Raw genomic sequence first — 72,089 nt, 5'->3', positions numbered from 1 at the left:
AACTCGAAAGGATCATATGTTGATGCGAAATCATCATAGATAGGAGGGCTTCTTGCTTGGAACACTTCTTCCGGTTCTTCACTTACAATAGGTATTGGGGGTTGTACATTCTCTTCAACCTTGCTTTCTAGTCCACTAGGAGAAGGCTCAATAAGATTGTCAAGGGATTGATCAACGTGGGCAAAAAATCACTAGTGATGGAATCCACTTCTTGATCAATTTCCTTCAACTCTTCGTTTACTTCCGCAACTTTACTCTCCTCTTTAACATCTCTTCCAAACTCCTTGAAAGAGGACTCTTCAACTCGAGATTCCTTAATGTGCTCAACATATCCCAAACATCCACCCACTACTTCCTTGTGTTTGCTAATCTCTATCTTCTCCTCTTGTCGCGCTTCTTGCTTCAACTCTTCTTCCTCACTATGGAGCTTCAAGTTCACTCCCTCACTAGGCTCCTTGATTGTTTCTCCACATTCATCAATGGAAGTATTTAAGGTACATGAGCTTAGATGGGATGTTAGGTGACTCACGGCTTTTACTATGCAAGCCATCTTTGCTCTTAGCTCCTTAAATTTAGTTTCATCCTCCTCTTGTCGCCTTAAGATACGAGATTCAAGGTCTCTCAATTCTAACATGAAGGCTTCATCGGGAGGTGGTGGTGGAAGATATGGTTCATTATTTGAGGGAAGATTGTTGATGTTGGAAGGTGGTTTATATTGGTGGAATTCTTGAGGCGGTGTGTGTGGAATTTGTGGTTCTTGGAAGTATTGGTATTGGGATGGTAGTTGTTCTAGATATGGTTCATATGATGATTGGTATGGTGTGTATGAGTTATGGTCATATGGAGTTGAATGGTGGTGTGAGGCATGTGAGTATGGTGTATGGCTATATTGAGGAATGGGATCATATGCATATGATGATTGTGGTTGACAATCACAATGAGGATCATCACACACATTGGATTGATACACATTAGGATCAGGATTATACCCATAAGAGTTCAGAGGAGGTTGTTGCCATGAAGGTTGTTCATAAGCTTGGGGTTCCTCACATTCTTGATTTCCAAATCCTTGATGTATATCCTCATTGGAGCTTCTATTTCCTACAACATAGTTTGAACTACACTCATAGCCAAAAGGATGAGAATTCATAGTGAAAGAGAAAATAAAAACAAATATTAATAAGAAACAAAGAAAATAAAATCCTAAACAAACAAAAACTAGCAAACAAACCAAAATTCAAGCTATTCACAATATATACAATAGCCAATAACATAGCACCATTGTATTCCCCGGCAACAGCGCCATTAATTTGATGCAAAGATTTACATCGATTCGGAATTAAACAAAATATTTACGTTGTTAGTATAGTCCAAACCGATAGTCAATCCTCAAATCAAATTAAATTTGGTTGTCACAAAGAACAAACTCCCAAATAAGAATTAATCGAAGTATTTAGACTCCGAGTCGTCTCCCTAGTTTGCAATGAAGTGCTCAATTATTGGCTATAAAGGGGTAAGGGGGGTTTTGGTTCATAAGAGGGCAAGAAAAGTAAATTAATTAAGCAAGTAAGTAAAGAAAGCAAGATAAAGAACTCTTGGCTAAGACTTAGTTAACTGAGATCACCATCCTTGTCAACAAACCAAATATTGATAATCATGAGAGGCCAACCTATTAAGTCTACTTCCCAAAAGCCTTAAGTACGTAATGTCTACTCCTAAGATTGAAGTACGTCAAATAGGTTTGATCACATCAACCCTTAAGTCCCAACCTACCTACTAATTAACTTAGTAGTGGGTTAGCGTCAATGGGTGTCAACTTGATCACCAAGGGTTCTCAAATCACCAAATCCATTATACCCAATAACTCAAGTTTACCCAATTCCTTTAGCTTAGACCAAGAGTCAACAAAACTACTCAAAAACTAAGGAGAATATTTCATCAAACATGTATAATGCAATAGAAATAAACATCATAAATTGCAAGAATAATAAAATCTACTAACTATCAATTGCAAGGAAAGTAAGATCACAACTCAATTCATCAATAAAAGAAACATTAACATCAAATTGCATTAAATGTAAACCAAATCCAACATGAGTTCATCATCACAAAAGAGACATAAAAGAGAAATTAACATTACAACTATGAGAATCAAGATGTAGAAATGAGAAATTATAAAAGAAACAAGATGAGATCAAGTAATTAAACATGGATCTAAGACAATATAACCTAATCCTAACCTAATTCTAGAGAGAAGAGGGAGCTTCTCTCTCTATAAAACTAACTAAAAGCTCATGTTGGCTAAACTAATTGCTCTCCCTTTGCTTAGACTTCAATTCTGCATGAAATACACTCAGAAACAAGTTGGAATTGGGCCTGGGCAGCTCAGAAATCGCCCTAGCATTTTGCCTTTAAGTGGGCCACGTGAGAGTATCGACACGTGCACGCCATGTGCGTGTGCCATCGATTGGCAAATTCTTCATCCACGCAGACGCGTCATGTACGCGTGCGCGTCTCTATGCGAAACCACTTCTGCGCATGCGCGCCTTGTACGCGTGCGTGTCCATTGATGTATTTCCAATCTTTGTCTCTTCATGCATTCTCCCTTTTGCATGCTTTTCTCCTCATTTCTTCCATCCAATACTTGCCTTATGGACCTGAAGTCACTCAACAAATACATCAAGGCATCGAATGGAATTAAAGTGAATCAAAATCACCAATTTAGGGCCTAAAAAGCATGTTTTTACACTTAAGCACAATTCAAGGGAGAATTACAAAACTATGCTATTTCATTGAATAAATGTGGGAAAAGGTGGTAAAATCCCCTAAAATAAGGACAAGATAAATCACGAAATTGGGGTTTATTACTTGCACCTCAAAAATTCCCAGTCTCTCTATTACAGAAAGTGGCATGAGATTTATGCTTGACTTTAGGTCACACAAAGCTTTCTCAAAGGTAATGGTGCCTATGGTGCAAGGAATTAGGAAGCGTCTGGGATCCGGCAGCTTCTGAGGTAGTTTCTTTTGAACCAAGGCATTGAGTTCCTTGGTGAGCACTGGAGGTTCTTCCTCCAATGTCTGTATTCCAAATAACTTGGCATTTAGCTTCATGAGGACTCCTAGGTAACGAGCAACTTGCTCTTCCCTAGTTTCCTCTTCCTCATCTGAGTGATCTTCATAATCCATAATTTGTAACAAGGCATTCAATGGAACTTCTATAGTCTGCTCATGAGCATTAGTTGTCTTCAGTTCTTCAATAGAAAAGTTTTTAGTGGGCGTTGAATGCCCAGTTGCCCCATTACTAGCGTTCAATGCCAGTTGTTGTGCCACTTTGGGCGTTGAACACCTAGTAAGGACTCCCTTACTGGCGTTGAACGCCAGGGATGGCTCTTCTTTAGGTGTTGAACGCCTAGTAAGGACTCCTTTACTGGCGTTCAATGCCAGAGCATCCCCTTAAGATTTGGCCTCAACGTCTATAGTGATGGCCTTGCACTCTTCCCTTGGGTTTACTTCAGTGTTTCTTAGGAGAGTGTTAAGAGGGGTCTCAGGGATTCTTTTACTCAGCTGACCAACTTGTATATCCAAATTTCTTATGGAGGACCTAGTTTCTGTTATGAAACTGTGAGTAGTCTTAGAGAGTTCAGAGACTATGGTTGCTAAGTCATAGAGGCTCTGCTTAGAAGTCTCCATATGTTGCTGAGAAGATGGGAATGGTTTATTACTGTTAAACCTATTCTGGTTTCTTCCACCTTGATTATTGTTAAAGCTTTATTGAGGCATTTGTTAATCCTTCCATGAGAAGTTAGGATGATTCCTCCGTGAGAAGCTTTAGGTGTTTCCATAGGGTTCTCCCATGTAATTCACCTCCTCCATCATGGGTTGATCTGGATCATAAGCATCTTCTTCATAGGAGGTGTCTTGAATGCTGCTAGCTACAGCTTGTATTCCGGAAAATGCTGAGAGATCATATTGACCTACTGGGTCAAGATCTTGTTCAGAGCCAATATGGCATTCAAAGTGTCAACCTCCAAGACTCCTTTCTTCTGAGCTACCCCATTGTTCACATGGTTTCTCTCAGAAGTGTACATGAATTGGTTGTTTGCAACCATTTCAATGAGTTCCTGTGCCTCTTCAAGCGTTTTCTTCAAGTGGAGTGATCCACCAGTAGAATGGTCCAAGGACATCTTGGACATCTCAGATAGACCATCATAGAAGATACCTAGGATAGTCCACTCTGAGAGCACATCAGGAGGACATCTCTTGATCAATCGCTTGTATCTTTCCCAAGCTTCGTAGAGGGATTCACCCTCTTTTTGTCTAAAGGTTTAAACTTCCACCCTGAGTTTGCTCATCTTCTGAAGTGGAAAAAAATTGGCCAAGAATGCATTGACCAACTTTTCCCAAGAGTCTAGGCTTTCTTTGGGTTGAGAATCCAACCATATCCTAGCTCTGTATCTAACAGCAAAAGAAAAAAGCATAAGCCTGTAGACCTCAGGATCCACTCCATTGGTCTTAACAGTATCACAAATTTGCAAGAATTCAGATAGGAATTGATGTGGATCTTCCTGTGCAAGTCCATGAAATTTGCAATTCTATTGCATTAGAGAGACTAACTAAGGCTTAAGCTCAAAGTTATTTGTTCTAATGGTAGGTATGGAGATGCTTCTTCCATAGAACTCAGAAGTGGGTGCAGTAAAGTCACTAAGAACCTTCCTTGCATCTCTTCCATCATTCGGATTGCCTGCCATGTTTGTACTTTCAGCTTCTTGTTCGAAAAGTTTTGTGAGGTTTACTCTGGAGTGTTGTGCTTTAACTTGTTGTAAATGCCTCATTAGGGTCCTCTCAGGTTTAGGGTCAGGATAAAAAGAGAGGTTCTTTATCTCTGTTCCTGATCATAAATAAGAAAAAGAAAAACAAGAAAGAAAGAGAATAGGAGTGTCTATGTCAAAGTATAGAGAACTCCCAGTGAGATGTGAAGAAGAAAGAAGAATGAGAGTAGAGGAGTGAGAAGAAGAATTCGAATAGAGGGGTAGAAGAATTCAAATTTTAAAAGATAAAAAGAGAAACTAGAATTAAAATATTTTTGTTTTTATTTTATTTGTTTATTGAATTCGAAAAACAAGATGGAAATTAAAAGCAAATTAACTAAAAGGAATTGAAAATAGAAAGGTGATTTTTGAAAAAAGAAGAAAGAAATATTTCAAATTGAAAAGATTTTGATTTTAAAAGAATGTAAGTTAGGTAAGTTTTAAAATTGAAAGAGAAAGATAAGATGAGAAATTAAAGAATGTAAGTTAGGTAAGTTTTACAAGAAAGATAAGAAAGAAAAGTAAGATATGAAAAGATTTGAAAAGATAGTAAAGATTTAAAAAGAATTGAAATTAAAATTTAAAAGAAGATAAGATAGAAAAGTTTTTAAATTAAAAAGATATGACAAGATTTAAAAAAGATAAGATTTGAAATTTAAAATTTAACTTTATTAACAAAAAAATCCAAACTTAATTTTTTTTAAATCAAGATAAGAAAAGAAATAAGATTTTTGAAAATTAAAGAAAGATAAAGAAATATTTTTTTGATTTTTTTTGAATTAATAAAGAAAGAGAAAAATAACTAAGAGACACCAAACTCAAAAATTTTTATATCAAAGACACTAGTTTTTCAAAAATTAGAAAGAAAAACACCAAAAGACACCAAACTTAAAAATTTTAAGATCAAACAAAGAAAAGAAATAAGAACAACTTGAATACCAAAAAGAACACTCAAGAACAAAATTTTCAAAAATTTTAAAGAAAAGATAAACACAGACGGGACACCAAACTTAAGAACTGACACTAGACCCAAACAAAAAACAAAGAAAAGATGGATTTTGAGAAAGTTCTTGAAAAAGAAAACAAAAGACACAATTAAAAGATAAAATTATGGTTTGATAGCTCCTTAAATCTGTAAAAAGTACCTAATCTAAGCAACAAGATAGTCTGGTAGTTTGTCAAACTCGAACAATCCCCGACAACGGCGCTAAAAACTTGGTGCACGAAATTGACTTCGTAATATTCGCACAGATAGACCGACAAATGCACCGGGTCGTCTAAGTAATACCTCAAGTGAGTTTGAACAAGCAGTGGCTATCTTGTAGATCTTAGTCAGGCAGATAGAGAATATAGTTATTGTAGAAAAATGCATAAGAACAGAATAAATAAAATATTACTGGATAGGTGTGAAATCAATGATAAAAGAACAGTTGAGGCTTCGGAGATGCTTCCTCCTTCTGGATCAACTTTTCTCACTGTCTCCTCTACTTCAGATCAAACGCTAGGTCAGTGGTCATCCAATCTGAACGGAGGTGAAGCTCCTGCAGTCCATTCCCTTGGTGATCCTACTCAAAGTGCCACAAACAAGGTCAGTTCTTCCGGATCAGAGAACGCTGCGGCCCGATTCTAGCCTATACCACAAAGGCCCTAATCGCCCTGTACCTTGGCTGAACTGATGTCTCCAAGTCCTTAACGAAGTTGTGGATTAGCCGTCTAAGAGATGTATAATCAAGCTTGTGGTTCAGTACTATCCCGTCAAGGACTCGCAAGAACCCATGTAGAATAGGGATGACGGTCAAGTTACACTCCCAATTCATTAGGATGAAGAACAAAGATATATCTTAGAATGGAATCAAGCATAGATTGAAATAGAACAATGATATTATTAATTCATAAGAATCAGCAGAGTTCCTAACCTTAACTTAGGAGGTTAGTGACTCATAGCTTACAGAAAGTAGTAATGTATTCGAAAATATGGCATAAAGTCCTGAACAAGGGTGATCCTTATTCTATATATACTAATGTAATAACTAAGAACTACAAAAATATGATAGAATAGACTAGAGGTGTGAAATCCATCTTTGGGCCCACTTTGGTTGAGTACTTGGGCTGAGCTCGGCCTCCACTTGGAGGAATGGGAGGTGAACCACGCTGCCTTGTGCTTGTGTTGGGCGTTGAACGCCCACTAGGGGGTGGTTGGCGTTCAACGCCAGCTTTGGATCTCCTTTGGGGCGTTGAACGCCAGCTAGGGGGTAGCTCCTTTGGATCCTTGCTCTTGCCTTTTGGCTTTTTCTTTTTCTCTTTTCTTTTCTTTTTTTTCGTTTTATTTTCTCTCTCTCTCTTTTTTTTCTTTCTTTTTTTTTACGGCTTTTTCTTACTTCAAGAATCAACTTTTAGATTTTTCAGATCACCAATAATACTTCTCCTTTTTCATCATTCTCTCAAGAGCCAACACATTTTACTCCAATATCAAATATGCACTGTTAATTCATGCATTCAGAAAGTAAAAGCAAGGCCACCACATCAAATAATTGGACTATTCTTATTATATAACTCGAAATTATGTATCTCACTTTTCTCTTTTTCAAATAAATTTTTCTTTTAAGCACGTGAGAGATATATGGAATATTTCATAGTTTAAGACAAAATAAAAGATGATCATGTACTAGAAACAGAAAACAGACAATGAAATTCAATGGAAAACAGAAAAATACATAACAATAACATAAGCAAGGGGGTAATGGAATGTGACCACCTTAGTGACGGCGGCTACTTCTTCCTCTAGTGGATCCAATGGAGTATTTAAGCTCCTCTATGTCTTGCCCTTGTCTTAGTTGTTCTTCCCTTAAGGCTCTTTGATCTTCTCTTATTTTATGAAGGATGGTGGATTGCTCTTGGTGTTCCAACCTCAGTTGATCCACGTTGGAGCTCAGTTCTCCCAGAGAGGTGTTCAGTTGGTCCCAATAGTTTTGGGGAGGAAAATACATCCCTTGAGGCATCTCAGGGATTTCTTGTTGAGGCGACTACACATGCTCTTGCTGTGGTGCGTGCACAGGCTCTCTAACATGCTCCATCCTTCTTTTCTTGATGGGCTTGTCCTTCTCTATGGGAGTGTCTTTTTCTATGACAATTTCAGCTGAATTGCATATGTGAGATGAGATGTGAGAATGCCAGCCTCGCTTGGGTGGAGGGCTTTTCTGCCACCTTGTACAGCTCTTGAGGTATTACCTCGTGTACCTCCACCTCATTCCCAAGCATAATGCAGTGAATCATTATTGCTCGGGCTATGATAACCTCAGAACGGTTACTTGTTGGAATGATAGATTGTTGGATAAATTCCAACCATCCTCTTGTCACGGGCTTGAGGTCAAGTCTACCTAGTTGGTATGGCCTGCCTTGCGCATCCCTCCTCTATTATGCTCCTTCCACACAAATGTCCATAAGCACTTGGTCTAGCCTTTGGTCGGTATTGACCCTTCTAGTGTAAGAGTGTGGTTCTCCCAACATTTGTGGTAATTTAAGTGCCACTCTTGCACTCTCCAGACTGAAATCCAAGAGTCTCTTAATGAGCGGATATTTTATACGCTTTTTGGCATAGTTTTCATATAGTTTTTAGTATGTTTTGTTTAGTTTTTATTAAGTTTTTTACAGGTTTTAGTGTTAAATTTGTATTTTTGGATTCTACTTTGATTTTTTGCGTTTTTGTACCATTCAGGTATTTTCTGGCTGAAATTAAGGAGCTAGAGCAGAAGTCTAATTCAGAGACAGAGAAAGCATTGCAGATGCTGTCCAAATCTGACCTCCTTGCACTCGGAAGAGATTTTCTGGAGTTACAAAAGTCTAAATAGAGAGTTCTCAATGACTATCAAAATTTGACTTCCAGAGCTTTCCAGAAATGTATAATAGTTCATACTTTATTTCGGACTAGGAGGCCCAAAACTGGCGTCAAACGCCAGCTTTCTGCCCCTTTTCTGGTGTCCAGCGCCCAAGGAGCAGAGCCCAGCGTCCAAACGCCCAGAGAAGACCCCCTAGCTGGCATTCCACACCCCAAAGATCTCATAGCACGTGAATCTCATCAAATCTTAGCCCAAACACTCACCAAGTGGGCCACAGAAGTGGATTTTAGCACCAAAAAGACTGTTTTACCCTTACTAGTCATTAGTTTAGTATTTAAGGGATTTAATTTATGTTATTCGAACACTTTTACATCACTTTTATCATCATACACATTTCGCCATTGTATTTCTCATTAGTATGAGTTTCTAAATCTCCTATGTTGAGGGGAGGAGCCCTGTTGAGTCCTATGAATTGATAAAAGTATTATTATTTCTTTTTCGATCCATGTTTGATTTATTTCTAAGATGTATACTCAATCTTTATTGTGGTGAATAGGATGATCAAACAATCAGCTCTGTTTATCACATTAAGATGAACGTGCCTGACAACCACCCACGTCTACTTGGGTTCGTTTGAATACGTGACTGGAAAGCACGAGCCAACAACTATGTTTATACATCTCTCAGACGGCTAATCCACGACTTCATTAGGGACTTCTCGAGACACCAGTTCAGCCGATTTCCGAGTTGATTAGGGTCTCTGTGGTATAGGCTAGAATTCTAAGAAGCAGCATCCTCTGCTCCGGAAGATTTGACCTTTTCTGTGGCGTTTTAAGTAGGATCGCCAAGAGAATGAGCTGCTAAGCACTTCACCCTTCGTCAGATTGGATGACCACGGCCAATGGCATTCAGTCTATAGCAGAGGAGATCAATGACCATGGCCCATGGTGTTGATCACATATAGCCTGTCATAGAAGAAGTCATTCACAAGCAGAGAAGACAGTGATACCAGAATTAATTCATAAAAGACTAAGCAACTCTAATCATTTACCTTATTCCTATCCCTCTTTTCACAGTTTACACAACTTTTGAGTTCTAATTACTTTTTTTCTCTATTCCCATTACTGACGCTATTTGATATTTGATATAAAAAGTAATTTGTACAATATTAAAACACATTAAATCCATCTGATCTGCCTGACTAAGACCTGCAGGATAACCATAGCTTGCTTAAAGCCAACAATCCTCATGGGATCGATCCTGACTCACTCAGGTATTACTTGGACGACCCAGTGCACTTGCTGGTACAACAGTATGAAGGTGTGGGAATTCGTGCTACCAAGTTTTTGGCGCCGTTGTCGGGGATTGTTCGAGTTTGAACAAACTGACGGAATTGTCTTGCTCCCTAGATCATGTAATTTTTATTTTATTTGAGTCTTTTAATTTTTATTTTCTTCTTCTCTATTTTTCAAAAATTATTAAAAACTTTTTCAAAAATATATTTCTTTCCTTTGTTTGATCTTTGATTTTGTTTGAGTCTTTTAATTTTTGTTTTCTTCTCTATTTTTCGAAAAAATTAAAAATCTTTTTCAAAAATATTTTTCTTTTCTTTGTTCAATTTTTGTTCTTGGTATTGAGTCTTGCATGTTCCTGCTTTCCAATTCCAAAAATTCTGAGATCTTCTTCTAAAATTCTATTAAAATTAGTGCCTTTTTGTTTGAATCTTTTTTCAATTTTAAATTTGGTGTTTGAGTCTTTTTATTTTGTTCTTGGTTAAATTTTCGTGTTCTTTGAGTCTTGCTTTCTAAAAATTTTTAAGAATATTTTCTTTATTTAATTCTTGTGTCAAATCTTTAAGTTTGGTATTTTCTTGTGTTTTTCTTTCAATTTTTCAAAAATTTTATGTTTGATGTTCAAAAGTTTTAAGTTTGGTGTTCTTTACATGTTCTTGTGTTCTTTGAGTTTTTGAGTATTGTTCTTGGTGTTCTTGTTAAACTTCAAGGTGTTCTTGTGTTTTCTTTTTGTTTTGATTTTAAAATTTTTAAGTTTGGTGCCCCTTTGTGTTTCCCTCCAAAATTTTTCGAAAATTAGGGGCATTAGATCTAAAAATTTTAAGTCTTGTATCTTTTACTTGTTTTTTCTTTCCTCATTAAATTCAAAAATAAAAAATATATTTTCTATTTTTATTTTATTATTAATTTTTGAAATTCTAACTAAAATTTCAGATTTTAATTTTTAAATTTTTATCCTATCTTATCTTAGTTTTTAATTTTCAAAAATCAAATCTTTTCAAAATAAAAAATTATATCTTTTTCAAAATTCTTATCTTATCTTATTTGAAATTTAAAATTTCAACTTTCAAAATTCAAAAACTAAAATTTCAAAATTTCAAAATTCAATTTTAAAAATTAAATCTTTTCAAATTTTAAATCTTTTTCAAAATTTAAAAATTCAAATTTCAAAATTTCAATTTTCAAATTTCAAAATTCAAATTTTAATTTTTCAAATTTCAAATCTTTGATTCAATTCTCTTTTTAATTAATTGTATATCTTCTCTCTCTTCTTTTTCAAAACTTCCTAACTAACTCTTCTACTATTCTCTCTTCTTTTTCGAATTAAATTCCTTTTAATTAATTGATTTTAATTTCGGTCTAAATAAATAAATAAATAAAATAAAAACAAAAAATATTTTAATTATTGTTTATCTTCTCTACTTTTATTTCTCCTTCTACCTCTTCTATCTTCATTCTTCCTTCTTCATCCTCTACCTTTCTTAATCATGAACCCAAATGGGAATGAAGAGTTCAGAAGAACTCTAAGATCTTATACGAATCCCACTGCTGACTTCTATGGAAGAAGTATTAGCATACCTCACATCAGAGCAAGTAACTTTGAAGTGAACCCTCAACTCATTACTCTAGTGCAGCAAAACTGCCAGTATTCTGGACTTTCTCAGGAAGAACCTATAGAGTTTCTAGCAGATTTCTTAAAGATTGCTGACACAATACACACTGAGGGAGTAGATCAAGATGTCTACAGATTACTGCTTTTTTTTTGCTATAAAGGACCAAACAAAAAGGTGGTTGGATAACCAGCCTAAAGCTAGTTTAAAAACTTGGAAACAGTTAGTAGACAAGTTTTTAATCAATACTTTCCCCCAAGAAAGATGACCCAGCTGAGGCTGGACATCCAAGGCTTCAGACAAAGAGATAGTGAATCTCTTTATGATGCTTGGGAAAGGTATAGAAGGATGTTAAGAAAATGTCTGATGATCGGATAATTTATACCCTTTTTGGCATTGTTTTTACATAGTTTTTAGTAAGTTTTAGTTACTTTTTATTATATTTTTATTAGTTTTTATTCAAAAATCATATTTCTAGAATTTACTACAAGTTTGTGTATTTTTTTTGTGATTTCAGGTATTTTCTGACTGAAATTGAGGGACATGAGCAAAAATCTGATTTAGAGGCTGAAAAAGGACTGAAGATGCTGTTGGATTCTGACCTCCCTATACTCGAACTAGATTTTTTGGAGCTACAGAAGCCCAATTGGCACGCTCTAAATTGCGTTGGAAAGTAGACATCATGGGCTTTTCAGCAATATATAATAGTCCATACTTTGTTCGAGATTTGACGGCCCAAACTAGCGTTTAAAGTCAGCCTAAAAATTCTGGCGTAAAACGCCCAAACTGGCACCAGAATTGGAGTTAAACGCCTAAACTGGCACCAAAGCTGGCGTTTAACTCCAAGAACAGCCTAAGCACGAAATAGCTTCAATGCTCAGCTCAAGCACACATCAAGTGGGTTCCGGAAGTGGATTTCTGCACTATCTTCACTTAGTTACTCATTTTCTGTAACCCTAGGTTACAAGTTTAATATAAAAACTACTTTTAGAGATTCATTTTAGCAACTTATGACATTTTTACATTTTATATTGTACCTTTGATGGCATGAGTCTCTAAACCCCATAGGTGGGGGTGAGGGGCTCTACTGTGTTTCAATGGATTAATGCAATTACTACTGTTTTCTATTCAATTACGCATGATTCTATTCTAAGATACTCACTCGTACTTCAATATGGAGAATATGATATTCCGTGACAGTCATCAGTATCCTCTACCCTATGAGCGCATGCCTGATAACCACTCCGTTCTATCTGAGCTCAACGTAGTCCTTGGGCGATAGCTTGAGTGCGTATCTCTTGGGTTTCTAATCCACAGATCGAGTCCGGAGGTTAGAATCTTCGTGGTATAGGCTAGAATCATTGGCAGCATTCTTGAGATCCAGAAAGTCTAAACCTTGTCTGTGGTATTCTGATGAGCGGATAATTTATACCCTTTTTGGCATTGTTTTTACATAGTTTTTAGTATGTTTTAGTTACTTTTTATTATATTTTTATTAGTTTTTATTCAAAAATCAAATTTCTAGATTTTACTATGAGTTAGTGTGTTTTTCTATGATTTCAGGTATTTTCTGACTGAAATTGAGGGACTTGAGCAAAAATCTGATTCAGAGGCTGAAAAAGGACTGCAGATGCTGTTGGATTCTGACCCTCCTGCACTCAAAGTGGATTTTCTAGAGCTACAGAAGCCCTATTGGTGCTCTCTCAATTGCGTTGGAAAGTGAATATTCTGGGCTTTCCAAAAATATATAATAGTTCATACTTTTCCTGAGATTTGATGGCCCAAACTGGCATTCAAAGTCAGTCTAAAACATCTTGGCGTAAAACGCCCAAACTGGCACCAAAGCTGGCGTTTAACTCCAGAAACAGTCTATGCACGAAAAAGCTTTAATGATCAGCCCAAGCACACACCAAGTGGGCCCCGGAAGTGGATTTCTGCACTATCTGCACTTAGTTACTCATTTTCTGTAACCCTAGGCGACTAGTCTAGTATAAAAACTACTTTTAGAGATTTATTTTATATCTTTGATCGCTTTTATCTTTTGATCACTTTGATCATAGACTATCATTTGGGAGGCTGGCCTCACGGCCATGCCTAGACCTTTCACTTATGTATTTTCTACGGTGGAGTTTCTACACCCCATAGATTAAGGTGTGGAGCTCTGCTGTTCTTCATGAATTAATGCAAGTACTATTGTTTTTCCTTTAATTCACGCCTACTTCTTCTCCAAGATATAATCTTGTTCTTAATTCAGTTAAGTCAGAATGGAGGGGTGACCCGTGACAATCACCCAATCTTCGTTACTCGCTTAGCCAAGATCGCGTGCCTGACAACCACAAAGCGATCTACATGATGTTCAACGTAGTCATTGGACGACAGCTGGAGTATACTCTCTTGGATATCTAATACACGGACCGAGTCCGTGAGATTAGTATCTTCGTGGTATAGGCTAGAACCATTAGCAGCATTCCTGAGATCCGAAAAGTCTAAACCTTGTCTGTGGTATTCCGAGTAGGATCTGGGAAGGGATGGCTGTGACGAGCTTCAAACTTGCGAATGTTGGGCGCAGTGGCAGTGTGCAAAAGGACAATGGTCCTATTTCGATGCTAGCGGGAACCGACAGATGATTAACCGTGCGGTGACAGTGCATATGGATTTGTTTTCATACGAGAGGATCATACAGCTTGCCATGGAAGGAGGTAACGCATGGTTAGAAGAAGGTAGTAGGAAAGCAGAAGTTCAGAAGCAACAAAGCATCTCTAGACGCTTATCCGAAATTTCCACCATTGAATTACATAAGTATTTCTATTTTATTTTCTGTTTTATTTACATTTTAATTATTAAAACCTTATAACCATTTGAATCCGTCTGACTGAGATTTACAAGGATGACCATAGCTTGCTTCAAGCCGACAATCTCCGTGGGATCGACCCTTACTCACGTAAGGTTTATTACTTGGATGACCCAGTGCACTTGCTGGTTAGTTACGTAGATTTGTGTAAAAGATGAGATCATGTTCTTCCACACCAAGTCTTTGGCGCTGTAGCCAGGGAATGAACAATCATGATTTTGCGTACCAAGTTTTTGGCGCCGTTGTCGGAGATTGTTCGAGTTTGGACAACTGACGATTCATCTTGTTGCTCAGATTAGGTAATTTTATTTTAATTTTAAGCTTTTTATTTTCGAAAAATTCAAAAAAAAATATATATTGTATTTTGTTCTTCAGAATTTTTAAGAATGATTTCTAGAGTTTCATCATGATCTGTTGAAGCCTGGCTGGCTGTCAAGCTATGTCTAAATTCTTTTGGACCAAGGCTTCCACTTATCATTGCAGGAGCTTTTTGATTCCCATCAATATGGCTGTTGTCTGTAATGCTCTGCTGAAGTTTGGCTGGCCATTGGCCATGTCTAATCTTTTGGACCGAAGCTTTCATATAAAGATTGACTGGCTATTAAGCCATGTCTAAATTTTTGGACCGGAGCTTTAGACTAACATTGCATGATTCCTGGAATTCTTATTAAAAAGTTTGTATCTTTTTATTTTCTTTTTCCAAATTAATTTTCGAAAACTTACAAAAAAATTAATAAAATCATAAAAACAAAAAAATTTTGTGTTTCCTGTTTGAGTCTTGTATCAAGTTTTAAGTTTGGTGTCAATTGCATCTTTTTAATTCTCTTAAAATTTTCAAAAATTCATGCATGTGTTCTTCATTGATCTTCAAGTTGTTCTTGATGATTGTCTTTGTTTGATCTTTACATTTTCTTGTTTTGTGTCTTTTCTTATTTTTCATATGCATTCTTGAATTATTAGTGTCTAAAGTTTAAAAATTTTTAAGTTTGGTGTCTTGCATGTTTTTCTTTTCTTAAAAATTTTCAAAAAACATGTTCTTGGTGTTCATCATGATCTTCAAAGTGTTCTTGGTGTTCATCTTGACATTCAAAGTGTTCTTGCATGCATTAGTTGTTTTGATTTTAATTTCTTATGTTTTGTGTCATCTTTATGTTTTTCTCTTTTCTCATTAATTTCAAAAATAAAAAAATATCTTTCCCTTTATTTTGCTCATAATTTTTGAAATTTTGAATTTATTTGGTCAAAAATTTTTTAAAATTTAGTTGTTTCTTGTTAGTCAAGTCAAAATTTCAAATTAAAAATTATATCTTTTTCAAAAATCAAATCTTTTTCAATTTTTTTATTTTCAAAAATTTTCAAAATTGATTTTTCAAAATCTTGTTCTTAGTTTTATTTCATATTTTCGAAATTAATGCTAACATTTAATGTTTAGATTCAAAAAGCTTCAAGTTATTACTTGCCTATTAAGAAAGGTTCAATCTTTAAATTCTAGAATCATATCTTTTAGTTTCTTGTTAGTCAAGTAATCAACTTTAATTTTCAAAATCAAATCTTTTTAATTTCTTTTTCAAATCTTTTTCAAAATGAATTTCAATCATATCTTTTTCAAAATTTAATTTCAAAATCCTTTTCTAACTTCTTATCTTCTCAAAATTGATTTTCAAATCTTTTTCAATTAACCACTTGATTAGTTTGTTTTAATTTTAAAAAGTTTACTATTTCAATCATATCTTTTTCAAAACCACCTAACTATTTTTCTCTCTCTAATTTTCGAAAATCACTAACCACTTTTTCAAAATTATTTTTCTAATTTTAATTTATTTTCTCTCCTAAATTTCGAATTATAACTAATAATTAAAATAAAAACAAAAATATTTTTCTTTTATTTTAATTTAAAATTCGAATTATCTCTCTCTCTCATCTCTTTCTATTTATTTATTTATTTACTAACACTTCTCTTCTTCTTATAATTCGAACCCTTTCTCCCTCTCTGTGTTTGAATTCTTCATCTTCTCTCTTCTTCATTCTACTCTTCTATTCTTCTACTCACATAAAGGAATCTCTATACTGTGACATAGAGGATTTCTATTCTTTTCTGTTCTTTTCTTTTTCATATCAGCAGGAGCAAGGATAAGAACATTCTTGTTAAAGCTGATCCGGAACCTGAAAGGACTCTAAAAAGGAAGCTAAAGCACAACACTCTAGAGAGGACCTGACAGAAATTTTCGAAAAAGAAGAAGAGATGGCGAACCCAATAACAATGGTGGAGATGCAAGGAAGATGCTTGGTGACTTTATTGCACCCTCTTCTGACTTCTGTGGAAGGAGCATCTCAATTCCTGCAATTGGAGCAAACAACTTTGAGCTTAAGCCTCAATAAGTTTCTCTGATGCAGCAGAACTACAAGTTTCATGGAGTTCCATTGGAAGATCCTCATCAGTTTTTAGCTGAATTCTTGCAAGCCTGTGATACTGTTAAGACCAATGGGGTTAATCCTGAGGTCTACAGACTTATGCTTTTCCCCTTTGCTGTAAGAGACAGAGCTAGGACATGGTTGGACTCACAACCTAAAGATAGCCTGAACTCTTAGGAAAAGTTGGTCAATGCTTTCTTGGCCAAGTTCTTTCCACCTCAAAAGTTGAGCAAGCTTAAAGTGGAAGTTCAAACCTTCAGACAGAAGGAAGGTAAATCCCTCTATGAAGCTTGGGAAAGATACAAGCAATTGATCAGAAGGTGTCCTTTTGACATGTTTTCAGAATGGAGCACCATATGTATACTCTATGATGGTCTGTCTGAATTGTCCAAGATGTCATTGGATCACTCTGCTGGTGGATCTCTTCATCTAAAGAAGACGCCTACAGAATCCCAGGAACTCATTGAAATAGTTGCAAATAACCAGTTCATGTACACTTCTAAAAGGAATCCTATAAATAATGGGATAACTCAGAAGAAAGGAGTTCTTGAGATTGATACTCGAATGCCATATTGGCTCAGAATAAAATATTGACTGAGCAAGTCAATATAATTTCTCAGAGTCTGACTGAAATGCAAGCTACATCGGCAGTACTAAAGAAGCCTCCCCTGAAGGAGAAGCTTATGATCCTGAGAATCCTGGAATGGAAGAGGTGAATTACATGGGAGAATTCTATAGAAACACCTACAATCCTTCATGGAGGAATCATCCTAATCTCTCATGGAAGGATCAACAGAAGTCTAATCAAGGCTTCAATAATAATAATGGTGGAAGAAACAGGTTTGGCAATAGCAAACCTTTTCCATCATCTTCTCAGCAACAGACAGAGAATTCTAAGTAGAGCCACTCTGACTTAGCAACTGTAGTCTCTGATCTATCTAAGACCACTCTCAGTTTTATGACTGAAGCAAGGTCCTCCATTAGAAATTTGGAGGCACAAGTGGGTCAGCTGAGTAAAAGAGTTACTGAACTCCCTCCTAGTACTCTCCCAAGCAATACAGAAGAGAATCCAAAAAGAGAGTGCAAGGCCATAAACACGTCCCACATGGCCGAACTTGGAGAGGAAGAAAAGGTAATGATTTCCAATGAGGAAGACCTCAATGGACGTCCACTGGCCTCCAAGGAGTTCCCTAATGAGGAACCAAAGGAATCTGAGGCTCATATTGAGACCATAGAGATTCTACTGAACTTACTGTTGCCATTCATGAGCTCTGATGAGTATTCTTCCTCTGAAGAGGATGAAGATATTATTGAAGAGCAAGTTGCTCAATATCTAGGAGCAATCATGAAGCTGATTGCCAAGTTATTTGGTAATGAGACTTGGGAGGATGAACCCCCATTGCTCATCAATGAACTAAATGATCTGGTTTAACTGAAATTACCTCAGAAGAAACAGGATCCTGGAAGGTTCTTAATACCTTGTACCATAGGCACCATGACCTTTGAGAAGGCTCTATGTGACCTGGGGTCAGGGATAAACCTCATGCCCCTCTCTGTAATGGAGAAACTAGGGATCTTTGAGGTGCAAGCTGCAAGAATCTCACTAGAGATGGCAGCCAATTCAAGGAAACAGGCTTATGGACTTGTAGAGGATGTCTTGGTGAAGGTTGAAGGCCTGTACATCCCTGCTGATTTTATAATCCTAGACACTGGAAAGGATGAGGATGAATCCATCATCCTCGGAAGACCCTTCCTAGCCACAGCAAGAGCTGTGATTGATGTGGACAGAAGAGAGTTAGTCCTTCAAGTAAATGAGGACTACCTTGTGTTTAAGGCTCAAGGATCTTCTTCTGTAACCATGGAGAGGAAGCATGAAAAGCTTCTCTCAATACGGAGTCAAACAGAGCCCCCACACTCAACTTCTAAGTTTGGTGTTGGGAGGCCAACATCAAGCTCTAAATCTTTGTGAAGCTCTCTAAGAGCTCACTGTCAAGCTATTGACATTAAAGAAGCGCTTGTTGGGAGGCAACCCAATGTTATTTAATTATATTTATTTATTTTTCATTGTTATTTTATGTTTTCTTTAGGTTGATGATCATGTGAAGTCATAAAAACAACTGTAAAATTAAAGCAAAATGAAAAACAGCATGAAAAATAGCACACCCTGGAGGACAGGCTTACTGGCGTTTAAACACCAGTAAGGATAGCAGAATGGGCGTTTAACGCCCAGCCTGGTAGTATTCTGGGCGTTAAACGCCAGAATGGGCAGCACTCTGGGCGTTTAACGCCAGAAAGGGCTGTCTGGCATCTGGCTGGCGTTTAATGCCAGAAATGGGCAGCAGACTGGCGTTTAACGCCAGGAAAGGTAGCAGAGCTGGCGTTAAACGCCAGATTTGGCACACAATGGGCGTTTAAACGCCAGAATGGTGCAGGGACTCGAATTCCTTGACACCTCAGGATCTGTGGACCCCACAGGATCCCCACCTACCCCACCTCTTCTTCTCTCCTCTTCACACCTTTCCATAACACTCTTCCCCAAACACCCCTCACCTATCACATCCTACCCTCTTTCCTAAACACCCCTCACCTATCAAATCCTACCCTCTTCCCCACAACCTCTTCACCACTCACATCCATCCATCATTAAACCCCACCTACCTCACCATTCAAATTCAAACCTTTTCCCTCCCAAACCCAACCCCTCATACACGGCTACCCTCTCTCCCTTACCCTATAAATACCCCTCCTTACCACTTTCATCTTCACACAACATACACACTACTACCCCCTTGGCCGAACCCAAACCATTACTCCATCTCCTCCATTTCTTCTTCTTCTACTCCTCTCTTTCTTTTTTTGCTCGAGGACGAGCAACCATTCTAAGTTTGGTGTGGGAAAAGCTAAAGCTTTTTATTTTCCATAACCACTAATAGCACCTAAGGCCGGAGAAACCTCTAGAAAGAGGAAATGAAAGACAATTGCTTCCACCTCCGAGTCATGGGAGATGGAGAGATTCATCTCAAAGATCCATCAAGACCACTTCTATGAAGTTGTGGCCAAGAAAAAGGTGATCCCCGAGGTCCCCTTCAAGCTCAAAAAGAGTGAATATCCGGAGATCCGACATGAAGTTCGAAGAAGAGGTTGGAAAATCCTCACCAACCCCATTTAACAAGTCGGGATCTTAATGGTTCAAGAGTTCTATGCCAATTCATGGATCACTAAGAACCATGACCAAAGTGTGAACCCGAACCCAAAGAATTGGCTCACAATGGTTCGGGAGAAATACTTGGATTTTAGCCCGGAAAATGTGAGGTTAGCATTCAACTTACCAATGATGCAAGGAGATCCTCACCCTTTCACTAGAAGGGTCAACTTTGATCAAAGGTTGGACCAAGTCCTTAGGGACATTTGTATGGAAGGAGCTCAATGGAAGAGAGATTCAAGAGGCAAGCCGGTTCAACTAAGGATGGAGCACCAAGAGCATTCCATCCTCCTCCATGAAATTAGAGAAGACCAAAGAGCCATGAGGGAGGAGCAACAAAGGCAAGGAAGAGACATTGAGGAGCTAGCTGTCGTCACTAAGGTGGACCCATTCTTTAATTTCTTTGCTCTTATTTTTCTATTTTTTTGAATTATATGCTTTATATTTTGTCTATGTTTGTGTCTTTATTACATGATCATTAGTGTCTAGTGTCTATGTCTTAAAAGCTATGAATGTCCTATGAATCCATCACCTTTCTTAAATGAAAAATATTTTTAATTGCAAAAGAACAAGAAGTACATGGTTTCGAATTCTATCTTGAAATTAGTTTAATTATTTTGATGTGGTGACAATACCTTTTATTTTCTGAATGAATGCTTGAACAGTGCATATTTTTTGAATTTATTGTTTATAAATGTTAAAATTGTTGGCTCTTGAAAGAATAACGAAAAAGGAAAAATGTTATTGGTAATCTGAAAAATCATAAAATTGATTCTTGAAGCAAGAAAAAGCAGTGAATAGACAAAGCTTGCGAAAAAAAAAAAAGAAAAAAAAGTGGCGAAAAAAAGAAAGAAAAAGAAAAAGCAAGCAGAAAAAGCGAATAGCCCTTTAAACCAAAAGGCAAGGGTAAAAAGGATCCAAGGCTTTGAGCATTAATGGATAGAAGGACCCAAAGGAATAAAATCCTGGCCTAAGTGGCTGAACCAAGCTGTCCCTAACCATGTGCTTGTGGCGTGAAGGTGTCAAGTGAAAAGCTTGAGATTGAGCAGTTAAAGTCGTGGTCCAAAGCAAAAAGAGTGTGCTTAAGAGCTCTGGACACCTCTAACTGGGGACTCTAGCAAAGCTGAGTCACAATCTGAAAAGGTTCACCCAGTTATATGTCTGTGGCATTTATGTATCCGGTGGTAATACTGGAAAACAAAATGCTTAGAGTCACGGCCAAGACACATAAAATAGCTGTGTTCAAGAATCAACATACTGAACTAGGAGAATCAATAACACTATCTGAATTCTGAGTTCCTATAGAAGCCAATCATTCTGAACTTCAAAGGATAAAGTGAGATGCCTCAGAAGCAAAATGGCTACAAGTCCTGCTCATCTAATTGAAGCTAATCTTCATTGATAAGTTTGGAATTCATTGTATATTCTCTTCTTTTTATCCTATTTTGTTTTTAGTTTCTTGGGCACAAGCAACAATTTAAGTTTGATGTTGTGATGAGCGGATACTTTATACCCTTTTTGGCATTGTTTTTACATAGTTTTTAGTATGTTTTAGTTACTTTTTATTATATTTTTATTAGTTTTTATTCAAAAATCACATTTCTGGACTTTACTATGAGTTTGTGTGTTTTTTTGTGATTTCAGGTATTTTCTGACTAAAATTGAGGGACTTGAGCAAAAATCTGATTCAGAAGCTGAAAAAGGACTGCAGATGCTGTTGGATTCTGACCCTCCTACACTCGAAGTGGATTTTCTGGAGCTACAAAAGCCCAATTAGCGCGCTCTTAATTTCGTTGGAAAGTAGACATCCTAGGCTTTCCAGAAATATATAATAGTCTATACTTTGCCTGAGATTTGATGGCCCAAACTGGCGTTCAAAGTCAGCCTAAAAATCCTGGCGTAAAATGCCCAAACTGGCACCAGAATTGGAGTTAAACGCCCAAACTGGCACCAAAGCTGGCGTTTAACTCCAGAAACAGCCTATGCACGAAAAATTTCAATGCTCAGCCTAAGCACACACCAAATGGGCCCCGAAAGTAGATTTCTGCACTATCTGCACTTAGTTACTCATTTTCTGTAACCCTAGGCTACTAGTCTAGTATAAAAACTACTTTTAGAGATTTATTTTATATCTTTGATCGCTTTTATCTTTTGATCACTTTGATCATAGACTATCATTTGGGAGGCTGCCTCACGGCCATGCCTAGACCTTTCACTTATGTATTTTCTACGGTGGAGTTTCTACACCACATAGATTAAGGTGTGGAGCTCTGCTGTTCTTCATGAATTAATGCAAGTACTATTGTTTTTCCTTCAATTCACGCCTACTTCTTCTCCAAGATATACTCTTGTTCTTAATTCAGTTAAGTCAGAATGGAGGGGTGACCCGTGACAATCACCCAATCTTCGTTACTCGCTTAGCCAAGATCGCGTGCCTGACAACCACAAAGCGATCTACATGATGTTCAACGTAGTCATTGGACGACAGCTGGAGTATACTCTCTTGGATATCTAATACACGGACCGAGTATATGAGATTAGTATCTTCGTGGTATAGGCTAGAACCATTAGCTGCATTCCTGAGATCCAGAAAGTCTAAACCTTGTCTGTGGTATTCCGAGTAGGATCTGGGAAGGGATGGCTGTGACGAGCTTCAAACTTGCGAATGTTAGGTGCAGTGACAGTGTGCAAAAGGACAATGGACCTATTTCGACGCTTGCGGGAACCGACAGATGATTAGCCATGCGGTTACAGCACATACGGATTTGTTTTCATCCAAGAGGATCATACAGCTTGCCATGGAAGGAGGTAACATATGGTTGGAAGAAGGCAGTAGGAAAGCAGAAGTTCAGAAGCAACAAAGCATTTCCAGACGCTTATCCAAAATTCCCACCATTGAATTACATAAGTATTTCTATTTTATTTTTTGTTTTATTTACATTTTAATTATTAAAACCTTATAACTATTTGAATCCGCCTGACTGAGATTTACAAGGATGACCATAGCTTGCTTCAAGCCGACAATCTCCGTGAGATCGACCCTTACTCACATAAGGTTTATTACTTGGATGACCCAGTGCACTTGCTGGTTAGTTACGCGGATTTGTGTAAAAGATGAGATCATGTTCTTCTACACCAAGTCTTTGGCGCTGTAGCCAGGGAATGAACAATCACGATTTTGCGTACCATATTCTGAGTAGGATCTAAAAGGGGATGACTGTGACGAGCTTCAAACTTGCGAATGTTGGGCGCAGTGATAGTGTGCAAAAGGATAACGGTCCTATTCTGACGCTAGTGAGAACCGACAGATGATTAGCCGTGCGGTGACAACGCTTGGTATTTTTCATCCGAGAGGATCATACAGCCTGCCATGGAAGGAAACCATGCGTGTTTGGAGAAGAAGACAGTAGGAAAGCAGAGATTCAGATGACAGAGTATCTCCAGAACCTCAACCTGTTTCTCAGTATTAAATCACTACAAGAAAAAGCATGTTTTTCGATGCCAAAAATCGACGGCTATTTCTGCCGTCGATAATTTTTGACGGCTATTTCTGCCGTCGATAATTTTCGACAGCTTGCTGTCGATATTACTAAAAAAAATTAAAAATAAAATGTTAAAATCGACAGCCTGGTCATCGATATTTTTATAATATTGTCGTATTATCAACGAACCAGAAGTCGAAAATAAAATCGACGAATATGGCGTCTATTTTATTATTTAAAATATCGACAACTTTACTGTCGATAAATTTGAACGGTCTAGATTACTTTCTAAAATGAAATGGATGGTATAAATTTAATCTATAAAATAGACGTTATATGTGTTGTTTTTTTTGGATTAAAATCGACGAATATGGTGTCGATTTTATTATTTAAAATATCGATAACTTTGTCGTCACTAAATTTGAACGGTCTTGATTGCTTTCTAAAATGGGATGAACGATATAAATTTAATCTATGAAATAGACGCTATATGTGTTGTTTTTTTAATTAAAATCGACAAGTATGCCGTCGATTTTTATCACTAAAATAAAAAGTAAAACTCATCTTCTCGCATCCACTCCCCCAAATTGTTTAGAAACGCAAACTCCCCCAAATTTTTCAACCCGTGCCCACCACCACCACCTCCTTCCCCCTTTGCCGAAGCTTCCACGGTAGGTTGTGCCCTCGCCGGTGCAACTGCAGGTTCTGGTCCCTCTGTAACCCTTTCTTGCATATCTCGCACACGAAACGGTTCTTCGCCATCAGCGACTTTGGAGATAGAGCTATTACTTCTGCCTCTGGATCTGCATGCTTTAATTAATCAAGCTAGGTATTCTTTAATTTCTTGCCTGGTCTTGTTGGTTGATTTCGCTTTCTCTTCACTGCTACTGGAATTGAATTAGGGTTTCGATAACTGGAAGGAGCTGCTACTAATGAAGACATCATCATGATTGATTAAATATGCTTTATTTATTGCTTGTTTTGAATAAGCTAAGCATGAGATGCATGATACTAGTTAATTATATGCATTTTTTTGTTGATTAGCCCTGTATTTTCCCCTTCATCATGAAACCGAAATTTATAAATTGTAAGATGTCATTGTGCTTGATTTACATGCCTTGAAATGATCCTAGAAAAGTTGATCAACAAAATTATGTGAAATAAGTGGCTTGTTCAAGGCTGGTTCATAAGAAATGGCTCTAACTATTAAACTCACATTGTGATTGTTAAACTGATTTTAAACTAATCTAATATATCATGGATATTTCTGAATTGAATGCACTTGAAATCAATAAGATTGGATTTCCCTGACTTTCTATGTGTGAGATTGGAGATTTTCAATGTAATCATTTCTAGACTTGATTTGCTTATTGTTAACTCTTGTGTTTTGGGTTTAACCATTCTTCCGAAGATTGCAACAAAAAGTTTTCCCTTATCTTCTTAAGCTTTAGTAGGATTCAGGTAATTTAGAATTTAGATAGCAAGCCCTTTTGAATTAATTTTTTCTTCTCACATAAGGTGGCTATAGCATACATAATAAGGATGCTTTATTTATTACAATTACAGATGTTAATATTATTTCTGATGCTCCTTTGCAGAAAGCTCTGACCCCTCCATTAGGAAGACTGCAAAAGGATGCTCATTACTTCCTCAGCTATCAGCTTCTCTGCACTCTCAGTACCTTTGTAACTATTCTACAGCTTTTTCTGAATTTTTAATAAAGTCACTCAAGGTAATTAAACTCATATATATATCAGAAGAACACTTAGCTTAATTAAAGTGTCAAGATAATTATTATTTTGACATTAACTAATATGCTACACAATCTCTTATGAAAGCTTATTTTGCCTCAAGTTTAATTATTTCTCTCCCTTTAAGTCTTCAAGTTTAATTAGATGATGGTGTCTTGCTTGAGTTGTAAGAATTAAAGTTTAATTTGCCAAAGTTTCTTTGATATGCACGTTAGCAATATTTTAATGACTTAAAGGGAATGGGAACCGACAAACAGTGCTACTGCTGCTTTGTAAAAACGAAAAGTGATACTGCTAATGCTAACTTCACAACTTTCTCGTGACTGGATCAGCATTACTCAACGTCACAGCAATAACATAATATACTTTACTATTTATTTGTTAAGTAGTAGTGAGTGTGGTAGCTAATAGGATATCTAGCAATAATGAAGTAATGCCATATATTAAAAAAAAAAGTAGTACTTGTCTCAGTCTCATGCCTTCCTTTTTGGTTTTGCTTCTATTCTTTGCACTTCATTTGCTTTACCCTTCCTTTCTTTTCCAATTGCTTCCGCTTTATTTTATTTCTGACATGCTTTCTATTGTGTGCCCATATAGCCAACACCATGCATTCACAAGGTAAGAGAGATTATTTGACAGGGGACCTTGACACAATTTCACTTATATTACCTCTTCCCACATTAGATTCACCCTATCCACCTCTTCATATCCATCTCTAGATTTAATTTTATTTGAATCAAGATAACATACTTTATGCACTTATATATAAGTTAATCTATTTACCTTGATCAATTATATAATGTGTTTCTTTAATTTATTTTTTCATTCCAAACTTGAGCTATCTGTAGTTTATAGGCCAGTTTTTGAGAGGCAAATGATCAGAACACGTAGAAGCTAGCTAATAAGCTCTAATAACAATGAAAAAAACCTTTATGAGATCTTTTTTAATTAATCATCATTTCAAACTATGTGTACCCTTTTTTCCCTTTAAATTTTATATGATTTTTCTACATTCCCCCTCCCCCCCCTCTTTTTTTTATGATTATGTATTTTGATGGAAGTGATTCAAGGCTTCCAATCAGATATCAAGCTCCTCAAGATTAAAAACCTTGTGGGGTCTGAATTTTTTGGCACTCTTGTGATTCTAAAACTTCACTGTATATAATATAAGATATTGTTAGCAAAATAGTAACAATTAATGAATGATTATAGTTTACTCATTATTCAGTGTGTATGTTCTGTTCTTATGTTATCTGTTTGTGATGATGCATCTTATTATTTCTTGAATCTTAATTTGTTTTATTTGTTCATTTGTGTCTGCAACTATAGGCCTATAGCATATCTGAATTCTGAAACATGAGAATATGTCATATTTTTCATTCAAATTAAGCACATATACATGTAAAGTGTAACATTGACTTGTGGTGAAAGTTCAATTTATTAGCAATTAAAATAAAAATGTAAGATCAGGGATATTAGTACAGAGAGTAGAAATGATTCTGGAACTGCAAGTATATTGTATCGCATAATATTATTCAGGGTATGTGTATCTTAAATAAACATCATGTGCATTTTGTTTGCATATCCATCTAGCCATTACTGACAGACTCAAGAATATTAACCTTTCTGTAGTCTCAAATATGATGATCATTTATGACTCTTATTGTTTCTTTATGCTATTTATCTAATAAACAGTTCACTGAAGCCATGAATAGAGTTTTTACAGCTGAATGCCATAAAATTAATAGCCAATCATTTTTTGAGCTTTCTGGATTATCCACACCACTTATTATATTTCTAGCTTCCGGTTACTATATTTGAATTGTTGAGTATGTAATGAAATGTATTTTCATTATCTTACTACAATAATGGTAGCTGATGTAACCATTTAGTGAACTCCCCATGTGCACAATGCTTTCAACCTCTTTTTTGGTATTGAACACACCACATTCTTAAGAATTATTTTTTAAGCATGGTCTGAGCACTGAGCTTGTTATAAGGCATTGCATCAAACATGTTCTGTTTGTATTGACTGTTAACAGATGGACATTGCTTCATGACAATAATGAATAGAACACCTCAGTTTAGTTGAAGAAGTTGTACTGCTTTCAGCAGTAGGGCTTCTATTACAATCACTGCCTACATTGTTGTATCTTGGCCACCATCTTTTATTATTCTTTGCTCATTTAATATGGTTTCCAGCTTTCCATTATTGATCTCTAATGAATTCCTTATTTTATTTTTCTTTTTTTCTTTTTTCTATTTGAGTTTCCAGACTATATTGATGCGTATCTGAGGTTAGCTGCAATCGCAAAGGCTTGAAACAACATTCTGTTAAGCATTGAGCTGGTACTAATATCCATGATCTTGCTTTTGTTGCTTCTATAATAATTGCATAGCTTCACAATTTCAGTTTTACTCTCTGTAGGTTCATGATGCGCTAAAGGTGAATGAAAAGTGTCCAAATCTTGATCCACTTGTTCAGATTTTTCCTAGTTTTATGTGTTGAATACATTAGAATGTAATTAGCTTGTACATAATGTTAGAGGGTTATTTATTATTTTGATAAGTTTGTAAACTCATTATCTAATATTTAGTATAAATTTTATTTTTATATTTAAAAGTTTATTTGTCTTATTATCTAATATTCTGTATAAATTTTATTTTTATATTTAAAAGTTTATTTGTATTAATGGTTTACTATTTTTCAAATAGAAAAAGAAAAATTAAAACATATAACTATTAAAATCGACGGCAAAGTTGTCGCTTTTAAAAGTTAAAATAGACAAATCTAAACAATTAAATCGACGGCAACTGTGTCGATTTTATTCAATCACATATCGACAGCGTTATCGTCGATTTTATTAAACATGTTATAGACAAAAGTGTTGTTGATTTTATTGAGTTAAATATCGACACAAAGGCTGTCGATTTTATTGAATCAATTATCGACAAAGAAGACGTCGATTTTAAATAATAATATCGACGGCAATGTTGTCGATTTTATTAAGAATGTAAAATTCTCACACCCATATTACAGACGGAACAAACTTCGATTTTATTAAATTATTATTGACGTCCATGAAAGCCGTCGATTTTATTAGCATTTTAAAAATCGACAAGCTTTATAGTGATCAACTGCGCCGTCTATTTTGCCGTCGAATCTCAATATTATCGACGGCTAAGCCGTCGATTTGGTCGTCGATTTTAACGACGTTTCTTGTAGTGAATCACAAGTACTATTTATTTTATGTTATTTATTTTTCATAAATACAATTATTCTTATCATTAATCTCCTGACTAAGATTTACAAAATAATCATAGATTGCTTCAAGCCAACAATCTCTGTGGGATCGACCTTTACTCACGTAAGGTATTACTTGGACGACCTAGTGCACTTGCTGGTTAGTTGTGCGGAGTTGTGAAAAGTGTAATCACAATTTTCCACACAAAGTTTTTGGTGCCGTTGCTGGAGATTGTTCGAGTTTGGACAACTGACGGTTTATTTTGTTGGTTAGATTAGAAAAATTTGTCTTTTTGGTTTAGAGTCATTAACATTGAGTCTTCTATTATTGTTTTGGGTTAAAATTTTAAAATCCTTATTTTATTTTTCTAAACTATTTTTGAAAATTTTTAAAAAAACCAATAACTTCATAATTTAGTCTTCCGTTTGAATCTAGTTTCATATTTTAAGTTTGGTGTCAATTGCATGATTTTATTTTTCTTTCAATTTTCGAATTATATGTTCTAGTTCTTTATTGATCTTCAAATTGTTCTTGATAATTTTCCTTATTTGATCTTTAAAATTTCTTGTGTGGTGATTGTTGCTGTTTATCTTATACATTTTCGAATTATTAGTGTTCAAAATATAAAAATTTTTAATTTTGGTGTCCTTTGTGTTTCTATTTTCTTAAAAATTTTTAAAAATTTATTCTTGGTCTTCATCCTGACATTCAAAGTGTTCTTGGTGTTCATCTTAACATTCAAAGTTTTCTTGTTTGTTTTCCTTGTTTTGATCTAAAAATTCTAAGTTTGGTGTCATTTTATTGTTTTTCTCTTTCCCACTAAATTCAAAAATATCTTTTCTATTTATTTAATTAAATTTTCAAAAATTTCATTTAAAAATTCAGATTTTTTATTTTAAAAATTTTTATTTTATCTTATCTTAAGCTTTAAAATTTCAAAATTCAAAATCTTTTTCAAAAATCATATCCAAAGTTTTTCAATTTTTTTTACTAATTGATTACTTTAATTTTCGAATTTCTTTTTCTTTTTCTTTTAGTTTTCGAAACTTATATTTTATTTTTCAATTATTTTATTTTACCTTACTTTTTTTATTTATTCGGCTATTTTTAATTAAATAAAATTAAAATAAAAATATATTTTATTTGTAATTCACATCAATTCCCTTTTCTCCATCATGGACCTAAGTGGAAATGAATAGTCTAGATTCTAGTCTTCCACAGGAAGAACCTGCTGAGTTTTTGGCACAGTTCTTACAAATTGCTGACACAGTACGTGATAAAGAAGTGGATCAAGATGTCTACAGATTATTATTTTTCCATTTGCTGTAAAAGATCAAGCTAAGAGGTGGTTAAATAACCAACCCACAGCAAGCATAAGAACATGGAAACAATTATCAGACAAATTCCTGAATCAATATTACCCTCCAAAAAGGATGACAGAGCTAAGGCTGGACATCCAAGGCTTTAAACAAGAGGATGATGAATCCCTTTATAATGCCTGGGAGAGGTACAGAGGGATGCTAAGGAAATGCCCCTCTGAAATATTTTCAGAGTGGGTGCAGTTAGACATCTTTTACTATGGGCTTACAGAAAAAGCTCAAATATCTCTAGATCACTCAGCTGGTGGATCTATACATATGAGAAAGACAATTGAAGAGGCTCAAGAGCTCATTGATACAGTTGCTAAAAATCAGCATCTGTACTTGAGTAGTGAGTCCTCCCTGAAAGAAGAGGCTAAAGCAGTATCCACTGAACTTAGTCCTCAAGAACAAGTTGCTGAACTCAATCAGCAATTGCTTATCATAACAAAACAATTCGCAGAATTCAAAGAGACGCTCCAAGACACTAAAAATGCTAACCAAAGTATGGAAGCACAATTGGATCAGACAAGACAGCATCTATCTAAACAGATAACAGAAGAATGCCAAGCTGTTCAATTAAGGAGTGGAAAAACACTGAATGTATCAATCCAAGGTAGCAGGAAGCCAAGAAAGGAACAACTAACAAAGGATAACCAAACCACTACCCAAAATCCCTCTGAGGACAGTAAGAGCCCAGAGAGGAATGATTCTGGCGTTCAAACGCCAGAAAAGGGTGAAAAAGTGGCGTTAAACGCCCAAGGGACAGCCAATTCTGGCGTCCAGACGCCAGAAAAGGGTGGCAATCTGGCGTTAAACGCCCATGCAGCCCCCAATTCTGGCGTTCAAACGCCACAAGGGGGTCAGACACTTGCAAGTGCTGATAACAACCCCCTTAAGCAGGCTTCTCCAACCACTTCTGTAGGAAATAAACCTGCAGCAACCAAGGTTAAAGAATATAAAGCCAAGATGCCTTATCCTCAGAAACTCTGCCAAGCAGAACAGGATAAATAATTTGCCCGCTTTGCAGACTACCTCAGGACTCTTGAAATAAAGATTCCGTTCGCAGAGGCATTTGAGCAAATACCCTCTTATGCTAAGTTCATGAAAGAGATCGTAAGCCATAAGAAGGATTGGAGAGAAACTGAAAAAGTTTTCCTCACTGAAGAATGCAGTGCAGTCATTCTGAAAAGCTTACCAGAGAAGCTTAAAGATCCCAGAAGTTTTATGATACCATGCACATTAGAGGATGCTTGTACCAAGACAGCTCTGTGTGACCTTGGGGCAAGTATCAACCTAATACCTGCATCCACTATCAAAAAGCTTGGTTTGACTGATGAAGTTAAACTAACCCGGATATGCCTCCAACTTGCTGATGGCTCCATTAAAATCCCATCAGGCATAATTGAGGACATGATTGTCAAAGTTGGGCCATTTTCCTTTCCTATTGACTTTGTGGTGCTGAAAATGGAGGAGCACAAGAGTGCAAATCTCATTCTAGGAAGACCTTTCCTAGCAACTGGACGAACCCTCATTGATGTCTAAAGAAGAGAGATAACTCTGAGAGTCAATGAGGATGAGTTTAAGTTGAATGCTGTCAAAGCTATGCAGTATCCAGACACACCAAAAGACTGCCTGAGCGCAGATGTTATTAACTCCTTGGTGGAAGAGATCAATATGACTGAGAGTCTCAAATCAGAGCTAGAGGATATTTTTAAAGATGTTCAGCCTGATCTGGAGGAACCAGAGAGAATAGAAGAACCTCTGAAAATTCCTCAAGAAGAGGATAAGCCTCCTAAACCCGAACTCAAACCACTACCACCATCCTTGAAATATGCATTTCTGGGAGAAGGTGACACTTTTTCGGTAATCATAAGCTCTGCTTTAAATCCACAGGAAGAGAAAGCACTAATTCAGGTACTAAGGACACACAAGACAGCTCTTGGGTGGTCCATAAGTGATCTTAAGGGTATTAGCCCAGCAAAATGCATGCACAAGATCCTATTGGAGGATGATGCTAAGCCAGTGGTTCAACCACAGAGGCGGTTAAATCCAGCCATGAAGGAGGTGGTGCAGAAAGAGGTCACTAAGTTACTGGAGGCTGGGATTATTTATCCTATTTCTAATAGTCCCTGGGTGAGCCCTGCCCAAGTTGTCCCCAAGAAGGGAGGCATGACAGTGGTTCATAATGAAAAAAATGAACTGGTTCCTACAAGAACAGTTACAGGGTGGCGTATGTGTATTGACTACAGAAGACTCAATACAGCCACCAGAAAGGATCATTTTCCTTTACCATTCATAGACCAGATGCTAGAGAGACTAGCAGGTCATGAATACTACTGCTTTTTGGATGGCTATTCAGGTTACAACCAAATTACAGTAGATCCTCAGGACCAAGAGAAAACAACATTCACATGTTCTTCTGGAGTATTTGCCTACAGAAGGATGCCATTTAGTCTGTGCAATGTACCTGCAACCTTTCAGAGGTGCATGCTCTCTATCTTCTCTGATATGGTAGAAAAATTTCTGGAAGTCTTCATGGATGACTTCTCAGTATTTGGAGACTTATTCAGCTCCTGTCTTGACCATCTAGCACTTGTTCTGAAAAGCTGCCAAGAGACTAACCTGGTTTTAAACTGGGAAAAATATCACTTTATGGTGACTGAAGGAATTGTCCTTGGGCACAAAATTTCAAACAAGAGGATAGAGGTGGATCAAGCTAAGGTAGAGGTAATTGAAAAATTACCACTACCTGCCAATGTTAAGGCAATCAGAAGCTTTTTGGGGCATGCAGGATTCTATAGGAGGTTTATAAAGGATTTTTTAAAAATTGCAAAACCTCTGAGCAATCTGCTAGCTGCTAACACGCCATTTGTCTTTGACATGAAGTGTCTGCAGGCGTTTGAAACTCTGAAAGCTAAGTTGGTCACAGCACCAGTTATTTCTGCACTAGACTGGACATTACCATTCGAACTAATGTATGATGCCAGTGACCATGCCATTGGTGCAGTATTGGGACAGAGGCATAATAAGCTTCTGCATGTCATTTATTATGCTAGCCGTGTTTTAAATGATGCACAGAAAAATTACACAACCACAGAAAAGGAGTCACTTGCAGTGGTCTATGCCATTGACAAGTTCATATCTTATTTAGTAGGATCAAAAGTGATTGTGTACCTGACCATGCTGCTCTAAAATATCTCCTCACAAAGCAGGATTCAAAACCCAGACTCATAAGATGGGTGTTGCTTCTGCAAGAGTTTGATATAGAGATAAGAGACAGAAAAGGGACACAGAACGACGTAGCAGATCACCTGTCCCAGATAGAACCAGTAGCAAGAGCGTCCCTCCCTCCTACTGAGATCTCTGAAACCTTTCTGGATGAGCAACTCTTTGCCATTCAGGAAGTACCATGGTTTGCAGACATTGCAAACTATAAAGCTGTGAGATTCATACCCAAAGAGTACAGCAAGGTGCAAACAAAAAAATTGATTTCTGATGCAAAATACTACTTGTGGGATGAACCATATCTCTTTAAGAGGTGTGCAGACGGAATGATCCGTAGATGTGTGCCTAGAGAAGAGGCACAGAAAATTCTATGGCATTGCCATGGATCACAATATGGAGGACATTTCGGAGGTAAGCAAACAGCCACCAAGGTTCTCCAGTGTGGCTTCTACTGGCCTACCCTCTATAGAGACTCCCGAGAGTTTGTACGTAACTATGACAGTTGCCAGAGAGCTGGTAATCTGCCTCACGGTTATGCCATGCCTCAACAAGGGATCTTAGAGATTGAGTTGTTTGATGTATGGGGTATTGATTTTATGGGCCTTTCCCACCATCATACTCAAACACCTATATTCTGGTGGCAGTAGACTATGTATCTAAATGGGTAGAGGCAATTACAACACCCACTAATGATACTAAGACAGTGATGAAGTTCCTCAAGAAGTATATCTTCAGCAGGTTCGGTGTCCCTAGGATACTGATCAGCGATGGAGGCACTCATTTCTACAATAAACAGCTTGACTCTGCTCTGGTCCGATATGGAATTAACCATAAAGTGGCAACTCCATATCATCCACAGACAAATGGGTAGGTTGAAGTCTCAAATAGAGAAATAAAGTGAATCCTGGAGCGGACTGTAAATGCCCGTAGAAAGGATTGGGCAAGAGGTCTGGATGATGCTCTGTGGGCATACAGAATAGCATTCAAGAGTCCTATAGGGACCTCTCCATACCAGCTTGTGTATGGAAAAGCCTGTCATCTACCAGTGAAACTGGAACACAAGGCCTACTGGGCAACCAGATTTCTAAACCTTGATACTAAGGTAGCTGGAGAGAGGAGACTACTCCAGTTGAATGAGCTGGAAGAATTCAGACTCAATGCTTTCAAAAATACCAAAATTTATAAGGAGAAAGCAAAAATATGGCATGACAAAAGGCTGTCATCTAGAGTCTTTGAGATAGGATAGAAGGTCTTGCTGTTTAACTCTAGGCTCAGATTGTTCCCCGGGAAATTGAAATCCCAGTGGATGGGCCCATATGTGATTACAAGTGTGTCACCGTATGGCTATGTAGAACTTCAAGATATTGATTCTGACAAAAAGTTCATTGTTAATGGACAGAGAATCAAACATTATCTTGAGGGCAATGTTGAGCAAGAATGCTCAAAGCTGAGACTAAGTTAAAAGCTCAGTAAAAGTCCAGCTAAAGACAGTAAAGAAGCGCTTACTGGGAGGCAACCCAGCCATTATCAATAATTAGATGTTTGTAACAGTTAGATAAGTCTTTTTAATTTTGTTTTCCTTGTTAATTAATATATTTTCAGTGAAAAAGTCAGGAAAATAGAGGTTCAAGACATAAAATAGAGAAATCACAGAGGAAAGGAGCTCACTGACGTCAAAACGCCAGTAAAGAGGCAATCTGGGCGTTAAACGCCATAATGGCTACCATTCTGGGCGTTCAGAAAAACGCCCAATGAAGAAGGATTTCTGGTGTTTAACGCCCAAAATGGCCACCAGATGGGCGTTAAACGCCAGAATGGATATTGTTCGGTAATATTATAAAAATAATATTTAAAATTATTTTACATAACATAATATTTATAATTATATATTTATTACATCTAAAATTATACAATTATTTTAACGAATTAATAAATATTAAATAAAATAATTTTAAATTATTTAAACTGATTTTTTATTGTTTTTCAAATATTATTGTCTTCGAATTAATTAAATATTATCCCAATCATAGATTCTAGAATCCCGCTCCATATTATTCCAAACTTAAAACTTCAGCAAGTATCATATGTTAATGTAACCAACCATATGAAAGACGTTGCAACTTCAAGTTATGAATCATGGATTATTTTGGAGAATCCTATATATATAACTGTCACGAAACCTGCATGTTGTGTTTGGAAAAGAAATTGAAGTATTTCCTGATGAGTAGTGGAGACTAATTCGAAAGCTATATACGTATCATATCGATGTATGCAACATTATATTATACTGAATCTTAGGTTAATATATAGTGAATAGTGACACTGTATATATGTTCATATAGTTAATATAAATGTTGGATGCAATATCATATGCTGTATGGCACTCATAATAATTTGGCATCTTTTTTATTTGAAAATTGGTAATGCATTTTTTCATAATTTGCTACCGGGTTTAGCGAAATACGCTTTAGACCCATTTGTTCATAGTAGCGGTTTATGTGTTTTCAGCTACTCAACGTAATCCGCGACAGGATGTAGCAGATTACGTGTATTTAGATTCCGCGCTATGGTATTGCGGATTACATATAATTGGGATTGTTGTATTTTCGTCTGCAGTTTCGCAATGTTATATTTGCATAACAGTTTCTCCAACTCATTTTATTTATGTAAATTGCCCTATTTCATAGTTAAAAGAGGAAAAAGAATTGCAAAAGCTCATTTTATTGGATCCAAGTACGAGTTGATGTCAATAGCAAATTATTTGCTTCCAAAAGTGATTTTTGTTTCATTCTCGTGTATCCTATAACGGTGGATGCCTCTCATATTACCTCGGCGTCATTATTTTTCAAAGCACAGTGACACTTTAGCTTGGTCTTAGGGTTTCATTGATAAAATTGGAAATTTTTTGTCTAGCCATAGCCATGTGTTTGGTTAATTTTGTTGTTCATCATCGTTACTTCGCCAAGGTCAATGCTTTCTTTACTAGAATTACCAATCACTTCATGAAAAATCAATCAATTAGTTACATACACTGATACACCATCATATTTACAAAATGTTAGTAAAATTCTTCTGCCAATTTCATTTTGGCTTCTAACTTGGTATTGAATTCATTTAATTTACTCATTTTCTTGTGGTCAACATCAATGAGAATTTTGATCCATTCAGAATTACTATAATACATATCCTTCAAATCAACTTGGTTGCCTCTTGAACTGTACAAATAAATTTTATGCATTACACCAAACAAGGCGTAAGGGTAAACAAAGCAAACCAATCAATTATATACAGTTAAACCTTTGTGTTCAATTTGGCTTGGGTTTTTGAACATCCAAATCAAACCTACTTCAGGATGGTGCTTCGATCAATTGCTTCCACTAAATTTCTCAGGTTGAAGAAAAGAAATCACAAGAATCTGCTGCTTCCATTCCTTAATATTTACAACTTATGATACTTCTCTGTAAGTGGGAATCATCAACTTCCGTGTTGAAAATAAAGTTGCTAAATACTGTGGTTATATCCTTAGTAGGAGTGGAAAAAGGACAGGTGACCTATCAGGGACCTACAGCCTGGCCTGGCCTGGCCTAGTATGTTATAAAATAGATACAGGCTTAGACTCTTTTAAAAGCCTTAATATGTTAATAGTAAGGTTGCGAGAACCAGACCGATTAATGAACTGGTAGAGTGACTGGTTCACTGGTTCAAAGATTTGACCGAAATTCAACCAATTTAATTAAATATTAAATAAAATTATTAACAATTAAATATACAATGAAACATGTAGCATGACTTTTTTTTTTGTTACATTAACAATATCTAATAAGTAAAATTTGATCTCTTTTTATTCTTTTCAAAATTAACATAAGGAAAATCCAAACCAACGTTTAATTTTCTAAATTTAGTGTAAAATGAGAAATTAAAAAAAGAAATCATTGTAGAATTAACAATGCTGAAATGGAAGGGAATAAAGACGAAGACAAGGGTGACAATTTTATTCTATTTCTGTGCATGTCTTTTGCAACCTTTCTGCTGGGTTTAACAAATTTGTATAAAGAAGCTGTACATATGTATGTCCTCATATGCAAATCAATGTAAAACACCGTGACAAAATTAGATTTCAGATTCAGAAGAAACAGATAGAAAAAAAATAGAAAAAAGAAAAAGAACACAACAGAAAAAATAGCAACTTACCCCAATTCTCACTCCAATTCAGATTCAAAACACAACAAAAAAAGAAACAGCAACTCCAGAATCAGATTTTAGATTTCAATAACTCAGTAAAATTAAAAAAACTACACAACCATAAATTGAAGCAAACATTGATTTGAATCATTAAAAAATAGAAAATCAAAATCCTAGAAATTAACAAAAGAAAAAAAATGAAGCAGAGCTACCAATGACAGAGGACCCAAAATGATGTCGATGGAGGAACGAAATAGGCGGCGAGGAGGTAAGGGAGGCACGGCGAGACTGAGACGAGATCGAGCAAACTGACTAGCGATGGAGGAATCCAACCACCGTGCTTCGATCTGCAAGTCCACGACGACGAAGACGAAGACGATGTAGAGAAGAAGACGGCCACGAGCTTCGATCTGCAAGACCAAATGTGATGACGTGGAGAAGAGGAGAATGGACGGCCAAGAGTTTCGAGCTAACCCTATGTATGTCACTATCGGCGGCGAGGCACCCTTTGGCTGACCAGAAGAGTTCGGCGACGGCGCAGCCGATGGCTTCTGTTGCTGCTGGCAGAGAGAGAGAGAGAGAGAGAGAGAGAGAGAGAGAGAGAGAGAGAGAGAGAGTAGTGCGCCGTAGGGGATTAGGGATTTTTGGGGGTTACAGGTTAGGGATGCTATTTATATAATCCATTTTTCTTTTTTTCTAAATTATAATATTAAAAACCGTTAAAAAACCGACCGGTTCATCGGTTTACTGTCGGTTCGACCGGGTTTTTTTGGTTTTTTGTCAGGTGGTTTTTCATGTCAACCGGACCGGCTAGAAGACCGGTTTTTGGTTAATCTGGTTGAATCGGCCGGTCTGGTTTGGTTTTTAAAACATTGGTTAATAGGTCAGGACAAGGCTTATTAATTAGCCTTATTGGCCTGTGGTGCACAAAATTGTGATTCACACTTTTCACAACTCCGTACAACTAACTAGCAAGTGCACTGGATCGTCCAAGTAATACCTTACGTGAGTAAGGGTCGATCCCACGGAGATTGTCAGCTTGAAGCAAGCTATGGTCATCCTGTAAATCTTAGTCAGGCAGATTCAAATGGTTATGAGGTTTTGATAATTAAAAGATAAATAAAACATAAAATAAAATAAAGTTACTTATGTAATTCATTGGTGGGAATTTCAAATAAGCGTTTGGAGATGCTTTGTTGCTTCTGAACCTCTGCTTTCCTACTGCCTTCTTCCAATCATGCGTGCTCCCTTCCATGGCAAGCTGTATGATCCTCTCGGATGAAAAATACCAGGTACGATCACTGTATGGCTAATCAACTGTCGAATTTCTCGTCTCGGATGAAAAATACAATGTACAGCTACTGCACGGCTAATCATCTGTCGGTTCTCGCTAGCGTCGGAATAGGATCTCTCTATCCTTTTGCACACTGTCACTGCGCCCAACATTCACAGGTTTGAAGCTCGTCACAGTCATCCCTTCCCAGATCCTACTCGGAATACCACAGACAAGGTTTAGACTTTCCGGATCTCAAGAATGCTGCCAATGGTTCTAGCCAATACCACGAAGGTTCTAATCTTAGATTCGGATGCTCTGTTGTCAGGAGAGACGATGCAAATCGCGGATTAGAAATCCAAGAGAATATACTCCGGCTGTCGTCCAATGACTACGTTGAACATCATGTAGACCGCTTGTGGTTGTCAGGCACGCGGATCTTGGCTTAGCGAGTAATGAAGATAGTGGGTGATTGTCACGGGTTCCGACTTAACTAAATTAAGTACAAGAGTATATCTTAGAGAAGAAGTAAGCGTGAATTGAAAGAGAAACAATAGTACTTGCATTAATTCATGAAGAACAGTAGAGCTCCACACCTTAATCTATGGGGTGTAGAAACTCCACCGTAGAAAATACATAAGTGAAAAGAGATCTAGGCATGGCCGAATGGCCAGCCTCCCAAAGAGGTTCGAAATGTCCAAAGTCTTAGGGTTGACAAAGGATATGCATACAATAGTAAAAAGTGCTATTTATACTAAACTAGTTACTAGGGATTACAGAAAATAAGTAACTAAGTACAGATAGTGCAGAAATCTACTTTCGGGACCCACTTGGTGTGTGCTTGGGCTGAGCATTGAAGCTTTCACGTGCATAGGCCATTCTTGGAGTTAAACGCCATCTTGGGTGCCAGTTTGGGCGTTTAACTCCAGTTTTGGTGCCAGTTCTGGCATTTTACGCCAGAAAGTTTTTGGTTGGCTTTTAGCGTTAGTTTGGGCCATCAAATCTCAGACAAAGTATAAACTATTATATATTGCTGGAAATCTCAGGATGTCTACTTTCCAACGCAATTGAGAGCGCGCCAATCGGGCTTTTGTAGCTCCAGAAAATTTACTTCGAGTGAAGGAGGGTCAGAATCCAACAGCATCTGTAGTTCTTTTTCAGCCTCTGAATCAGATTTTTGCTCAGGTCTGCATCTTCAGCCAGAAAATACCTGAAATCATAGAAAAATACACAAACTCATAGTAAAGTCCAGAAATATGATTTTTGCATAAAAACTAATAAAAATATAATAAAAAGTAACCAAAATATACAAAAAACTAAGTAAAAACAATGCCAAAAATGGTATAAATTATCCGCTCATCACAACACCAAACTTAAATTGTTGCTTGTCCCCAAGCAACTAAAAACAAAATAGGATAAAAAGAAGAGAATATACAATGAATTCCAAATTTATCAATGAAATTAGTTCCAATTAGATGAGCGGGGCTAGTAGCCTTTTTGCTTCTGAACAGTTTTGGCATCTTACTTTATCCTTTGAAGTTTAGAATATTGGCATCCATAGGAACTTAGAATTCAGATAGTGTTATTGATTCTCTCAGTTCAGTATGTTTATTCTTAAACACAGCTACTTTATGAGTCTTGGCCGTGACCCTAAGCATTTTGTTTTCCAGTATTACCACCAGATACATAAATGCCACAGACACATAACTGGGTGAACCTTTTTAGATTGTGACTCAGCTTTGCTAGAGTCCCCAGTTAGAGGTGCCCAGAGCTCTTAAGCACATTCTTTTTGCTTTGGACCACGACTTTAACCGCTCAGTCTCAAACTTTTCACTTGACACCTTCACGCCACAAGCACATGGTTAGGGACAGCTTGGTTTAGCCGCTTAGGCCAGGATTTTATTCCTTTGGGACCTCCTATCCATTAATGCTCAAAGCCTTGGATCCTCTTTACCCTTGCCTTTTGGTTTAAAGGGTTATTGGCTTTTTCTACTTGCTTTTTCTTTCTCTTTCTCTTTCTCTCTTTTTTTTGCCACTTTTTTCTTTTCTTTTTTTTTTCCTGCAAGCTACTACTTTTTCTTGCTTCAAGAATCAATTTTATGATTTTTTAGATTATCAATAACATGTCTCCTTTTTCATTATTCTTTCAAGAGCCAACAATTTTAACATTCATAAACAACAAATTCAAAAATATGCACTGTTCAAGCATTCATTCAAAAAACAAAAAGTATTGTCACCACATCAAAATAATTAAACTAATTTCAAGATAGAATTCGAAATCATGCACTTCTTGTTCTTTTGCAATTTAAAAGCATTTTTCATTTAATAAAGGTGAGGGATTCATGGAATCATTCATAGCTTTAAGACATAGACACTAAACACTAATGATCATGTAATGAAGACACAAACATAGACAAAACATAAAGCATAAAAAAAATGAAAAACAGAAAAATAAGAACAAGGAAATTAAAGAACGGTTCCACCTTAGTGATGGCGGCTAGTTCTTCCTCTTGAAGATCTTATTGAGTGCTTGAGCTCCTCTATGTCTCTTCCTTGCCTTTGTTGCTCCTCTCTCATGGCTCTTTGGTCCTCTCTGATTTCATGGAGGATGATGGAGTGCTCTTGGTGAGGTCCATGAGTGGGCTCTCTTGTTTGCTCCATCCTCTTTCTAGTGATGGGCTTTTGAGATGAATCTCTGCATCTTTCATGACTCGGAGTTGGAAGCAACTGCCTTCCCTTTCCTCTTTCTAGAGGTTTCTCCGGCCTTAGGTGCCATTAATGGTTATGGAAAAACATAAAGCAGAGCTTTTTCCACACCAAACTTAAAAGGTTTGCTCGTCCTTAAGCAAAATAAGATAGAAGGGGGTAGAAGAAGAATGATGCAATTAATTTGAAAACTTATTACTATATGCAAGAAAAATTAAAAAGAGTTGAAAAGAATTTGAAAAGATATGTAAGTTTTGAAAATGTTTTGGAAGGAATTGAAAGAATTGAAAAGAAAAGAATTAAAAAGAATTGGAAAGATTATTAATCTTTGAAAATAGAAATTGAAAGATGAATGTTTAAAATATCTTTGATGCAAAAAATTATGAATTAAAACATGAAAAATTGAAAAAAATTGAATTGGAAACAAAATTACCTCCCTTGTGTCATCCTGCGCCCACTGGACTGCCTATTTGGGCGTTTAACACCCAGCCAGATACCCTGCTTGGCGTTAAATGCTAGGATTCCTTCTTTACTAGGCGTTTTTCTGAACGCCCAGAATGCTGCCTGCATGGGCGTTAAATGCCCATTTTGCTATCCTTACTGGCGTTTAAACGCCAATAAGCCTGTCCTCCAGGGTGTGCTATTTTTTATGCTATTTTTGATTTCGCTTTAATTCTGCAGCTGTTTTTATGACTCCACATGATCATCAACCTAAAAAAAAACATAACATGGCAATGTAAACAAATAAATATAATTAAATAACATTGGGTTGCCTCCCAATAAGCGCTTCTTTAATGTCAATAGCTTGACAGTGAAATCTTAGAGAGCTTCACAGAGACTCAGAGCTTAATGGTGGCCTTCCAACACCAAACTTAGAAGTTGAGTATGGGGGCTCTGTTTGACTCTGTATTGAGAGAAGCTTTTCATGCTTCCTCTCCATGGTTACAGAAGAAGATCCTTGATCCTTAAACACAAGGTAGTCCTCATTAGGGAGCTCTTTAGTGGTCAGTGGACGTCCATTGAGGTCTTCCTCACTGGAAATCACTGCCTCCTCCTCCTCTATAGGTTCGGCCACTTTGGATATATTGATGGCCTTGCACTCTCTCTTTGGATTCTCTTCTGTATTGCTTGGGATAGTACTAGGAGGAGTTTCAGTAACTCTTTTACTCAGCTGACCCACTTGTGCCTCCAGATTTCTAATGAAGGACCTTGTTTCAGTCATGAAACTGTGAGCGGTATTAGTTAGATCAGAGACTATGGTTGCTAAGTCAGAGAGGCTCTGCCTAGAATTCTATGTCTGTTGCTGAGATGATGATGGAAAAGGTTTGCTATTGTCAAACCGAATTCTCCCACCATTATTATTATTGAAGCCTTGTTGAGGCTTCTGTTGATCATTCCATGAGAAATTTGGATGATTTTTCCATGAAGGATTGTAAGTGTTTCCATAGGATTCTCCCATATAATTCACCTATTCCATTGTAGGATTCTTAGGGTTATAAGGTTCTTCTTCAGAAGAAGCTTCTTTAGTACTGTCGGATGCAGCTTGCATTCCAGTCAGACTCTGAGAAATCATATTGACTTGCTGAGTCAATATTTTGTTCTGAGTCAATATAGCATTCAGAGTATCAATCTCAAGAACTCCTTTCTTCTGAGTTGTCCCATTATTCACAGGATTTCTTTCAGAAGTGTACATGAACTGGTTATTTGCAACCATTTCAATGAGTTCCTGGGCTTCTGCAGGCGTCTTCTTCAGATGAAGAGATCCACCAGCAGAGTGATCCAATGACATCTTGGACAATTCAGACAGACCATCATAGAATATACATAGGATGCTCCATTCTGAAAGCATGTCAGAAGGACACCTTCTGATCAATTGCTTGTATCTTTCCCAAGCTTCATAGAGGGATTCACCTTCCTTCTGTCTGAAGGTTTGGACTTCCACTCTAAGCTTACTCAATTTTTGAGGTGGAAAAAATTTGGCCAAGAAAGAATTGACCAACTTTTCCCAAGAGTTCAGGCTTTCTTTAGGTTGTGAGTCCAACCATGTCCTAGCTCTGTCTCTTACAGCAAAGGGGAAAAGCATAAGTCTGTAGACCTCAGGATTAACCCCATTGGTCTTAACAGTATCACAGATTTGCAAGAATTTAGCTAAAAACTGATGAGGATCTTCCAATGGAAGTCCATGAAACTTGCAATTCTGCTACATTAGAGAAACTAATTGAGGCTTAAGCTCAAAGTTGTTTGCTCCAATTGCAGGAATTGAGATGCTTCTTCCATAGAAGTCAAAAGTGGGTGCAGTAAAGTCACCAAGCATCTTCCTTGCATCTCCACCATTATTGTTATTTTTGGCTGCCATGTCTTCTTCTTTTTCGAAAATTTCTATTAGGTCCTCTCTAGAGTTTTGTGCTTTAGCTTCTCTTAGTTTCCTCTTCAGAGTCCTTTCAGGTTCAGGATCAGCTTCAACAAGAATGTTCTTATCGTTGTTCCTGCTCATATGAGAAAGAAGAGAATAGAAAAGAAGAAGAATCCTCTATGTCACAGTATATAGATTCCTTTATATGAGTAGAAGAAGAGAAGAATAAAATGAAGAAGGGAGAAGAAGAAGAATTCGAACACAGAGAGAGGGAGAGGGTTCGAATTATAAGAAGAAAAGAAGTGTTAGTAAATAAATAAAATAAAATAGAAAGAGATGAGAGAGAGAGAGTATTTGAATTTTAAAAAGAGGGAGAAGAAAAATATTTTTATTTTTGTTTAATTAGTTAAGCTAGAATTCAAAAATTAAGAAAAGAAATAAAAGTAATATGAAAACTAAATAAATTAATTAATTAAAAAGATTTTTGAAAAAGTTGTTAGTTGGTTTTCGAAAATTAGAGAGAGAGAAAAGTAGTTAGGTGGTTTTGAAAAAGATAAGAAATAGTAAGCTTTTTAAAATCAAACAAACAAGTCAAGTGGTTAATTGAAAAAGATTTGAAAATCAATTTTGAAAAGATAAGAAGTTAGAAAAAGATTTTGAAATTAAGTTTTGAAAAAGATATGATTGAAAGATATGATTGAAATTTATTTTGAAAAAGATTTGAAAAGGAAATTAAAAAGATTTGATTTTTGAAATTAAAGTTGATTACTTGACTAACAAGAAACTAAAAGATATGATTCTAGAATTTAAAGATTGAACCTTTCTTAATAGGCAAGTAACAACTTAAAAATTTTTGAATCAAAACATTAATTGTTAGCATTAATTTCGAAAATTATGAAATAAAAATAAGAAAAAGGTTTTGAAGATCAATTTTAAAATTTTCGAAAATATTAAGAAAAAATGAAAAAGATTTTATTTTTGAAAAAGATTTTGAAAAGATAGAATTTTTAAATTGAAATTTTGACTTGACTACCAAGAAACAACCAAATTTTGAAAATTTTTGACTAAGTCAATCCAAAATTTCGAAATTGAAGAGTAAAATAAGGGAAAGATATTTTTTGGATTTTTGAATTTTTAATGAGGAGAGAGAAAAACAACAAGATGACACATGACATAAAAATTTAAGATCAAAACAAATAATGCATGTAAGAACACTTTGAATGTCAAGATGAACACCAAGAACACTTTGAAGATCATGATGAACATCAAGAACATATTTTTGAAAATTTTTAAGAAAAGAAACACATGCAAAATACCAAACTTAGAAATTTTTAATGTTTAGACACTATGAATTCGAAAATGCACAAGAAAAATAAGAAAAGACACAAAACAAGAAAAATTAAAGATCAAACAAGAAAAATCATCAAGAACAACTTGAAGATCAAAGAAGAACACAATGCATGAATTTTCAAAAATTTTAAGAAAATTAAAAGAATGCAATTGACACCAAACTTAAAATTTGACACTAGACTCAAACAAGAAACACAAAATTTTTTTGGTTTTATGATTTTATTAAATTTTTTTGTAATTTTTTCAAAATTATTTTTGAAAAAAAAATGAAAGGAAAGAAAATATTTTTTTGTATTTTTTTTCGAAAATAAAAATAAAAAGCTTAAACATAAAATAAAATTACCTAATCTAAGCAACAAGATGAACCGTTAGTTGTCCAAACTCGAACAATGCCCGGCAACGGCGCCAAAAAATTGGTACACGAAATTGTGATTCACACTTTTCACAACTCCGCACAACTAACCTGCAAGTGCACTGGGTCGTCCAAAAAATAACTTACATGAGTAAGGGTCGATCCCACAGAGATTGTCGGATTGAAGCAAGCTATAGTCATCTTGTAAATCTTAGTCAGGCGGATTCAAATGGTTATGAGGTTTTGATAATTAAAAGATAAATAAAACATAAAATAAAATAAAGTTACTTATGTAATTCATTGGTGGGAATTTCATATAAGCGTTTGGAGATGTTTTGTTGCTTTTGAACCTCTGCTTTCCTACTACCTTCTTCTAATCATGCGTGCTCCCTTCCATGGCAAGCTGTATGATCCTCTCGGATGAAAAATACCAGGTACGATCTCTGTACGGCTAATCAACTGTCGGATTTCTCGTCTCGGATGAAAAATACCATGTACAATGACATGGCGGAAATTGGCGAGTTAAGAAATTTTTATAAGAGATACGTTGCAAGTATAGTTCTTAACCAACCGAAAATCCACTTATCAATTTAGAAGGGTTGTCACAAAATTAAAATTAAAATCAAAATACTGGGAGTATGAATCCCAGGTCGTCTCCCAACGAGTTGCAGAAATATGTGCTATTTTATTAATCAGATGTTTTCAAAAATGGTTTGAGTTGATAAACAGGAAATTAAATTAGAGAATTTATGTAATTTTAAATAAAAGCCTTGACTGGGAGTAGATTAGTTGGAAGCCCTATTCTTGTTGGAGTACTCTCAAGCTTAATTGATAATTAAAGGTTGTTCTGCTTAGTTACCCTTTACTAGGTAGAGGAAAGTCAAGCAAGTTGGAAAGCTATTTCTAGTCACAAGTCCTAATCCTCTCCCTTGGGAAGGACTAGTGTCAATAACTAGAGGGCGATCCAATAATAAACCCAATTACAATTTTTCTCTTGAGTAACCCAACTCAAGGTTTCCTTTCAATCATCTCCCAATCAAGTTATGGAACTACTCGCTCATTATGAATGTAAATTTCATAAAATAAGGAAGAGAAATACTGAAAGACATAATAAATAATAATCAAAAGGATCAATTAAAAATAAGAATAATTCTTGTATAAATAAATTCTAGAAATAATCCAAGAGTAACTCTGAGTAAATAAAGAACATGAAAGAATAAGTGACAAGTAAGGAAACAAACTAGAATGGCGAAGTCTTGACGGAGGTAATAACTCTTATCAATGTTCCAATCCAAAAAGCAATAAAATCAAATCCTAAGAACTATGAATATGTAAGGCGAAAACCTAGAGGAGAGGTAAAATTAGACCTAAAATTAAAACTATGTAGAATGAATGTTGTGTTCTCTCTCTGCACGTTCCCTGGCTCTAATATGCTTTTCTGGGCCGAAAACTGGGTCAAAACAGGGCCTAAAATCGTCCCCAGCGAATTCTGCAGATTTTGCAGATCGCGCATGTCACGCGATCGCGTCATCCAGGCGTTCGCATCATCCAGCGTTTTGCCTTGCCACGCGTGCGCATCGTCCACGCCTTCGCGTCACTGGTGCAGTTTCCAATCCGCGCGGTCACGTGAGCCATGCGCCCGCGTCACTTCTCGCTGGTCATCTTCCTTCCATTTTTGCAAGCTTCTTTTCTAATCTCCAAGTCATTCATGCCCCATAAAGCCTGAAACACTTAACACACAGATCACGGCATCGAATGGAATAAAGGAGAATTAAAATACAAAATTAAAAGTCTCTAGGAAGCAAGTTTTCAACCATAAAGTATTTTTAGGAAGGAATGATAAATGCATGCTTATTTAATGAATAAGTGGGTAAAGATTTGATAAAACCATACAATTAAACACAATATAAACCATAAAATAGTGGTTTATCATACAGCTACCGCACGGCTAATCATCTATGGGTTCCTGCTAGTGTCGGAATAGGATCTCTCTATCCTTTTGCACACTGTCACTGCACCCAACATTCCCAGGTTTGAAGCTCGTCACAGTCATCCATTCCCAGATCCTACTCAGAATACCACAAACAAGGTTTAGACTTTCCGGATCTCAGCAATGCTACTAATGGTTCTAGCCTATACCATGAAGGTTCTAATCTTAGATTTGGATGCTCTGTTGTTAGGAAAGACGATGCAAATTGCAGATTAGAAACCCAAGAGAATATACTCCGGCTGTCGTCCAATGACTACGTTGAACATCATATAGACCGTTTGTGGTTGTCAGGCACGCGGATCTTGGTAAGCGAGTAATGAAGATAGTGGGTGATTGTCACGGGTCACCCCTTCATTCTGACTTAACTGAATTAAGTACAAGAGTATATCTTAGAGAAGAAGTAAGCATGAATTGAAAGAGAAACAATAGTACTTGCATTAATTCATGAAGAACAATAGAGCTCCACACCTTAATCTATGGGGTGTAGAAACTCCACCGTAGAAAATACATAAGTGAAAAGAGGTCTAGGCATGGCCGAATGGCCAGCCTCCCAAAGAGGTTCAAAATGTCCAAAGTCTTAGGGTTGATAAAGGATATGCATACAATAGTAAAAAGTGCTATTTATACTAAACTAGTTACTAGGGATTACAGAAAATAAGTAACTAAGTACAGATAGTGCAGAAATCCACTTCCAAGGCCCACTTGGTGTGTGCTTGGGCTGAGCATTGAAGCTTTCACGTGCATAGACCATTCTTGGATCTAAACGCCAGCTTGGGTGCCAGTTTGGGCGTTTAACTCCAGTTTTGGTGCCAGTTCTAGCGTTTTACGCCAGAAAGTTTTTGGCTGGCCTTTAGCGCCAGTTTGAGCCATCAAATCTCGGGCAAAGTATAAACTATTATATATTGCTGGAAATCCCAGGATGTCTACTTTCCAACGCAATTGAGAGTGCGCCAATTAGGTATTTGTAGCTCCAGAAAATCTACTTCGAGTGCAGGAGGGTCAGATTCCAATAGCATCTGCAGTCCTTTTTTCAGCCTCTAAATCAGATTTTTGCTCAGGTCCCTCAATTTCAGCCAGAAAATACCTGAAATCACAGAAAAATACACAAACTTATAGTAAAGTCCAGAAATGTGATTTTTGCATAAAAACTAATAAAAATATAATAAAAAGTAACTAAAACATACTAAAAACTAAGTAAAAACATTGCCAAAAAGGGTATAAATTATCCACTCATCAGCCTGTCAAGCCTGCCTAGGCCTATTAAAACATAATTAAATATATAAATAATTTTTTATTATTAACAAAATTATGAGATATTTTAAATTTATTATATTTTATTATAAATATTTTTGTATATTTTAAATACTTTACAAGATTAAAAATTCTTATAAATATTAAATATGACATATTACATATAAATATTTTTACTAAAAAATAATTTTTTTAAATAATATTTTTATTTTGAAAAAAAATTATCAAACCTTTTAACAGACTTCAGGCTAGGCCAGGCCTAGTACTTTATAAAGAGCTTATAGCAGGCTGCAGGCCAGGTTCAGGCCAATTAACTACATGACAGGCCATGCCTGTTAAGAGCAAAGCCTGACCTGACTTGACCTATTTCCACCCCTAATCCTTAGTAAGTGACCAAATAAAATGAAAATATATGATTCAACTAAATTCCAATTGTTGCAATATTAAAAAAAAAAACAAATTACATACAATTTACCACCATATATTTAGCTTTTCCTTTTCTCAGTTTGATCCTTCATATGTCAAATAGTTTTTCAATCAATTAGACAATGAAAGATTTCTACTTGCTTGATGGTGGAGTCAAAATGTAAACCATTTGACATAAGATCGATCAAACTGAGAAAAATAAAATGCAATCTGTCAAAATTAAGACAATTTGAAATATAAAAGGCCATATAACAAACAAAAATTATTATATATAGTATTTAATATGTAAAATATCGATAAATTAACAAATAATTAACTTATAAATTAATTATGAGCCAGGGATTAGGAAATTAAATTTTATTATTTGAAAAAATAAAAATATTTAAAATACAAATTAAAACACTAATTTTAAATATTTTAGTCCAAAATTAGGCCAATAGACCGAATTGGTTGAACTGAGTCTGCATTGGGCTCAAGGCCTAACATATAAAACCAAGCTCAGCCTTCTCTTCTCCCTCGTTATCATGAAACATGCTAAAGGTGAGGGAAGGGGCAAGAACCCTAACCTCCTTTTCAATTCAATTTTCAATCCTTCATAACTTTCAATCCAGAGCTCCGATTGACGAGTCATTTGTGGCCACGTGAAGTTCTTGTCGAGCTCTTCAATTCTAACTGAACATTATGGTAAGAAACTTTTAATTTCATGCACAGTTCTTCATTCTCTTTTATTTTGCATTTTGGGTTTTGGGTGTTGAAAGATTTTGATTTTTGATGTTTAGAAAAAATCCAAGCTTGAGTACTATTGAGATTTCAGCCTATGGTTGTGTGGAGTAAGGTAAGAAATTGCTAAACCCTTGTGAATTGATGAATTAGTAAACTCTAGTGTTTGATTTTGGTACATTATATGGAACTAGATTAAGATTCATGTTGATATTGGAGTTAAACTGGCAATTGGGAGTGATTGAAGTTGAGCTTTTGGCGGCTGAGTCTTGTTGATTCAGTTTAGAAGCTTAAAATTTTGTGGAAGAGAAGTTTTTGGTGGTATTGAGTTTGGAGAAAATCGGTCATGGTATGGTTTTGATTTCTTGTAGTTAATATATAATGTTCCGTGAAACTTTAGCTAATAGTCCCTATGATAAGTGTGAATTGTATGTATGGTTGATTATTGTTGAAGATTGTGAATGGGTTGTGGTTGAGCATGGATATGAGTTATATGAATGAATTATGTTGTGAGCTATGAAATGATGATAATTATAGATTTTGATGATGATTGACGTGTGAAATTAATGAGTTATGTTTGGCATTGGTGATTATTGAAATTGCGAATGTATGAATGGAGGATTGTTGAAAAAGGTTGATAAGTGGGAAAATGTTGTTGGATTTAAAAATTGTGATTTGAATGGGTTGATAGGTTGATAAATTGAATTATTTGGGTGTTGTGATGATTGAGGAGTAATGGATAATGTGTAGAAGTATATAGCATTGATATTGGTATGGTAAAAAACTATGTTTTTGTTTGAGAGTTTTGAGATTGGAGGATTTTGGCAAATTTGGTAAAAATCGATTTTTGACCTACTTTGGCAGGCCATAACTTGCCTTCCGGACCCCCAAATCTTGTCAAACTTATTTTCAATGAAAATTAGATTCGTGAAGTTTATAACGTTTGAAGGACAGAATAAAAATAATTTTTAACGAAAAAGTTATGCACATTTGAAATTAGTGTGAAAAAACTGATTTCTGAACTTAACAGCTTTTTGGAAATATTGATATGTGTGCGTATGCGGAAGAGAGCTACGTACATGACTTTGTGTTTTGACATGCTCGCGTATGCGACACCCTGTTTTAGCTGAAATAATTTTTTTATGCTTTTGATCATTCCTCTAGCCTTTTAAACCCTGTTATGAGTCTAAAGCTAGTGTAATAGAGGGTAGAAGGATTAAGGATGAAGTTTAATGGGTGGAAATAGCAAATTGAAGAATAATAATTATGATGTATGGTATTGCAAGATGATGATGATGATGAGGATGTGAATTATTTGAATAAATATATTTATGAATTTTGAGACTTTGAAAGATAATTGATGATGAATTGAGGTATAATGAGTATGATTATGATATTGATAAATGATGATGATTAATGATGATTATGACTACGAATGAAGAGAAGTAAGATGGAGGATGAACTTGATAAGGAAATTGAATCTAATTGAGATATACCACCGGGTAAGATATAGTGGCATTGTCCACTTGCTCCGGATGAAAGTTAAGACATGGGTAAGATGCAGTGGTGTTGTCCACTTGCTCTGGTATAAGTTGAGATGCCGGGTAAGATGTAGTGGTATTGTCCACTTGCTCCGGATAAAGGTTTGAGACATCGGGTAAGATGCAGTGGTGTTGTTCACTTGCTCCGGATAAAAGTTTTGAGACACCAGATAAGATGCAAGTGTTGAGTTTCGTCACACTTGCTTCGGGTCAAGAATTGTAACACTGCCTGGGTAAGAGGCAACGGTGGAAGTTGTTCCCCTTGCTCTAGGTTACGCGGATAAGATGCAAGGGTTGCAGTTTTGTCCCACTTTACTTTGTGTTGAGGTGTTCCTATCCAGGGTTCACCGCTAGATATGTCGGATTTGGCTATATAACCGACAGATGATATCATTGGTCATAGGGCAGACATACATCATATGCACTTGTATGTTTTGTTTAAGTATGCATTTGTTTTGTCTTACCTATTTGGTTAATTGTAGTTAACTGCTACTTGATCTATTTGCTGTATCTGCTATCCATATCTGTATTTTTCTTGTTTGTATTGTATGTGTTTGTTTCTGAAAAATCCCTCATGCTGGTGGAAGTGACATTGAGGGTTGTTCCACTTTGTGATTTGGAGGGTTGCAGAGAATGGAAAATGAAGAGTTAGATTAGAATCCTTAGATATAGTCACCCTATATTTGGTTTAGTAAAAATTTTTGGATATGAATATGGGTTGTTGGAGTTTTGGAATGCCTTTGACTTCTCGGGACTTTATTTATTAACTATATGGGCACCTTTACCATACTGAGAACCCTCGATTCTCATTTCATACATATTCTGTTGTTTTTCAGATGTAGGACGTGAGGCACCTTGCTGAGCGTGCTGAAGACTCTTTGGGAGCAAAGAACTACTTTTAGAGATATTTGTGTTTATATATATATAGTATTCTCCACTTTGTATAAACTTGTATTTTGTCCCTCTTAGAGTTAATTTCAGAGAAACAGGATTTATATTTTGGATATTTTTTGGGTTGTATATATATATATATATATATATATATATATATATATATATATATATATATATATATATATATATACTCCAGTTGGCCTTTGTTTCATAGGTCGAGTCTGGAGCTTGCTTAATGTATCTTTTTGGAACTATATATTTGATGTAAATTAGCCTTTCCGTGCACTGTTATCTATTTCCTTCTACGCTTAACCGTTTATAGTGCGATGCGGTTTCATATGTAATATTACTTTTAAAGGTCGTAATACTTCACCACCTCTGATTTACAAACTTAAGCGTAAAGCTCAATGTAGTAGGGTGTTACATAATCTGCACACCAAGAATAACCTCATCTATTAAAAAAAGGACAAAAAATAATAACTATAACTACTAAATCTTTCTCATTAAGGCAAGAGTAGCTACACATATCAGTCTACATGTAACATGCTTACTATCAAAACGTCATGCTTCCGACTGCGCCACTCTGATAACGAGAATATTACGACTTTCATATACTTAATAATAAAATAGGAGCCTTTTTAAAACGAAACCATGTTGATGTTTTATTTGAAAAACCATAAATTCTTTTTTACTTTACAAACATGCATATACATATATACAAAACTTCTTACACAAGTAACTTACAAATATTATATACATACATATCGTTGAAACTCCTTTCCCCCTTACAAATCATAATGACAAAGGCGAGACAAAAAATGACTAATATATCCAAATAAAACATCACAACTAAGAACTGAGCAAAAACTTCACACAGCTTCCTCGTCTGTCTTGTAAAAAGAAGTCTGTAGGGGGTGAGGCATAAATTATTATATTACTAACGAACCTTCATATATTTGTGAATGTTGTTCAGAAACAATAGTATTGGTTGTGTGTTGTTTGGAGACATGGTTGATCAGATACTTTCATATCTTGAAGAAGGGAGGGTTGAGCCATTAATAGTTATAGAACAGTTTTTTAAACCCAGCAGGTGGAATGGTATGTGTCTACATCATTATGTGCTTTTTATGGTTAGATATTAGTTGCATAAAAATGATATGTTCATATGACTCACAGTAAACCCGAATTTTTTTCCGGTAAAATATTCATGCAGAGTCATTTCGATGTATCAAAGTTACGTATTGACCTTAATTTAGATGAAGTCAAAGAGTTTCATAACAGATTAGTTTGATATACAGTTAGTTTTTATGCAACAAAACGTTAAAGAATAAGGTTTTTATCTCTGAATCTTGAGAATTATAGGAAGCTTCCTGGAAAGTCGTCTAATTCAGCCAAGATAAGTCAAGTTACATCGCATGGTCCGCGATCTAGTGTAGACGAAATAAAAAATGGAGATGTCCCCGGTGAAGATAATATATAATAGAACCTATCTTATAAAAAAAGGTTAAGTACGATTTTGGTCCTTAAGTTTGGGCTAAAATTTTTTTTGTCCCCGGTTTTTTTAGCCTACAAAATGGTCCTGAAGGTTTAACGTAGTTTTAAAATCGTCTTTTTTACCAAATTTTTAGTTTTTATTTCAAAAATATCCCTAACTAAAAAAATAAAAAAAAAGAAAGAAAATGTTGAAGAAATGGGAAAGGGGAGAAGGGAATCATGTGGGGGGAGGGGGGAGTTGGTTCAGGGAAGAGGGGGAAGGGAAGGTGGGGAAGGGAAGGGGAAGGGCCACTGCCACTGCTCCATGCTGCCACTGCTCCATGCTGCCACTGCTCCTCTCTCCTTCGCGCTAACCCTAGAGCAACCGCGACCCTCTCCCCTCCTTCTCTCCTTCTTGTCTCGGACCTCCTCGAACCAGAACTCACCGCCGGCAGGGCTCCTGTGCTTCACCACTGCGCAGAAATGTGGGGCTTTTCTACCCCACACTCCGTAATCTCATCTCCACCGCAACCCTTTTCCCTGTTCTCCACCAGCACCGTTCGCCCCATCTCGCCCATGCCTCCCTCAATCCCTATCGCAGAAGGAACCAAAGCCACCAAAACACCAAAACTAACGGTAGCTCTGGCCCCTTCCCATCATGCCCAGACCGTCGGCGCTCCACCAGCTATTGCACTACCCCTACTTCTCTGTCACTGCTATTACGACACAACTGCCTCCCCTATCCTCTCTTTTCTGTTTTTTATTTTCATAATCCAGGTTACCATTTTGCTTTCAATTTTTGTTTTTGGTTAGTATTAGTTCCTTGATTTGATTCTTGATTAGTTTAGCTAGATTTTGATTTTTTGTTAGTGGATTTTAGGTGGGTATGATAGAATTAGCTTAGGTTATTGAATTGCTGAAAGTTGCTGCTGAATTGGTTTGGGCTGAAAGCGTTGAAATTGTTGATTTGCTATAACTACTACTGGAATTATTTGGAAATGGTTAACTATATACATGATCCATTGTTGTTGTTATTCTTCTGTGTCCGGTTGTTGTTATTTCATTGTTGTTGCTTCTGCTTCTGTTCTTCAGCTTCAGCTTTTGGTTCTGCTTCTGTTTCTGGTTGATTTTGGAAAAAAAGGGGGAAGGATATTTTTGTCTGAAGGACGATTTTAAAACTAAGTTAAACCTTAGGGACGATTTTGTAGGCAAAAAAAGGTTTGGGATGAAAAAAAATTTCATCTCTTACCTTAGGGACTAAATCGTACTTAACCCTATAAAAAATCAGCACTAGATAAGAAGTTATTTTTTGGTTAATTTATTTTCAGGAAGGACCTATATGGATTGCTGGTACTATTGTTTCAATCAATGCTAGAAAGGATGATTGATTCTATAAATCATGTGAAAGTGTCCAAAGAAAGTAGAAACCCCAATTGGCAACATATATGAGTGTGGCAAGTGTGGCCACACTTACAGAAGTGCATCACTTAGGTGTGTTATCTAATCTAATTACAGTAGCTATTAAATGTGTTAAAGAATATGTTGTTATCTAATCTAATCTAATTATCTCAGAATATGGACAATTATATCACATGGTGAGATTTCAAAAACATACATAAATTAGTTATATAATGAGGCAAGTTGTTAAGCTATCTAGAAAAGCACAAGTATAAAGTGACTACTAATACACAGGTAACCGATTTGTATAAGGAAATGGAACTCTATATCATTAGATATTATGGTATTTCATTAACCTTGGCTTGAAGCAATACTGTAATGTAATAAATTAATGAGATCAATTTAATTAGAACAAAGTTTTAAAAGAACCAGGATATAATGATGTGATACATTGGATGCTGAATGATCATTGATGTTAGAAAAAATCAGTAAAATTGTGTAGTCAATGCCTGATGAAATGTCATATATATAAAAAAAGTATCCACAAATTTTTGTTGAGTTAATAAGAAAGTAAAAACCCCAATGTATAAACCACACTCACATAAGTGCATCACTTATATGTATTATTTAATCTATGTACAGCAGGTGCATGTTATGTTTTTTAGTGTGGACTGAGTTTAAGTTAGGTTTTGTTTTAGGTTTAAGGTCGAGGTAATGGTATATGTTGGAACCGAGAGCATCATGTTGCTGATGTGGGATAGGAAGACGGTACAACTGTGTGGGAGGCAAGCTGAGCAGATCAAGGATGAGGAAGTAAGTCAAATATGCATCATGGTTTAGAGCTTTCTTATGTGTATTGCCATCCTAACTTATGTTGGATTTTCTTGGATTTCAATAGGATATTGATGGAGAAGGTTATTGTAATACTCTACCAGCCACACAGAGCTTTAAACCTAGGATGTAAATCAGAGGCGGTAAACCACTACGATCTCTAAAAGAAATTATAAGGGTTAAGTACAATTTTGGTCCCTAACGTAGAGGTCAAAAATTTATTTCGTCTCTGGCCTTTTTTTCGCTACAAAATGATCCCGAAGGTTTCAGTTTATTTTAAAATCATTCTTTTTACCAAATTTTTAATTTTTATTTTGAAAATACCCCTAACTTAAAAAAAAACAAAACGTTGAATAAGGGGGGAAAGGGGGAAGGGAATCACGCACGCTGGGGGGTGTTGGTTCAGAAGAGGGGGAAGGGAAGGTGGGAAAGGGGTAGGGGAAGGGGAAGGGCCACCGCCGCTGATCCTTGCCTTTTCGCGCTTATCCCAGAGCAACCACGACCCTCTCCCCCTCCTTCTCTCCTTCCCTGTCTCGGACCTCTTCGAACTAGAGCTCACCGCCGGTGAGCCTTCCGTGCTTCACCACCACGCAGCAACGTGGAGCCCTTCTTCCCTACTGTCCGTTCGCGCCATCTCACCCCTGCCTCCCTCAATCGCTATTGCAGAAGTGACCAAAGCCACCACTACCCATTCCCCTCCCTCAATCCCTGTCGCAGAAGGAACCAGAGCCACCACTGCCCATTCCCCTCCCTCCAGCCCCTTCCTGTCATGCCCAGACCGCCAGCGCTCCACCACTGCCTCCCCAGTCCCCTCTTTTCTATTTTCATAATCCAGGTTATCATTTTGCTTTCAATTTCTATTTTTGATTAGTTTTAGTTCCTTGATTTGATTCTGGATTAGTTTAGCTAGATTTTGATTTTCTGTTAGTTGATTTTACGTGGGTATGATAGAATTAGCTTCGGTTATTAAATTGCTAAAAGTTGCTGCTAAATTGTTGCTGCTGAATTGTTGTTGTTGTTATTGTTGAATTAGCTTAGGTTTGATGGAATTAGCTTAGGTTATTCAATTTTTCTTAATGGTTAACTGTATACATGATCCATTGATATTGTTCTTCTTCGTCGTCTAGTTGTTGTTGTTTCATTGATATTGCTTCTGTTGTTCTTCCGTTTCTGGTTCAGCTTCAGGTTATGCTTTTGTTTCTGGTTGATTTTGGGGAAAAAAGGGGAAGGGTATTTTCGGGACAAGTGTAAAACAAACTGAAACCTTCGGGACAATTTTGTAGCGAAAAAAAGGCTGGGGACGAAATAAATTTTCGGCCTCTACGTTAGGGACCAAAATTGTACTTAACCCAAATTATAACTAGGAGCCTTGAAAAAGAAGCTAAACAAAAGCGTAACAGAAACTCGCATCACACTCATAAGGACAAGTGTAACACAGATATATAAGATTAGAAAGAAGGATATATATATATATATATATATATATATATATATATATATATATATATATATATATATATATATATATAGCAGAATTCCAAAAGATACAAATATCAAGCTCTTCAGAATGCTTAGTAAGGTGCCTCCCGACCTGCATCTGAAAAACAACAATATATATATGGAATGAAAACTGGGGTTTCTCACTATGGTAAAGGTACCTGCATAATTAATATATAAGGTCCTGGGAAAGCCAAATGCATTCCTAGAACTCCGGCACTCAGAATTAAACTTAAAGTAATATACTAAAATAGAAATTAGGTAAATTATCTAAGGTATTCAAAGTCTAAATCTATCTTTAACTCAAAACTTCCCCCTCTACCTCCTCCAATCCTCCGAAACCCCAGTGGAACTAACCTTAGCGTCACCTCTGTCAGTATGAGGGATCTCTCAGTAACAGACATACAAGACAAGCAAAGAAAACACAGGTAGAAGTACAGATATAGCAAGTAGATCAAGTAGTAGATAAGTATAGTTAAGCAGTTAGGCAAACCAAGACAATCCACACTCAAACAAAACATACAAATACATATTATGTATGCCTGTACTATTGGTCGTGAGCTCACATGTCGGTTACTTTTCCAAAATCCGACACATCCGGTAGCTAACCCGAATATCATCCTCTTGAAAATTGGTGCGCGATACACCACCACGATCCCCAGCTGGTGAGCGGTACACCACCACAATCCTCACCATGGTAAGCAATACACCACCATGATCCTCGCAAGATTTTCAATTGGAAAAACACACACCCGTGGATGGTAAATAACCACGATCTCCACCATCTGTGAGCGATACACCACCACGATCCCCACAAACAATTTCAATTTCAAGTTCTTTCTCTTTATCAAACATGTTTCACTTTACTTTTAAAAAAAATCATAAGCAAGTTATTCGTTGTTACTCTTCATTATTATCATCATATTCATTATTTTCAATCAATATTATTTGTCGTTATAACTCACTCCAACTCCTCTACCCTATATTCCACTGGCTCTAAATTCATAACAGGTAAACACCCCTTTTTTATTTTACTCAATACCTCTTGTGCTCGTCCCAAAGCCTAAATACTAGCTATCGTACCTTTCACAAGTGTTATAGAGGTTTGAAAAGTTAGAATAAAGGTTAAAAACTCAAAAATACAACTTTTGCAAAACAAGGGTGTCATGCGTACACATGCCTTGAAAACTGAAATTCGTATATTCGCCTATGCATGGGATCTTCCGCGTACGCATGCATCAAAATCTGTAGAAAAATCTGCTAAGTTGCAAAAATGAGTTTTACACCCAACTTCAAACGTGCATAACTTTTATGTTAAAAATCATTTTTAATCTGTTCTTCAAACGTTATAAATTTCACGAACCCAATTTTCATTAAAAATGAGTTTTACAAAATTTGAGGATTCGGAAGCCAAGTTATGGCCGCCAAAATTGGTCAAAAATCAGCTTTTTACCAAAAGTTTCCAAAACTCTAGTTTTCCAAAATTCTCAATCAAAATCAATTCAACTATAACCACAATCAATTCCAATTACCTCTCCAGCCTTACTCAATCACCCCACACCTATTTACTCAATTCATTTCACAATCCACCACTCATAACTATCACCAACCCTCATCAACATTAACAAATTAACAACATTTTATATTTATCAAAGCATACTCCAACATACGCAACTCATTCAATCATCATACTCCATTCACATATCACAACATGACAACATACAAATTCAATCAACAATTTCCATCAATGATCACTACACATCAACCACTCTCGTAGTTCAACTTATCCTAAGTCAACTAGCCTAAGTTTTCACGTGACATTAAACATTAACTACGAGAAACCAAAATCACACATTAGTCAATTCCTCCCTAAGCCAAAGCACCTCAAAATGCCTCAATTCACAAGCCCCAAGCCTCTACCAAATGGATTTCAAGCTTTCACTACTCAAACTCAAGCCTCCAACATCATCAATTTGGTTCCAATTCATATATATACCATTTCAAATCATTGCATACATATTTGTAAATTTAATACCTAACCTCATATAATTAAAGAATTCACAGGATTTCGCGTTCCTTACCGATACCCACAGACAATTGGGCAAAACCTAGTGATTACCCGCAGCTAGAGTATACCTAAACCATCAAAATCATTCAATTTCTCAATACCAAAATCCAAGATTTTCGAAATTGAAAAAGGGAAGTTTGGGTGAAAAAATGTGATTTCCTTACCAAATTGTTTGGTGGTTTTGTAGAGAATTCCAAGACGAACGCGTGGCCGCTGACGGCTCGTCAATCAGAGCTCCGAATTAAAAGTTACAATGATTTGAATATGAAAGAGCTAGGATTTTGTGTTTCTTTGCTCCCCTCTTCACTTTCCAGCGTGTTTCATCTATGAAACAAGGGAAGTGGCTGAAGTTCATTAATGAAAGGGAGAAATGGGTTGGGCTTTGGGCCTAATGTGGGTCCGGTTCAACCAGTTTGGCCTGTTGGCCCAATTTTGGGCCAAAACTTTTAAAATTAGTGTTTAAATTTATATTTTTAATAGTTTTTTCTTCCTTAAACTATAAAATTTAATTTTTTTAATTTCTTTGAATATTAATTAATTTGTTGGTTAATTTTTTGTTAATTTTGCGGGATTTACAGTTATCCTCCTACATTGGATAGCATGATGGATAGGCGGTTACTCTTCAAAGTAAATGTCAAAGTATCGAACATGAAGCAGTATGACCATGTTTACACGATCAAGAAAATATGTGATGATGAAGACATTGTGGAGATAAATCACCCCAAACCAGTACAAAACACTACTTCTGCTAATCTAATTGTATGTATTTTGTTTAAGTTATAATTAACAAGCTGATTAGTTTGTATTCAGTTAAGTTCATGAATTATAATCTATAAATAGGATTCTCCTTTGCATCTATGTAGGAGACCGGGTGCAGTGACTCGATTGATATATCAACAGTGGTGGTTAATCTGCACAATGATACTGAATCTATGGTTTCTTTGGTGAGGTGTTATACTAACTTTTAATGAATTCGGTTCCCCTGTTTTTTAAGAATGAACTAAGCTTAAACACTTTCAGAATTTGTATTATCAGGATGGTGTCGAAGACAATGTTACAAGCCTCAAGTCCAAAACGTCTGCAAAAAGAGCTCCTGTGGGGGCTAAAGTAGTTCGTGCATATTAATATTGACAATGAAGATGAGTTGGGTTTTTCGAAAAACAAATTTAGCCGAAAGGGTGGGAAGAGGCAGAAGATTTAAATAAATGAGAGTGATAACAGAACTATCTTAAAAGTATATGTTTGGATACCATTAGGTGTTTTGGTTTTGCAATGAGTATGCAGAATATCGTTAATAGACTTAGTTTAATCAAGGCTTTAGAATGATGCTTTTTTTTTTTGTCTTTCCTCAGTTAGTAAGAATGTTTCAGTAATAGAGCTAATATGAAATGGTCAGCTAATGGTTATAGTAGGTTAATCTAATATATGGCGATATATGTTAGAACTAAATTACCTTTATAATGCATTATTTATTTCTATCTATGAGTAGTGCTTTGTTTTACACATGCTGGCATTGAGTTCAATTTTGGCATTGAGTAGTGTTGGTATTCCATATAACAGCCTTAATTATTTTAGTTCTTTAACACATATTCTAAATCTAGGATTATTAAACCATGTTTGAGTATAACGGCACATTTAAAAGAGTAGGCATATCACTATATGGGATATAATGATAACCTAGCCTCAATTATATATAGAATAGATAGGAGAGACAAGTTAGCACATAGAAAAATTATCTTAAAAAAGGAGAAAGTATATCACACATGTATATGAGTAAAGTTGTGTAGTCAATACCTAGTAAAATTTCAAGATATATAAAAAAATTAGGTATATAATGAGGTAATTAGAAGTGCACAGGTATAAAGTTACTCCTGATACATAAGTATCCAATTTGTATAATGAAATTGAACTTTGGATTATTAAATATAACGGTATTTAATCAAGCTTGCCTTGGATTGTGTGATCAACCCATCATATAAAGTCTAAAGTACGAGAACCATAGAAAAATTATACAATGTGTTAAAGAAGACTAATCTCAGCTATGCAATGTGTTAAAAAATAAACACAGTATTGGATTCTTAATAACAATATGAATAGTGAGCTTATTACTATATGGAATAGAATGGTAACCTAGCTTCAATTCTACACAGGATAAATAAGAGAGATAAGTTAGCACATAGAAAAATTAGTGGGGAATTCGGGTAATTATATCACATGGTGAAATTTCAAAAACATACAGAAATTAAGTATATAATGAGGTGAGTTGTTAAACTATTTAGAAAAGCACAAATATAAAATAACTACTCATACACAGGTAATCAATTTGTATAAGGAAATAAAACTTTGCATCATTAAATATAATGGTATTTCATTTAAGCTTGGCTTGGAGCAATACTGTAATGTAATGGATTAATGAGATCAGTTTAATTAGAACAAGGATACAATGATGTGATAAATGAATGCTGAATGATCATTGATGCTATAAAAAATAAGTAAAATTATGTAGTCAATAACTGGTAAAATTTTATATATATATATATATATATATATATATATATATATATATATATATATATATATATATATATAAAATAAGGTATACAATTTTATAAACCAATTATTATATACTAAGACTTATTAGATTTACAAAGTCATCAGTATCTTATGATTATATGAGTAATTAAATAAGGTGTTATGATGTGATCTAATTAATAAGCATTCAGCTTATCATTATAGTTGTGGACATGAACCATTATGTTTAAAACCAAAATTAAACAGGAATTGATATACTCAAATTTATATAGGACCACACAATATGATAGAAATATCAGTAAAAGAATCCAGACATACATAAACTCAAGAAGTAGTTGTTTCTCTTTTCTTTTCTAAGTGCACATGTGTCCACGACTGAGGTGATAATTTATTGTTAAATCAATGTTATAACAAGTTATAGGTATAGGTAAAATAAATACGTTCTATCACGGTCATCTAGAAAGATATATGGTTTATGTTAACTTAGAGCCAAAAATAAGAAAATTTCATACATGATAGAGCTATCTTCAGAAGAAACTTGACATTAAATGGTAAATGGTCATTTTCTGCAATTTTGATAGCATGTACCAGCTTCAAAAGGATGTATATAAAGTGTCATTTTCTTTCATATAAAAGAAAGGATTCATTAGAAAATTCACAAAATTTGGTCTTTAATTGGGATGAATTGTTGCATTACATGGCTAACTCACATTAAAGGAGATTTTATTTTACATAAAAAGTGAACTAATATATTTGTATAACAACATATCATAATTTCCATCACCCCGAATAAATCCCTTAATTGATGGATCAATAGTGATATCAGATAAAATCCAATGATAGAAATCACATGGAAAGAATACATGCAGCCATAGGGATAAGAGTTTGAGTACTGTTGATAGATTGATTTAGCCTAAGATGAGGTTCAAAGCAGTTTATGGACATACAGTATAATAACTTTTTATTTAACAGCCGTAGACACAAATATGTTTAAGATAGAGGACAGGTAGTAGTATTACATTTTCAACACAATCAGAAAATAATATATATAGCCAGTCTACTCATAGTTCAAAATGGTTAAGCGTATTACATGCAAAGGCTGACTCCAAAGGAAATATGACCCAAAACGTCAATTTTCATTGCATAAAAGTTTGATATTATAACAAAGATGAGGAAAAAATGCACAGTTTGAACAATTGCACAGGAAAAAAGGCAATTTCTCAAAGATTGAGGGAACCCTATTATATAAATATAATGTATTATCTAATTACTAGCATAAAGTGGCATGCTGGAGTTTATTTTTGTCCAAAGACCTCGGAAAGATGGTTCAGACTGTCTATTTTGAAAAAATAATACAAGAAATTAGACCACTTTAGTGAAAATTTATTCCATGCTTATATATGTATTAGATAAATGATAGCTATTAATAAACGATTATCATAATATTCAAAAAGCAAAATATTAGTCTATGTTGAATCATAGACAAAAACGGTTAAATGTCATACATGTCAAGGATTGCTCAAAAAGAGAAATGAACCAAATGGTTATTTGTCATTGTGGAGAAGCTTGATATGCGTGTACATAACAAAGATAAGCTAAAGAAATGACAAAGGTTGCCAATTAGTCTAATAAAGCAACAATAACTCAAAGTTTTAGGAAAGCCCATCATATAATTTTTATGTAATAGTTGATTGGTGATATAAAGTGATCTGATGGAGTTTATTTCTGTCCAAAGCCCCAAGAAAGATAGGTCTTGTCTAATATTTTTGCATAAAAAAAACGAAAGATGATCAGAAATATGAAGAGTATTTACACGCTTATATATGATAGGTTTAACGTTTTGAATGACTGATTGAAGTACAAAATCTAATGCTTAACAAGGTATCAAGTAAATATTGCTTTGGCAGAAATATAACAAAGACATTTTCCTAATATGGTAAGACTTGATGGTCTTAACAACCAGGTTTTGAAATGAATGCAATGTTTTAAAGACACATAGGATAATGTCCTTTGGATAAAGTCTAATAACCTAAGATTTATTTTACATTTTTCTAAAAACTATAACCTTGTCAACATATTATACACTAAACCATGCAAACAACGAAAAATGTAAATATCATAGCCTTTTGGTTAAGTAAAAAATATTCATCAAAATATATATTAATAACAATCTTTAAATGGTAATTGATATGAAATATCAGGCTGCGTGGTCCAAAAATCAAAATATACATATACATGGCTATCTTAACTTATTAATGTTATCCATAGTAGAGCAGAATACAATGAGACATACCCACATCACTATTCTATTTACCGATGAAGCAATTAATGGAGTTGCTAATACTCTAGACTTCTTATTTTTTTAAAAAAAAATATATATTTGAGAGAAAATGTAAAATAAGTTTAAAGTATTTTAAACTATCTTATTTTATATTCAACTTTTTTATTTTATAATTTTAAATTCATGCTAGAATGTTTAGAAAATTTTAGATTTATAATTAATAATATATAATTATAATATTATATATACATAAAATTATACACAATAAAGTTGAATAAAATAATGTTAGATTGTGTTTTAATTTCTTTGAATTACATTAAAAAAATATCAAATTATAATAAATAGGTAATATTTGTATAGTTATTAGTGAGTAGCTACTTATCAAAAAATAAAAAATGCATCGAACCTAAAAACATTAATAACCCCAAAAGAAAGAAACAGAAGTGCCAATTTTATATAATGAGCTTTACAATTGGGGGAAAAGAAGAGTGTATACATAGTTACCAACTTTATGTGAGAGCTAACTTTATTAAGGAAGAATAATGGATGTTACTATAATGTCACACATCAATTTGATCATCAAGCTTAGCAAAATTATGTGAGCCATGAGAGCCTAAGCAATTTTATTTTAGACACTCGTGCATATAATACTCAATGTGATAATGATAGGTATGTCATCAGTATGAGTTAAGGAATGGCTTTGGAGGAAACAAATAAACAATGTGCCCTATACATCCTTTAAGGAATCACGTTGTATTTATACTTGATAATTTCAATCAGAACTAAAGGAGGGTGTAAGAAAATTATCTTCACAATAGCTTATATAAACACTGTTAAGGAGAGATCAGTGAGTGCAAAACTAAAGCATTATTCTCTCTCTCTAAAGACTATTTGTCAAAACCTCAGCCTTGGATATCAATAATGTGTGACTTCCTTCCCATGAAGACTCATCTTTCTCATCTTGGTGAGGATCTTTTATGGAGAAAATTATGAAGACAGACCCCAAGACGGTGGGAAGATGTAGGAGCCTAAGCAAATCTTGGAACTTTAGACTCTGCACACCAACATTCGTGAAGGAAAACTACAACGAAAATAAAGAATGAAGTAGGAGTGTTATCATTGGGATAGGATACCCTCCCAGTGATCAAAACTCATTATGGTTTGTTAAGCCTTTGTCGATGACGGCCGTCAGGTACAATTCAACGCTCCCATAGAGAACCACAAATTTGGTTTTTATGTTGTCATTAGTTCTGACCATGGCAATATATGGTTGAAGATCTCAATGGGTGGCCTTAACCAGGTTACTTGTAACATTCTACCGCGCTTAAGTCGTAAATCAGAAGTGGCAAGGTATTACGACCTCTAAAAGTAAAATATGTATATAAATATAGTTGAAAGAAATCATATCTAGGAGTCTTGAAGAATAAGCTAAACAAAAAAATAGAAAATCATGTCACACTCGCACGGATAATCATAAAACGGATAGGTAAGATCAAAAGAAGCCTAAAAACATAATATACATATCAGAGTTCCAAAACATAGATATCAAGCTCTAGACTCAACCTGCGAAGCTAAGGCCGGCCAGAGTATGTAATTACATATGTATATACAACCCAAAATATAACTCAAACTACAGAATAGACACATGTTTCTCCAAGTCAACCTCTAGGAGGGACAAAATACAAAATATACATGCAAAGATTCTATATACATATATACATAGCCTAAAAAAATATATAGCCAAAAGATAGTTCTTCGCTTGTAAGGACAATCTCCAGATGCTCAACAAGGTGCCTCTCAACCTGCATCTGAAAAACAACAGAATCTATATGGAATGAGAACCGGAGGTTCTCAGCATAGTAAAGGTGCCCACATAGTTAATATAAAAGGTCCTGGGTAAGCCAAAGGCATTCCTAGAATTTTGACACTCGGATTTTAACTTAAAGATCCAACTAAACCAGAAATTAAGTAAGTTATCTAAGGTATTTAAGTTCTAAATCTAACTTTAACTTAACACTTCACTTTCTGTCTCCTCCAATCCTCCAAATCACCGGTGGAGCAACCCTTCCCTCACACCTCTACCAAGAGGGGTCTCTTAGAAAATATACACATACAATTCAAGTAAGGAAAACACAGACAAAGGTACAATTGCAGCAAGTAGAACAAGTGGCAGATAAGTAGGGTTAAGCAATTAAGCAACTAAAACAATGCACACCCATGCAAAATATACAATGCACATGATGTATGCCTGTCCTTTGGCTGATGAGTCTCATCTGTCGGTTATATAGCTAACCTGACATGTCCTGGTAGTTAACCATTAGACAGTCCCTCTGTGCGCGCATCCCAAGCTCAAAAATAATATCCATGGAGTCAAACTTCAAACTCAATAATATAATATTCCATGGAGTCAAATTCCAAGCTCAATAATATTCCATGGAGTCAAACTCCAAACTCAACAATATAATATTCAAAATCCATATATATATATATATATATATATATATATATATATATATATATATGCATGCCCATGGGAGAACCTGGGGAGTTAAAGTGCTCGATCACATCTTGCGACAGAAGGTCAACAAATAATCTCAAATATACAAGCCACATAATAATCTTTTTCTTTTTTAAAATAACACTTCAAATCAAACTCCAATTCTTATAGAAATTTTGACAGTATCTCCTCTAAAACTTGAATTTCTAGCACCCTTCAAGGGTTCCAACCACCAAACGAAACACCTTTCGATCATTCAAATCATTTCCAATATCAAATTATTTCAAAATCAAACAAATACCAATATTAAATCGTTTTCCAAAACCAACTAACTCCAATAGCAAAAAATCACACATCATATACCATATACACAATCCATCAATAATTCGTTCAGTTCATTCCTATCTTAAGGTCTTCTAGACTAAGTTTTGACATAACATTAAATATTAACTACGAGAAACCAAAACCATACCTTGGCCTATTCTTCCCTAAGCTTGGAATACCTCAAAGACCTCCCCTTTCACAAGCTCTAGGCTTCCAAACATCAATTTCTTAAGCCTAATTACCCGGATTTCGTTCTAAGCTGCCCAATTGAACTCCAAATCAACCAGAACATAATCTATTTCACACAATATCACTATAATCATCATAAGGTTCACTAACTCAATGATTCACAAGGGTTCAACAGTTTCTTACCTTACCCATGGATTCAACTGGATAAAACTCAGTGATTATCCGCTGCTAGAGTTCATCTAAACCATCAAAATCATTCAATTTCTCAATACCCAAACTTAAAAATATCAAAATTGAGGAGGGGAATAATTGGGTAAAAAATGAAACTTTTTTACCACTTTGTCCATATAGAATTGAAGAGAATTCTGAGACGAACACGTGGCCGTCGACGGCTCGTCAATCGGAACTTTAGATTGAAAGTTACGTGGAATTGAATTTTTGGAGGAGGGTTCCGTTTCTTTTCTCTTTCTTCCTCGTTGTGAAACCCATTTTGTGAAAAGAAGGAGGTTGAATGCCTCATTTATATAATGGGCCTTGGCCCAGTTCGGCCTGTTGGCCCATTTTTGGACCAAAATCTTTAAAATTAGTGTTAATTCATATTTTAATCATTTCTACCTCATTAAACTATAAAATTTAATTTTTCTTATTTCTTTAAATAATAATTATTTTATTGGTTAATTAGTTACTAATTATCCGGGTCTCCAGGGTTTACATTACTCATATGGAATTCTCTCACGGGCGAAAGGCGATATGCATCAGATGAATCCATCAAGCACCTTGAGCACGCTATTTCGATCTACGCATTTGGTTTTCATGAAGACATGGTCGAGTATCGGATTCTCCACACTTGGAAGAAGAATTTATCACAGAGAATGCTGTCATGGTCTCTGTACACATCCTTTGAAAGGGATTGGACTAAATCCGGGACATTTGATACAAATGTGTAGAAAATTGGACCCAAGTATGTTATCAATGATGGAATTTTTTATTGGTTAGGGTGGGAAGGGCCTAACCTCACCGAGGCATCATCATTAATTACTTTCAATCTCCTTTAGAGGATGTTTCACGAGGCTATGATACCCACAAAAGTCAAATCTGATTACCACGCAATAACTTAGTTCAATGATAGAGTTGGTTTTGTTACATATCGCAATGTCGGCTTCACAAAGCAGGTCATGGTTAGGCAGTTGAGAAGGGATGGGGACCATGATCTATAGTGGGAGAAGATGGTGATGGTGTTTAGATTTTGTATTCCATACACTCCAATGCTGTTCGTTGGGAAGGACATTATATCAATCATGGAGGCTAGAAGTTGTCATAAGGGTTTAAATGACACAGAAGGTACGGATGTTTTAATTTCAAGACTCAAGTACATGAAAGGAAAAAAAGAGAATATGGTACACTGCACTTGGCAGGAGCATGTGAATGTAAAAACAACCACATTGCACTCTAAAGGACTTTTCATGGTTTAGTTTATAACTAAAATGATTGCTTAATCCCTAAGTTAAAAATGTATGGTATATGTTTTTGCTGTTGTTGATGGTCCCTTGGTTTAGTTTATGTAGTTATTACCTAAGTCTATTAGGAGTTTATGTTTCTTTTGATATCATGAATGTTGTAAGGTAGGCCCCATCCTTTTGGAATAGAAGTAGTTTATGTAGTTAGTACCTAACTCTGTTAAAAAGTTATATTTCTTTTTGATATTATAAGATACTAGAATGAGACCCGCGCGATGCGCGGGATGGTAAATTAATGATAATATATAATAAATATTAAAAATTGTTATGTTTTGTAGAAATAAATTAAACATGTGTAAATTGAAGTTAAATTTAAAAGGTGTTTTATTTTAAATAATTTGTAGTACAAAAGATTTGGATGTTGGAGTTATACAAAGTGACATTTTTATTTGGTGGTTTGATTTTTACATTTGTTTTAGTTGATGGACTTAGTCATCTTATGTGGCGCTCGTCCTCCTTTTTTTGTTAGTTGTTAGAGTTGCTGCTTTCTTCTTTTTGTCATAGGTTCTTGTGAAGACATGTTCTTTATGAATTGTTGAGTTTGATGCACTTTCTATTGTGTTATTTGGTTCCATCTTTGTATGTATGTTCTTCTTTTGAAGATGTGTCTTGAATTTGTATGGTTTTCTTTCTCCTTAATCTCTTGATGGGGTGGTGCTTCAATGTCATTATTTTTCTGAAATGTCATTAGATTTGAAGCAGTTGTGCCCAATAAGTTTTTTGCGTCGCCATCCAATAATACAAAAGTTATTGTAACACTTTGATCTGAAACTTTTAATTGAATTCTGAACCTAAAATAAGTATTAGGTTAGCAACTAATAATTTGATAGATGAGATTATGAAAAGTATATAGAGTTACCTTATTGTTGGATATTGTGGTGTTTGATTACATGTGCCACAAATGTAGTTGTTTCTTTTTTTTTATATGCTTTCTTCTGACACTTTTTACATTTAACATAGTTCCATCCTAATTTGTCATCAATTTCGTTTATAGTTGCTAAAATTGTGAAGATCTTTTCCTATTCTAATATTCAATTTATATTATCATTAGGTATATGGTATTTGAGTAAGAATGAATGTATGATGCATGTTGTGATTTTTTTTGTCATACCTGATCATTAGATTCTCATTGCATGGCCATTAGATCTTGGATAGTTATTCGATTTCTAATCATTCTGCTCTGAAAGAATGATGAGTAAGTTTGAAATGTGCAGTTCGAAAATAAATTTTTTGTGCTAAATTTGATGTTATGTGAAGGAATAGTGATAAGAGACTTATATATGTAGTTTAAATGGTATGGAATTTAAATATTTATAACGTAAAATTTATTATGATTAATAATATTATTATGACATTTGTAATATGGATATTTATTACCTTTAGTGAGTTATTTATAAAAATTAATAAATTAATTATTGCGGTTATAAATTTATTGTATTGTTTATAACGGTAAGATACAATAAATATAGGAATATGAATTCAATGTATTTGTAGGTTACAAATTTATTAGATTCTATTTTTTAGTTTTTTATCTGTATATTTTATTTTTTTGCTGATTTAGAAATAATAGTTGATTTGGCAAGAATTGAGTGGTTGATTCTAAAATTGTGCCAGTAAGCAATATTGCTGACATGACATTAATAGGAGGAAAGAAATATTTCAAAAGTAATGTGGTGTATGCTTATGTATCTACTTTTATATATTAAGAATAGATTGTAAGGTAAGCCCCCATCTTTTTAAAATGGAAGTAGCAGGTTAAACCATGTTAGAAATTGGATAAATTATTAATATCATATATCTATAATGCAAAATTATTTATTGTTCTCTATAATTATTATTTTTTCAAGGAGGAACAGTGTATATAATTTTTTTTAGATTTTGATAATGAGAAAGAAGTCAACAATTACAAGTTCACATCTGTTGACTAAAACTAAAAATAGTCATCATTTTCATCATGATGAATGATATTGAAATAAAATTGGTTAGAAAATAAGATTCTGCTAATTAGTCAATACATCAAAGATGTCCCAACAAATTAAATTTTGATACTTATTCATAGATGAAAAAGTGACCAGAAATACCATGTACCCAAATAGAGTTACAAAAGAATAAAGAAGACAAATTGTGAGAAATATTCCAGCCAAATGTATTTTGATCTAATTGATAGGATAAATGGTAAAGGACATATATATATGTATATATAGACATGATAGACTCATTTGCAGATAATGATACCACTTATTTACTTAATTAATCATTAACTTGTAGTAATAAAATAGATTTGCAGTGATACAATAGACTGGTATTAGCTAATATTATCGGATTGAAATGAATATTAATAAATAGGATGTAAATAAGTCACAATGCTAACCATGGAAGACAATTATATAGAAAAATGCACTAGACTTCCACAAGGACTCCAAAAATTTTTTTAATTAGGGCCATAAATTAGTATATGCTAACAGAAAGTTCATGACATATTGATTAAAATTAGCTGGTAGCAAATTGATTTTCAAATTTACATATGGACTTAATTTATTACATGCCTTTAGAAAAAATTTATACAATAGTTGCTTATAAAAGAAGTACGTTATAGAGCTTCTCTTTATGGGAATGGATTGTAAATGAATTATTAGATAACAAATCAAAGTAGGCAAAAGGATATAATAAGACAACATATGGGGAGAATTTATTGGATGATGATTTATATCTAAAAAATATATAAATCAAAGATATTATTAGACTAGAATAGAATAAATGTGCATCAATAAGGGTTTTATATAAAAGCAGCATGTACACATATCGAAAATACTAAGCTCATTAATTTAAGATAAACCACAGAAGCTGGACAACAAATATATCAAAGTCATCACAAGAATTGTGAGCCATAGAAAGCTCTATTTAGGAAAGGAAATGTAACTTCATGGTTTGGAGAAACTTAAAATATAGTAGAAAAAGTTTTAGTAATCACTTTTCAATGTTGATAGGATGGACGCTGCAACAAAGCTGGACGAGAAAGAAAACCATGTCCAGTCCTCAAAGAAAAATGTCCAGTTTCCAACTTCCTAAGAACCCCACTTTCAGAGATCCAGTTCAATACAAGAAGCAATATTCAAGGTACATTTACTAACAAGTCATTGAAACTAGACAGGTTGCAATTTAGTATTTATAGTCATTTTGTATCTTCCCTAAACGAGTCGTATGTAGATGTATGGTGAAATTACAATAAAAAGGTCAAGACTTTATGACTTTAGTTTAAAAATGGAGTGAAAAGGGATCTTCACATTGTCAAAATGGTTTATACTATCCACTGTTAACTTTGACTTATTAATTATGTAGGTGACGAAAGGTGTTGTAGCTTCAAGAATA

At 35.3% G+C, this 72,089-nt stretch overlaps 1 long non-coding RNA gene and 2 other non-coding genes across 4 annotated transcripts; all 3 read left to right on the top strand.

Annotated features, from left to right (window-relative positions):
• The first annotated feature begins 4,238 nt into the window (after window positions 1-4,238).
• LOC112753423 (small nucleolar RNA R71) lies at window positions 4,239-4,346 on the top strand. The gene has a single exon (XR_003177811.1). It is a non-coding gene; the product is annotated as a small nucleolar RNA R71 (small nucleolar RNA).
• A 19,641-nt stretch (window positions 4,347-23,987) lies between these two features.
• On the top strand, window positions 23,988-27,867 carry LOC112750606 (uncharacterized). Of its 2 annotated transcripts, none has more exons than XR_003175936.3 (4): window positions 23,988-24,322; window positions 25,092-25,178; window positions 27,520-27,593; window positions 27,673-27,867. It is a non-coding gene; the product is annotated as an uncharacterized lncRNA (long non-coding RNA). The 2 variants fall into 2 exon arrangements; XR_003175937.3 differs by having other exon boundaries at window positions 24,034-24,322; window positions 25,092-25,225.
• A 15,212-nt stretch (window positions 27,868-43,079) lies between these two features.
• On the top strand, window positions 43,080-43,187 carry LOC112752997 (small nucleolar RNA R71). Its single transcript, XR_003177401.1, has one exon. It is a non-coding gene; the product is annotated as a small nucleolar RNA R71 (small nucleolar RNA).
• Window positions 43,188-72,089: the final 28,902 nt, after the last annotated feature.

This window comes from Arachis hypogaea, chromosome 15 (genome assembly GCF_003086295.3).
Source record: "Arachis hypogaea cultivar Tifrunner chromosome 15, arahy.Tifrunner.gnm2.J5K5, whole genome shotgun sequence".
NCBI classification, from domain to species: domain Eukaryota; kingdom Viridiplantae; phylum Streptophyta; class Magnoliopsida; order Fabales; family Fabaceae; genus Arachis; species Arachis hypogaea.
This window is presented reverse-complemented; position numbering and strand designations above follow the sequence as displayed.